Source organism: Anabrus simplex, chromosome 7 (assembly GCF_040414725.1).
Source record: "Anabrus simplex isolate iqAnaSimp1 chromosome 7, ASM4041472v1, whole genome shotgun sequence".
Taxonomy (NCBI): Eukaryota; Metazoa; Arthropoda; class Insecta; order Orthoptera; family Tettigoniidae; genus Anabrus; species Anabrus simplex.
The window spans coordinates 40685300-40757388 of record NC_090271.1 but is presented as its reverse complement, the minus strand read 5'-3'; the positions used below and the strand labels follow the sequence as shown (position 1 = coordinate 40757388).

The window sequence follows — 72089 nt, the reverse complement described above, 5'->3', positions numbered from 1 at the left end:
CTACCAAATGACCTCTGCTCAGCCCAAAGGCCTGCAGACTATGATTTGTTGTGTTGTCAGCATGACGAATCCTCTTGGCCGTTATTCTTGGCTTGGTAGACCAGGGCCGCTATATCACCATAAGATATCTCCTAAATTATAATCAAATAGGCTGAGTAGACCTTGAACCAGACCTTAGATTAAGGTAGAAATCTCTGACCTGGCTGGGAATTGAACGCGGGGCCTCCAGGTAAAAAACATGCATGCTACCCCTACACTAGAGGGCCAGCTTGCATCCTTTCTACAACCCCTAAATACTCTCATAACGATATGAAGAGATCTGTAACCTTTATTTACAGTCTCATTAATGTGATTACTCCAGTGAAGATCTTTCCTTTTAAGGTATTAACTCTTAGGCACTTACAATGATCCCCATGAGGAAATTTCATCCCATCAATGCAGTAATTAAATCTGAGAGGGTTTTTTTGGTTTGTGAAACTCACAACATTACTTTTCATCTCATTTACCATTGCCTGCCATGTGTTCTGGATGAATTCAGAGACAATTATTCCTCCCCATCCACCCTATTTACCTGACCTAGCCCCAGCAGACATTTTCCCATCATCATCATCATCATCATCATCATCATCATCATCATCATTTTCCCATTTCCAGCTGACACCAGGTGGGGGCAAATATGATTCCTCTCCACTTTGTTCTGTCATTCCACCATTCTTCTCCTGACATGATGTTTCAATCCATGTTTCATTTTCTAATGCTACTCTTCACCAAGTCCATCCACCGCATTCTTGGTCTTCTTCGTCCTCTCTTCCCTATCATCCATCCTTCCAGTGCTTGTCTTGGTAGTCTTACTTCATGTCCAAACCATTTCAATCTGTTTTGCTCCAATTTGTCCTTTAATTTCTGTACTCCCAGTTCTTTCCGTATATCTTTGTTTCTTACTCTGTCTCTCCTCGTTTTTTGTACCATACTTCTCAGGAATTTCATTTCAGCTGTTTGTACTCTGGTCTCATCCCTCTGAGTCATTGTCCATGTTTCTGCTGCATATGCCATTATAGGAACGTAATAAGCTTTATACACAACTTCTTTAGCCTTCATTGGTATATCCTTGTTCCATATTAGTCCTCTCACCTGTTGACAGAAAGCACTCCCCAGTTGTATTCTTCTGTTAGTTTCCAAATCTATTCTTCCATCTTCAGACAGTACACTTCCCAAGTATTTGAAGTGTTTTACTACTTCCAATTTCTTATCCACCATTTTGATAATTCCTTTTCCTTCTTTCTTGCCTCTACTCATCACCACTGTTTTACTCTTCTCCACATTTATCTTCAGTCCCCATTTTCCACTATTTTTATTTATTGCGTCTAACTGTTCTTGAACCTCCACTTCATCCTCACATTTTTTCCTATTACACAAACTAAAATTCACACTGAAAGGATGACTATTTCAGTCAATAGAAGAATAAGAAGAAGAATAAGAAAAAGATGATGGTTGTTGTTCTTTAAAGAAACCTGTCATATAGGTTATCAGTAGAGGCACCTGTTTGTGTTGAAAATTTTTCCCCAATTTTGTCTTTTTTTAAACAGTTATTTCAGTATATTTTTAGCTATTTTTATGTTATTTCATCAATAATTTTGCTAAATTTTATTTCCTCTTTTCAGCAATAACAGGTAAACTAAGAACTTGGTTGATAACACATTTGCAACCTTGTATTTTTGTATAAGTATATATACATGAGTTATGCTTCTGCTTAGAACACATACAGTATTACATGTTATATCACAGCATGGAAATTTGAAAGAATTGTATCAGCTGTCACTTTAACAAGTAGGACATTGCCTAAGTATATCATTTACAGATCAGTCTGAAAAAGATACCATGAGTTCCATATTAATGGGATTCAGAGCTGTTCTCCTGTCAGACATTACAATACGTTGAGAATGCCCTCTCACTATCAACATTACTGACTGATCACGAAGATATTCTCCAAGGTACTCAACACTTTTAAACCATGAGTTCCACCTGGTGATCACAGGAATAGGGAAGAGTTTAGCTTAAGTGGGTTCGTCTTCATTTCTCTTTCAAGAATTGAATGTATACATGCTGTCTCTTCTGTGTAAAGGAAGATGTGTTTTGCCTGTACAACACATTGGTTCAAAGCACTAAGTTCCACAGCCCGCACACTGCCCACAAAATTTAGTTTATGAGTCCAGCACTGCATGTGTACTAACCCTTCCGAAACTAAAACCCTAACTGTGTCTATGCACTTGCCTATGTAATGTGCTGAATCTGAAGTTATATAAAGTACATTCTATTACCGGTACTGAATTTTAAGTTTGTGAATTACATTCATTATTGCCTGTGAACATGCTGTAGCATTAGCATTTGCAATAACTTTCACTCCCCCTACAAATAACTTCTGAAGTGTTCTATTGCCACAACTAAGCACTTTTACCAGAACCATAAACACACATTGCCCTTTTTTTTATCAATCGGTTCATCACACAGAATTGAAACTCCCTCTTCTTTTACAGCTTCTTTTAATCTTTCCTCTTCCTCTTTGATGATTCGAGGTAGAGAACCTTCCCGCAAGTCTCCAGCACCGTAAAAAATCAAAAGGCCTAATATTAGAGGACTCTTTAACATCATTTGAATGAATTAAATCATTTATATTTTAAGTAAATGAGGGATCCAGAATGCATTGTCTTTTTTTTTTTTTTTGCAAGTGGCTTTACGTCGCACCGACACAGATAGGTCTTATGGCAACAATGGACAGGAAAGTGCTAGGAGTGGGAAGGAAGCAGCTGTAGCCTTAATTAAGGTACAGCCCCAGCATTTGCCTGGTGTGAAAATGGGAAATCACGGAAAACCATCTTCAGGGCTGCCGACAGTGGGGTTCGAACCCACTATCTCCCGAATACTGGACACTGGCCACACTTAAGCAACTGCAGCTATCGAGCTCGGTGAATGCATTTTCTAAGCCTATATGTCATTAAACGAGAACACTAGAATAAACGCACAAAGTTATTAGAAAAACATAACCTCAAATTTCTACCATAGAAAAATGTTATAGTATTGGACAAACCTGGTATATATTTCTCCATCCAATCTCACATCTTTGGATGATCAACTTTTTCCTTAGTTGGTCTTGATTTACCGACAATCGATATACCATATCTTAGCTTTCGATATATATATCGAACGGATATGAAGTCGATTGTGGCATCGATTATCGGATTTTTTGGCCACAACTCACCTTGAATCTCCATTGTCAATTTCAAAGGATCAATTCCGAATAATTTCATAAATTATTTCACCATTTTGTTTAAACGTAAATAGTTTTGTGTTTTTGAGTCAAATTCATAAAATTTCGCAAAAATTTTGCGATTTTGCACTTTGCCTCACAGTTGAAGAGATAATTTATTAAATTGTCAGCTGTAATTGTGTGTGATCCCCAAAATTGTCTACTAGGACTCCTTTCATAAGTGGAAACAGTGCTGGGAACATTGTATTAATAGGAGAAGCGAGTACTTTGAAGGAGAAAAAGCTAACTAGTCTGTAGGTAAGCCCCCTAAAATGTTTTATTTTTGAACAGGCCTTGTATATCACTGACTATGAATAAGGTGGTTTAAGAGGTATATCTTTGCTGGTGATGATCTATGGTTGAAAACCTTCATATAAGAAATTATTCCTTTTACTGATGCTAATTAAATTTTAGATGTGGCTTCCATTGAGTATAAACTTATTAGAAATGAGATACTGTATTGCATGTAATGAACTTTATTATTGTTTAGAAATGAGATATGCAAGAGTTGACCTTCATAATGCATGTGCATGAGCAATTTGATTTTATCACTGATATCTGAACATTTCCTAATAAATTATACAATGTTCTTCCCCAGCTTCATGTAGACAGTGCACTAGTGTAATATATTGTTCACTTGTTGTCTGCAGCCTGGAGAGAAGCAGCCACTCTCAGTATATGCCTGTCCCCATGTATTAGGAACCTCGGTAGAGACTTTAGTGTGCAGTATCAAGAACAATCCAGTATTGGAATTCATCAAGGTACTAATATTCTCAACTGCTTTATCACTCTGTTCATAGCAAAGTTTAGTTTATATGTTCATTTAACATGGATCATACCAATAATGTGCAAATCTGATTTGTAAAAATTCATTAATATCCCCAATGGAGCAATGAACAGCTTTCAAATAGGAAATGAATCCATACAATGCCAACTTCTTCATTGTTATGTACTCCATTTATGAATTGCTGTATACTGCTATTTATATCCATCCAAACACCATGAAGGACCTGAGACAAACATCTGTCTAACTTTACACGCAATACTGATAAAAAGATTTAACACTGTGAGCTCATTGGTCCAGGAATATCAGGTGGCATAACTGGGGTGATCAGATAGCAGTGCTGAAATAGAGAACACACAGTCAGGACATTCGACCAAAAACGTTTGGCCAACATAAATGTAATAATAACTAAACTTATGTTGTAACGGTCCACCGTTTCAATACTGTATTGTGCAATGTTTACATTACATTTTTAATCTAGGAACTAGTTTCAGTCTTCGCCGGCCATCATCAGCCTTAATGTAAAACTGTACAACCACTAAACTAATAACTAAAACAAATGAGGCGTCTAGTAGCAAAACCGGCCAAGTCACTGAACGCATATTTTGCAATTTGGATGAAAAACCTGTAGAGAGAAAGCAATGATAGCCACAAAAGATTTTTTTTCATAGTTACATCCTTAATGGTTTAATATTTAAGTTTTACTGTTTTGAGAAATCTAACTCATAATGAACCCATCTTTTTTGTTAATATAAATTTTGACTTGGCTGTTTTTGTTGCAATTTTGTATGATTTTAGGCTTTTTTTTTTCTCTGAAACTGTACTCAATTTAAATTCCAAACCCTTGTGAAAAAAAGGCAAATACATGAAAATTAATTGATGTGGTAATTAGTTTTCTTTAGTGCAATTAATAAAAAGCATTTCAGCATAAATGGAATAGTAATATATGAAGAAGAACATCAGAAAGCTGAGGAGAATACAAAATAGGATTTCTCTCACTAAAAGTTTGTAGTTCACATACATCTTGAACACAGTAAAAGAAAATGATCAATAATAGTCACTTATATTAATAGAATCATTATTAAGATAGGTACGGGGTCGATGACCTTCGATGTTAGGACCCTTGAAACAATAAGCAAGATAGGTACTGTTCACATATACTAAATAATTTTGCTGTTTTAAGTCTTCAATTTGCTCTTATTTATTATACAATGTCAGGCATTTCATGTGGACTATTGATGCAGACTTCAGAGACAGTATTGGAACTGTCATGACCAGTGAAAGTTGTTTCTCTTGCTAATATTATAGTTTTATAAAACTGCAGTGATGGATGATCATGCCCTGTTGAGCCAAAGTTGTTCTGCAGGAGATTTTTTTATGTCTTTTGTTTTAGAGACAGGAAGAGTAAGCCTTTGATCACTCTGTGAGGTGTCATTTGAGCCAGCAATTTACCTCCTTTACACAGACTGCGGTACTTCTCAAGATCATTATTGAAAAATATCTCACATTTACACGAACAGAATTTTGTGCGAGAAACGTTGATAATCTGTAGTAAAATAAAATGAAATATTATTCTTATCACTCTCGCTTTCGTTGTTGTGATATTCGCTGTGATGTATCTCTTGTTCTCTGTCTTGCACTTGATCTGGGGATTTCATCTATTTATATTTCCATAATGTAGAACAAGGTATGAAAATATACACATATACTCGGAAAAATATACACATTATACTACATAATAATGACAAAATACGAGCACACAGGAAATAAGATTGCTTTCATTCAAATGACGGTAAGAAGCCTACGAATACATAAATCAGTGCTGCAAACGAACAGAATAGGAAATATTATGACTTCAAATAATATACAATGTATGGAACGATTTTGTCTACTGATATTATCACATTGTTGCGTAATGTAATAACACAAGATTCCAGACAATAATGTTTCAACATAACATGGCCAGTTATGAATTCATGCCTGCATTACTTGGACCATTCTGTTGCATGACCAAGAATACAGTGCTCTGTGACATGAAGACATGGACGATTTTTAAGCATATTCTTGTTTCACCTAATAGTGCTATACTTCTACTTCAAATAGATAACCTTAACTCATTTTGGTAAATTTTGCCGGTATTTCTACTAGACGCCTCAAATGTACAAACACATACAAATTAAAATGTGTTAAAAACATCTCGGATGAACTATGTGGACAACACATAAAATATGATGAAATTAAAATCAGGCTCTAAAATTCTTAGATGCGTTGCATCATGTTAACACATTGACTACCAGCTCCTCAGCAGGTGATTTAAACCCTTAGCCCAGCATTTTAAAACCCTCTCATCTGTATAGTGCACTATTTTACATTAAATGTTACTGTATGAAAACTGTTCGCTGAGCCTTTCGGGAATTGGCCTAATTTTGTACAGCCTATCAGGATTCTCCTCATAATGACTGCTGTCATTAAAGTGCAAGATGACAACATGTTTTCGAACCAGGTTTACAAAAAATTGGCTGGCGGAAAATAGTGTCCTCTGTCTAGTACATTTTCAGATCTGGTTTTTGAATTATTCTGGTTACAAACATTAGTACAAAAACCTTTTTCACCTCATTTACATCGACTGGTTTCCATGTTTGAAAAATTGAATAGGCCTATTTAGTGAATGGACGCGATGCTGCACTAATAACTTGTTCTGCGTAATGTTTGTCTGATGGCATACATATACAAGGAAATCGTCATTTACAAATAAATTGATGAAAAACATAACTTTGTTGCTATTTTCGATGTCAACATTCAATCCTACCTGGCCAGTGAACTTGATTGCAGGCGGGCAATAAGACAGATGAGTATCGGTTATTTGAATGTGCTGAATTTCACTTTGCCCAGAGTCTGGTATATAATCATTGAAATTACTTTCGCTATCACTGAAATCATGAATGAGTTCTGTTACCTCAAACAGGTAACACACCATAATGAACACATGATGAAAATGATGAAACTTAAAAATTAGTGTGAAACTTAAGTTATGTAAAATTTAAATTACAGGCAGACCAAAACGACTACTATGGAAAAGATGTGGAAGTGGTGTGGAGACCCTACAAGGTCCATGTGAACGTATTCATTGTGGTAAAAGAGAGGTACACGATAATCACCCTCAACTCTTTGTTTACTAAATTAACAAATTGAAGATAAGATACAAAAATCAAATTAATGAACCAAATAAACAAGTAACATGGTAGATGCAAATTAAGAAAATGATTAGTGTCAGACAACACGAGGTACATACTATCATCATCATCATCATCATCATCATCATTTCCCTTTATCCAGCTGTAGGTGATGCCTTTGCTGGCAGGACCTAGTGTTTACAGTGTACTATGTCTTCTTGTATAGGCTAGATCAATTTTGTTACTTTCATAGATCTGTCTTTGTCTTATCCTTGACTGTGACTATGAAAGTGAGTGAGGTATGAGCGATGCTAGTAATGCCATTCCTTATGCAGCCAGTCCCTGCTATGAATGGTGTGAAAATGTTGCTCATAGGGTCAGTTGGTGTATGCATTTCAGTTGGCTTGGCTGACTGATATATAATAGCAACTCTGGCTTGGTGAGAAAAGCAACGGTAAACTACCTCACTCCTCATTTCCTTAGTACTCCTCTTCAGTGATGCCTACGGCATCTATGACAGCTGATGGCAGAGCTGTTGAGGATCGCACCAGCAGAATCGCTGATGGACTGAACATACATACAGAGCTGTAGCTGGGTAGGGGCAAATATGGTTCCCCTCCACATTTTTCGGTCTTTCCACCACTCCTCCTCCAACACTGTGTCCCAGTCCAGGTTTTTTTCTATAATACTGTGTTGGATTGTCCTTCCATCTCAATTGTGGTCGTCCATTACCTCTCCTTCCTTGCATTTGCATCACTAATGATCTTTAAATAAATGAAAAATAATAATAATGGAATAATCAAACACTTAGAATAGTAGGAGATTTAAAAACTTAACATAGAATTTATGTGTTAATTACACAGTTCATAAAACCAAAAGAAAAAAAGGAAATTGCCTCCAAAAACCAACAGGAATGACTAGCTGCAAAACTAAGTAATTTCGACGAACATATTGACAAATGCGGATGCCTAGAGTAAACTTCGATGCACAAATTAGATGTTACATTACAATGGGAAAGTTACATTAAAATAAGTTGAAGGCCAAAACACAAGGAACTAGTGCTTACCCCCGAGGCTGGCTTCCTTAGACGGGGCGGATGCCGAGCACGTCCGCTCACTAGGCCAGTCAGAAATCAAAGATGCGGAAGAAGAGGAGAGGAGTGAGAAGGCGGAATTGGTGAAACTTGTGGATAGCCAATCGGAATCAAACTACTCCTGACATTCACATTCACCAATTAAAATCCTCGTTATTGTGACGAATCAAAATGCTTTTTGAGATCTTTCTTTCTGATGAAACTGGAAACGCCTAGAAAAATCCTACTAACAGTGGCACGTGTAGATACACCCTGCCTAAAAAGTAAATACATTGCTACATAATACCAAAATTTTCACAGATTAACAATAACAATTTGTACTACCCAAAAACCATTTTCCACATAGTTGTTTTTGATTAAGGTTCATAATTTCTTTTCTTACCAAATACTTGCACTGTCCAAAATGTTCATATTTTCAAGAACCTTATTCTTCCAACAGAAATATTTAATACACCTAATTTTTTAAAACTTTCCAATCCATAAGTTTCATGTCCATTTCCTTGCATGAACTTTTAACACAATAATTAATTTCCATTAGAGCACCAGATGAGGTTTCCACAATACAATGAAAAAATTTAGATGATTATGGCTGTTCCAACTCTGGTCACATACTCCCCCACTTAAATGCGAGCTACGCTCGCAAATAATAAATTTGATTCTTTAAATTAACTGGAGGTTTGTCCACACGTCACATCTACACTACATAACACTTCCTGCTTGATGCCATTCTCAACTGGAACATCCATTATACATCTAAGTATTCCCTCTTGACCTCTGGTTTCACAGACATATGTAGCTGCTGACACAGCCGGTTGCCAACAAACTCCCATACTCCTTCAATCCAACCATGGCAATTTGGAAACCTTCAGCCCAGCTCACCCATCTGGTGAACTGACTGGTAACAGGCACTGAAGTGTGGCACAGTAGGGCATAACTGCCACAATCAAGAACATTTGGCCACTCAATTCCAGTGTCAGATGGTAGCGACCAAGTGATTTAATGTGGCCTTCAAACAGGCACAGTGGTTTGTCCGCCAGGTGGACCAAAGTTTTTGCAGCCACTGCAACACAAACAAATATGCAGCAGAAACGGGAACAGGGGAAATAATGCCAGCATCCAATGAAGTATTTTGAAGAACTGAAGAGATTAAGGATGAAAATTTTTGGTTTATTTTTCTTATTCTAGTGGTTAAATCAGCGCCACCCCACCGGTTGCTCAATTGCTCCATCCAGAAGCTCCCTCTCACACTTGGGATTTTTGGGATAACCAACCCCCAAGGCAAGCACTATTCATTAATTTTGAAAAACAAGAGAAAGAAATAAAAATGAAATGCTATAGGAGTTTACTGAAGACTCGCCAAAATTACAGTATCAAATCAGGATCTTACACAACCCAAAATTTAGGGAAAGAAACACATTTACCAGGAAAAAAAACATATATTAGAGAGGATATAGCACAAACACATTATGATTCACCAAATACATTTACACAATTTACTAGCAATCATTTTGAACACAGCAGATATAACAGGCCAGTGCAAAAGAGAAAATATCCTCGAGGTAACTGAAATTACCCAAACTAGATCTTCATTACAACTGAATAGCTACAACACACAAAATTTTACCATTTAGAGCAAATTAATGTACTAACCATATCCTCATTTAATCTTCAAATTTAACTGAAGTTACCAACCTTGGCGCTTTCTGAATTTAACATAGAAACACAAAATGATGTTACGAGGGCTATGCCGAAAGATTTCAGCAGAGTGTGAGAAAAAAATTATTTGCGAAATAAAAATTACAACTTTTCAAAATACTCTCCATTATCACGTATACATTTTTCCATTCTCTGAAACCACTTAGAAAACGTTTCAGTCCAAGCTTCTTTCGGGATGTCACTTAGTGCACTCTCGTACACTGCAATGGCCTCTTCATCTGATGAAAACCGCTGCCCATGTATTTTTCCTTGGTCTTAGGGAACAGAAAGAAGTCACATGGGGCCAGGTCAGGTGAATAGGGGGGATGAGGTAACACTCGCACTTTTTCCCTTTCCAAAAAGTCCATTGTTCTGGCAGCCCTATATACAGATGCATTGTCGTGATGCAGCAGAAGGTGCTCACTCTTGGACTTTGGGTGCTGTCACCTCCAAGTGGCGAGGACTTTAGGAAGACAGTCATTCACATACCATTCAGCATTGACTGTACGACGTGTGTCCAAGGTCGCAGAGGTGAGATGCCCCATTTTCGTAAAAAGATGTTTCCACCATCTTCTTTCTGGAGCTCCGACTTCATCGAACTTTTGTGTGTGGTTCCTCCCCTGGAAAGCACCACACAGGAGACTGTCTCTTCGTTTCAGGGTCATAATGGTAGACCCATGTTTCATCACCTGTGACGATATTGTAGGTGTCTTCGGACTGCCCTCCATTGAATTTTTCTAGCATGAAATGACACCAGTCCTCTCTCTCCTCCTTTTGGCTTCCTGTCAGGGAATGTGGCACCCAACGGGCACATCTCTTGGTAAGGCTTAAATAATCATGAACAATGGTCTGCGCTGCTCTTGACCCAATATTTAAGGTCCCTTCAATGTCACAAAATGTAAGATGTGGATCTGCTTTGATCATTTCCCTCACAGCATCAATGTTTTCTTGAGTCACAGCTGTTGCTGGGCGACCGGGACGAGGTTCATCTTCAATTGACTACCGACCCCTTGAAAACTCGCGAAAACCAATTTCTAACTGTGGCTCTAGAAGGGGCAGCCTCACGAAAAATGTGCAACAAAGAAGAATGGCATTCTTCAGCACTTAATTTATTTTTATAATCATAAAAAGTCATTGCTCGAAAATCGCGGCGCAACATCCATCTTGCACCGTGTCCGACTCGGCACTGCCTGTGCTTTCTTCCCTCGCTGTGGAGGAACTACCGCTAGGAGGGATTGCGTGCGCATGTTCCAAGGTCGAAAAACATTGCTCTTTCAAATGAAAATAATCCCATTGTCCTAGAAATACGGTTTACGCGCTGCTAAAAACTTTTGGCATAACCTTCGTAAATTTGATATAAAAAAGAAACTCCCAAATTTAGTAAAAGAAATGATAACCAACTATAATCAGGCTCCATCAAAGCAAATAAAAGAGTTAAAAACCAAAAGTTAATAACGTGATTGTAACTAAGGTAGATAGAAGCGAAACAATAGTTCTAGTAAATAAAAATGACTACATTAAAAAAACCAAAGATTTTTTCTCGGATAAGTCCTATACTGTGGTGAACAAAGATCCGATCCCCAAAATCCAAAGAAATTTAAAATCTATCCTTAAAAATTCTAATTTTCTATTTAAAGAACAACAGAAACTGATAAACATGAACTCAAAAATACCCAAGGCAAAGGCTCTGCCCAAAATACATAAAAATAACATACCCATCCAACCAGTCATAAATAGCAGAAATAGCCCCACTTATAACACATCAAAATTTATACACCAATTTCTAAAAAGAAACATTACAAATTTAATAATACTTCTTCAGTCAAAAATTCGATAGAATTCTGTGAAGGATTAAAAAAATTCAACCTGCAGCCCCATCATAAAATAATCTTGTTTGATATTACTAACATGTATTCAAACATACCTATTAATGAAAATGTCAAAAACCAAGCTCGATAGCTGCAGTCACTTAAGTGCGGCCAGTATCCAGTGTCAGATCAAAAATTAGATGTATGGCTTTTCAGGCATTTGCTCTATTAACCAGCGTTCCGTCTTAGGTCTGACACTAGACTCATCAGAGTTGGATGTGTCAGACCCTACCCACTGACAATGGGGTGTATACAGGTGATTTTTTTAAATTCAAATAGTTATTTCATTCTCCCCGTGAGGGGAGCGGGCCACCAATCCAAGAAAGGGACTCTTTGGCTGATTACGTGTACAATAATTTGTTATGAAATGTTTTATATGAGTGTGAGCTAATAGCACACATTTTACAAAAGTAAAAAAACTAATAATAATAAAAATCTTCTTTTGTAGAACACATCAGCAGAAATGAAAGTCTGTTTCTTGAAGTATGAAGCACTATAAACTTAACATAAGAACAGTAAACATTGTTTTCTTGAAGAGAAAGAATATGGAATGAAATGATAAACAAGATCGGATTTTAAATGTACAAGGAATAACATAATATTAATAACCAATTCTTGTCCAGGTGAAAAAGCCAAGTCGTCAAGTTCTGAGAGGTCACACATACACTGAACACAAATGTAATCAGAGATGGCGGTGGTATCGCCATTAATTCCACTAAATGTGTAAGGTGGCAATGGAAAAATAACCGGAATAAGAACCTCAGTCAGAATTGTACGATCTGCAGTGGTCCATAACTTTATATGTGTTTAGCTTTAGCTGTGGGCTGAGGTCGAAGGTGGGAAGAGGTGTTTAATAAGAGGTGTTGGTTGGTTTGTAAGGATAGTGATGGCGAGAGGAGAAAGGCTAATGGCTTCTAAAGGTTCAGATGAGCTGCAGGAGACAGCATTTTGTAAATAGTGAAGACGAATAGAATGTAGATGAGAAAGGATTTTTGGGAATATATAAAGGTCATTTCCTACTTCAAATCTAGTTTCTGGTCTGAGGCGATAAGCAAGTCAGATGGCGTGATGGTCTAGTTTTAATATGTTGAGGTATTGGAGAAGGGAGGCAGAGATCCAGGATAAGGAGGCGTACGTGATAACAGGTCAAACAAAAGCTTTGTACGTATTAATAATCTGTGTTGCTTTTAATCCCCAGGTTTGACCTAACAACCAGCGGAGGAGGTGAAACCTGCAGGATGCCGTTTTGTAAATCTGGTCCAAATGTATAATCCATTTTAAATTATTTTGAAATGTGATGGCTAGGTAGGTAAGAGTGGTGGTTTCGGTAAGGGGTTGATCATGTAAGGATAGGTAAATTTGGTTAGTAGGACGGCATCTACGTTTACGATTGCGGAAAATTATAAATTGTGTTTTGCTTACAGTGATTTTGATGTGCCAAAGATTCAGCCATTTTTCGAGCTCATTTAAGTAGGTTTGTAATTGGGATTGCAGGGATTGGTTGTTAGTTCCTAGAGCCAGTATTGCTATGTCTTCAGCAAATTGATATAATCTGAATGGGGGAAGAGGTTGGGGAATATTGATACAAAACAAGATATACAAAAGTGGTGACAATGGACTACCTTGTAGGACTCCTGCTTTAATAGGAAAGATGTAGGATAATGTATTATGGATATTGATTTGGGCTGTGTGGGATTTAAGAAAGTTGGCGAGGAAACGGATGATCGTCATAGGTAGCGGGAGGTGACGAAGTTTAAATATCAGTCCGTCGATCCATACCTTGTCAAAGGCTTTCTCAGCGTCTAGACTGATAAGGGCTGTGCGGTTTTTGGCAGGTAAAAATTTTGTGAGGGAATGCAGGTGAACTTATCAGAAGCCTATTTAAGAGGCACAGTCTGATAACTGCATACGGGAGATAAAACTCCACAATGGAATTAATGCCCGCCTAGCAATCCTGAATGGAAATTATTTCCCGTGGAGGGAATTAGATATTTTTCCACCAATAGAGCATATCAAAAATCAGATCAAAAATTAGATGTATGGCTTTTCAAGCGTTTGCTCTATTAACCAGCGTTTCGTCTTAGGTCTGACACTAGACTCATCAGAGTGACACTCTGATGAGTCTAGTGTCAGACCTAAGACGAAACACTGCTTAACTCTTACAGTGCCAAGGTGCCGATGCATCGGCACTTACATTCTGTACGAAAAATGCCAGGATGCCGATCGACAAATATTTTAAATTCCCTATGGGAATCAACATCTGTATTATCTGAAGGCCAGGCAGGCATCAATTTTTGGAAATGAGACATAGCTCTCATAGTGCATTGGCACTGCTGGTGGCTTCAAGTAGCCTATGCAGTGGCCTCCACGGTATGCACTAGCCTTGCGTCTTGGGTGGTGTGCTAAGTCCCAACTGATGAGCCTAACTTAGCACACAAGGGTGAAACGCAGGCAACCAAGAATGAGTTAGCTGGAAAATTTATAATGTCCAATAATGGACCATTATATTGGTATTATAAATTTACTCATTCGGGACAAATATTTTAAATTCCCTATGGGAATCAACATCTGTATTATTAGAAGACACTCATGAGAAATTGTTGGAGCTGTTACTATGCAAGTGCGTGTAGATAATTACTCGTAAAAAATTGTTTGAGCTGTTACGACACCAGTGTGCGTACAGACTCACTTGAAAAGTTTGTCGAAGCTGTTACTACGCGAGTGCATATAGACTGACTTGTATAATTTCGTTCAAGCTATTACTACGCTGAGGCACTTGTAAAATATTGTGTGAGGTGTTACTATGTTAGGTAGCACAGTGATCCAGGATGTGAATTAGTACATGTTACAGACTTGAACAGTCTACTATCAGGAGTTTGAACATTTACAGAACTAATTAAGTCAAAACCTACAGGTAGGAGTGAGAGATTCTATCTCAAGAACAGTATATGTTAGGCGAAAACGGTTGCGGGTGTTCGGCATAATTTCACCAGTGAACAGTCGATTACTAACTGATACCTGGTCAGCCATGCGAACGTGAGATGGGAGAAATGCGAACAGACACGGAAGTGCCGGGTTGGAATCTCGAGTGTGCGCCGGGCCGTTGAAGGTGATACTGATGTATCCCATGCTCCTTAGTGCCTGGGGAAGGAATGGAGAATGTATATTTACATTTAGTGGGCTAGATAAAAAGCCAATAGTGTAAAATTTCTGTGTTAGATTTAGAGTGGAAAATATTCCAAGTGTAAAAGGTTATTTGTTTTTCTAAAATTTAAAAATGTGTAATATTGAAAAGTGTCAAGGATTACCTCTGGTTGCTGATATGGAGACCAGCAGTATGGTGTGCTAAACTGGACGGGGCTCGTGCTCCTTGTCCAGTTTAGGTAAACTACAAGGCTGAGATGAGTACACCATCATTATAAATTTGTAGATTGCTAACATTAACGGAAGGGGATCATATTCTTTCATAATGGTAACTTGATTATTATACAAGCTGTTTTCCAGCTTGTTTAAATTTAGAGATAGGTGGACAAAGGGACAAATTAATATGTACATAATTAGATCAAGCACTCATCATAATTTTGGTTATTTAATAGAGTAGATTAGGGTTAATTTGTTTGTTCAAGTGCTTGAAGTGTCCGTGATTGTATAGGAGCACATTTCACGTAAGGATAATATTAATATTCATTTTAGAAGTGCTCCAGTTTGTTGTCAGTTATCGTAAACTTTATAGATATTAAGGCATGTTGTAAGATTATCCAGAGGTAGAGGGTTGCCAGTGAATTTAAATGTTGTGGGACCGGAATGAAGTCCATTGGATTGTCTGTAAATATCAATGATTATTTGTGCCACAAAGTTTTGCCAGTGGACAGAAATGTAATAATCAGTGGAAATATCAGAGTGATAAATGAACCCAGGTAATGTGTAAATGAATGTTAAGTATTAATGCTTTGTGAATAAAGGCACGGGCCTAGTGTTATAAAAGGATTGCAAGTTAATGTAATTTAAATGTGGAGATAACATGTGGCATGGAAGACTTTAATTCGGACAGTAAATTTGATTTTAACATTAATTGTTGATTTAATGTTTCTAGATTCCAAAATAATCATAATAAGTTGTTTAGAAGTGATAGAGGCTCTTGTATATGATGGTCACGCTATGTTGAAGGCCCAGAGTGGTTTAAGCCTATTTTTGAATTTTGAATTTGTGTGCGACAAAAATCCGGCATGAGGTGAAAATGAGTCGTACTGATGTTGATGAAGAAAGAGATGAATACCGAGGCCTACGTCGATATAATTTGCCAATTCTGGTGTTATGAGTGGCAGAAGAGTCCACGCACTGAGGATTAATTAGAGAATTAAATGTTTTAAAGAGTTCCAGTGGAATAAATGGACTTCAAATGAAAAGGAAGGAATAATTTAGCACTTGCAGGGATTGGATGGATATTCCCAGCTGCGAGGTGCCATGGGATTTGAGATTTGTCTTGGGAGAACATGGTGTTCCCATAAATGAACGGCAGTACGAAAATAAGGTTGCGGTTTGAATACCGTTATTGTGTCCCGACTGATGTGAAATTGTATCTTGGCGTTTCATATTGGGAGTTAACATATGTGACTAAATTCTAAAGATAATTAAAATATAAAATTTTTTAATAATAATAATAATAATATTCCAAGTAAATCATGTCTTAATTGATTAGTGTCACACTAGACCGGAAGTTTAAAGGGTTATGCATTAAACATAGTAATAGTTAACTGCGTGTAACAAGTGAAATTAATTTATCATAATATTGATTTGAAGAATAAGAAAAATTTATTATATTATGCCTGAGAATAATAATAATGGTGAAAAATGAAATTGAAATATTAAACCAATGATGATTATGTGTTACAATAAGGATGATCTCCACTGATAATAATAATAAAATAATAATAATAATAAAATTAAAAATATTTTAAAATTATTTCGGATGATGATGTTGACTGATACTAGGGAAGTCAGCAGGCGAAATAGCATAATAATGTCAAGTTGTTGTAAATAATAAGTTAAATTTGTTGTTTGTAAAGTGATGGCAAATTTCTACATCTGGACTATTAGGTTAGAGTCACTTTGTCGTTTCCTTCAGTTAACGATTAGCATATCTTGGTAAGGAACTCAGGGACGGTTTTGTATTATCCCGGGTTGGTCTCATCTCAATAAAGGTGGAGCCGATGACATGATTCATGTGATCACGCCCATCTAACCAACAGGTAATTGGTCTATGACCATAAATGGTCACTGTGTTCATGAGGGTCAAATTGCAACCTTCAGAAATCAAAGGCTCAACCACCTATGTGGATGGGTGATCAAAAGTAAAATTTTGATATGTGAAAATTTTTCAGGAATGATTTGTCGAATTATCGGCAAGATAAGGGTCAACAAATTTTGTGTGTGTGTTCAAATCTTAATTTAAATAAAATGCTCCTTTAGCATTTACAAGGAAACAGTTCCAGGTTCTTGTTCTTGTAGAGTAGTAAACCCTTGGTGACCGTTAAAATATCCGTCCCCATTCCTAGGAAGGAGTCTTCCAAATTTTCCCATGGATCCGATTTAATATATTTTTGTTTGTTTTGATGAGCCTTAAAGTTAATAATTAGAGTGTCCCTGTAGTACTGATTAGATGGCGCCCATGAATTTAATTGGAGATTTTATATCTTCATAATTTTTTGCGATTGATTCGGACCGTAACACCCCCTGAGATAAATGCTGGTTTGGACTCAGACTTTGAGCGGGTACAATACACATGAGATTGCAAAAGTGTTCCTTCCCCAAACTGTACGCGGAGCCATCTCAAAATTTCTGAAGGTTTGGTGCCGTCTTTTGCGAGAAATTTTGTAATGATTCATTGCACAACAGGCGTGTGCACCTCTTCCTCACTTATGGCATACTGAAGCAGCCCAGCATTCCACCATCATTCGCGCATGCAAACCCCTTCTCCAGACACCCCCACTAACATCCTGGCAAAGCCCCACTTCAGAATTATTACTAACAGTAGTGGTACATTCAAATTCCCATTTATATTTGATCCGCCCTTTCTAGTGATATCCAATACATTCAGTTCCATGTTGACATTTTACTATTCAAAGCATTCTTTCTACTATCAAAGTCCACAATTCAAAATGAACAAGAGAAGTTCATCCAACTCAGCCTGATACACTTGACTTAGTGCAAGATGAATTTGATCCAAACCACTTTGTCTTTTCTTATTAAATCCAAACAAGAAGATACTCCAAGTCAGACACCACACATTGTGTTTTAAAATCTTAAGTAGCTCTTGCATTAATAAAGTTCATAAACTGTATTCCAGCCAACATATTAACATATTTTGTAACTATTTAAGACGTCTTTCCAATATGTATAGTTGGCTGAGGATGACCTAAATAGGATTGAAACACGTACTATGTTTTCTATGACTAAATTTACCATTTGTAGCGGTTTAGTCTTTTGTGTATTGAAAAGTTGGACCCACTAGTTTACATTCTTTTAGAATTAATATTCAAGAATTTTCTAACAATGGCAGTTAGAATCTAAAAATCACTTGACCACCTCAGAATTATTACTAACAGTAGTGGTACATTCAAAGTCCATTTTATATTTTATCTTCCCTCATACAATGCCTTTTTCTAGTGATATCCAATATTCATTTTCATAAGCTATAGCATTCCACGTAGGATGCAGTGACCGTATGTTAACTCCAAGTAAGTTGTTTCATGGTATAAGTGAGGGAATAGTGAGCAAGGTCATCAGACCAATCAAAGGCAATGGAGGGGTTGAATATAATAGAAAAAGTCAATTGCAACAGAAGAAAGATGAAGATGTAGGAATATAGAAGTTATGAAGATGAAAAGAAGAGTAAATTTTAAAATGATAAAACAGTGTCGGCTTTGCAGGTGTTGGATTGGGTAGGGAAAGATGGAAATAAAAAAGGAAGGTCGAGGAGAGAGGAGTAAATAGTAAATAGTAAATAGAAGAAGGAATTAAGTAACAGAGTCATATACTGTACATGAATATATGGCACATTGAGTGGGAAAAGAAAGAGACAAAACAAAAGGGCAACAGTGAAAGACAGGGAAGAGAACTAACTACAAATGGTTGGCAATCATGTATTGCTTAATTGATAGCCACCAGAGTCCCAGTAAAAATTATTAGGTATTTTGTGTATTTCCACCACTTCCCATATGATCCTAGATCCATTGTTTTGTGGTGGTAAGAGCTCGAACATCTTGAAACACGACATTATGATCTGACAATAGAGATTGCTCAGCTATTGCTAACTTTACTAGTGGGTTGAGATGGATATTTCTTTGGTGTTCCTAGATGCAAGTACCAATGGCCCAGCACGTTTAGCAAATGTATACCTTGCTGGAAATACAGGAAATTTTGTACTCCGCAGGATGTAATAGTGCAGACAAATTTGTTCTTGTTTTTAGAGCATTTTTTGTCACGGTACCAAACAACATTTTTATACTATGCTTGCAGAGGATTTTTAGCAACTCAGTCTCTGGTATTCTGGTTATAAATCATGGGCAGATGTGTTTCTCTTCTGAAGAGCCAGAGTAAAGTCTTTGTGAAATGTGAAGAATTTCTACTGTTTATATTTTGGACTTTGCAAATTTCCAAACTATTATTATGTCTATTAATATGAACTGTGAAAGCATCAATCTAACTACAAAAGTAGTTTGTACATGTGTTTATTTTTTGTTTAGGTCTTTAGCAGTGGCGAAGTTAGGGCTCATGGCCCTTTCTTACACTTAACCATATAATTACAATATAATAAAGAAATACTATAATTGAATTGGATACATAAACAAGATAATAAGTTAGAAAAATACATAATAAGTAAAGCTAGCAAAGTGCATCAAACAAATAAAAAGGTGGTTATGAGAAGCAATACATCATAAAGGATACATACTAAGCCTATATGTAATATGTCATAAAACAAATATGGCGGTAAACAGTGGCTACTTAAATTCAATGTACACGTATTGAAAGATTAAATATTATCTCCCTCCAGGAATAGTGAAAAATGTGATAACTTTAATGTCTAGTAATTTATTACCATTGGTTTGTTTACAGCATAAGGGGTAATATTTCATCAAGGTAATGACATTTTTAACATAATTATATTTGATACACTTCTATTTTATTAATCATGTGTCTGCCCCACTGTGATTAAGAAATTGCCTCATTTGGATTTAAAGATTTATTTTTCTTTTAATCTTTAAAATTTTCATTTACAGATTTCATGTCTTGGAGTGAAAATTGAATTTGAGGTAGAACCAAAAAATATTTCCTTTGAACACATATTGCTGTATCGTAAAGATTTTCGCATTCTCACACTGGCAAACAAGAGTCTTGTACCTTTGATTTGGCACTTCCTTGGAGTTGAGACTATCCAAGATGACTTCACTGTCTCTGATACTGAAGGGCTTCTCATGCCTCTCAACAAACAAGAAGTGCGTTTTGATTTCTCTGCTGATGAAGTTAAACCTTACTTTAAACGTCAGTTAAAGTTAGAGGTGAGTTTATTTTATGTGTCTTTTTTGTTGATTTATTTACTACTAGGCCTAGCTGCATATACCCATCATTGATGGGTTCAAAAGGCTTAAGCTATTTAACATTGTATTGCACATTTGCCATAGGCAACCTTGATTTTAATCCACGAACGCTCATCACCTTTTGTAAACATGCTTTAGAGCAGTGAAATCGACACTCTTCAGTTCAATGGTGCACAGTAACTACACTCCCAACTCAATGCCCATCAAATGCACACTATACATTGACAACAGCACCACCTGACCACTCCCATATCTTATTTATGCATACCTAATCACCATATCATAATTTATGAACTTAAACTACTAATTTATTATTATTATTATTATTTATTTATTATTTCATACCTTGAAGCAGATACATGGCCAGGTATATCTGATCTACTGATCTAGTTTGATAGTTATGAATGTCTTTCCTATATCTAATTTCTGTGTTAAAGGAGATCATACCATTTTTAAATTTGTACATGTGTAGTGCTTCAGACTGTGTCTTATGCATTCTGATAGGTAAGATGTTTGCATCTCCGTATAGGTCTATCTCAGTGGAAAAGTTGTACTTATAAATTGAAAACTTGTCAGTACTCTCCCATGTGAGGCATCATTACAATTTGAATACATTATAAATCAAGGAATTTCACCATAGTTATGTTGATTGTTAACAACAACAACAACAACAACAACAACGACGACGACGACGACGACGACGACAACAATGACGACGACGACGACGACAACAACAACAACAAACTTACCTTAAGGGAGGCTGGGACTGAGTTTTTGGTGAAAAAAGTAAAAATTATCAATTTTACAATTTGTGCATATTATTGTACGCCGGACTCCTGCGGATCATTTGGCGGTGGTAGTTTTTGGGATTCTGCCATTTTTAAAGTACTAACGTGACATTTAAATGTCCGGTTGAGTCCCCCATCCCCTAACATTTACTTACGAAAATGTGTTGGTTTTTTTTTTTTCATATATACATTTTCAGGTATTTAAAATGTGCCAGCTGAACCAATTTGGTTTCAAATTCCATGAGAATGTCATGGGTTGTTAACACCTGTATTGTCTTGATATTAACAGAAGGAGTTTTTTATAATGTTGATACTTTAAAAGATAGTAGCCTTTAAAGGGGTAATTTTTAGCATAATTTTAGAAAAACATAAACACATAAAACACATTTCCTTCCTCACATTCATGGACTACATATGCAGAATTTCTGTCTGTTAAAATTCTTTCCATACCTTGAAGTGCCTGTACACCAGTTTTCAATGTGATATTTGAAGTAACTGTTCAGCTGGAGCATTTTTTATGCTAATTGATTTTAAAAATTTTAAAATGTAAGTGTTAATTTCTCAGAACGTTCTGTTGCTATTTTCGTGAAAATCGGTGTATGGCCTTATTTCACCATTAGGAGACCACAAACCAAATTTCATTCAATTCTATCAATAACTACTATTTTATATAAATTCAGACCTAACTTCCCTTAAGCCTGAACAATCTGAGTGATCACTTGATTGGCAGCAATCTGCAGCTGTAGCTTCTTCTCTTAGCTCTTGTATATCTGGACCATACTCTTCTCGAATGTCATGCAGTAGATTGTGGTGGTTGTGATTATTGTTTTAAGAGTAAGTACAATCAGGCAAGATTCAGCAACTCTTCATTTGTGAGAGGTAGTGGTCTACAAGACAGTCATTTTGACTGCTCCAGCAGTTGTAGTGTTAAGGCCATGTTCACTTCCTTCCAAATTCTAGCCCTTTCCTATCCCATCCTCGCTGTAAAACTTATCTGTGTCAGTGTGTCATTAAAAAAAAGAAGGAAAGCTGTGTAGGTGATGTTATATTATTTACCATTGTTATAAGACTGTTCAGTGTACTAATTGCAGTGATTTAGCCATAATTTAAGACACAGACCCATATACTCCTCAGACACTGGATTGTTTGTTTACTGATTGGTTTAGTATACCTTCAATGTAAGAGTAAAATTTGGTTACAATCAAATACAATGTTTTGAAGTGATGCAAGAAAGACAGAGATGCTGAAGTAAGTGATTTATAAATCAACTAAGTAATATTTGAATACTTGCAGGTTTTTGATGAAGAAGGAAGAGGTGAATCACTCTTTACTGAGACGATAACTTTGTCTGCAGAAGCAATTGATGTCATGGTTGATGTGCTGTTTGGAAATGAGGGAGTGGACTACATTGATTTTGGGAAAGTTAAAGTTGGTAATGAATACCAACAACCTTTTCAGTTGAGAAATAAGGGCAAATATGACATTGTGTGCAAGTAAGTTTTACCTTTCAGGTGGTATGAACTGACTGTAACCTAGAATCTAAAGACATATTGCCCATATGGGATATGTGCGCTCTAATTTCCTGGTTGTGGATGGCACCCGTATCCCATAGGGCGTGATTTTTGCACGTGTTTATAGGCTTCTGGTTCTCATCCCTTGCTCGGGGGCAGTAGTTTATCTAGTACCCCCTAGAATGTAGCAGTTATTGGGAAGTTCAAACCTAAATGATAAAAAGGGTAGTTTCTCCTGGCTGTGTCCTCTACTGAAGCACTCGATTTGCCGGGTGCTGAGCATGCCAAATATGTTGTGCTGTCAGCTGTGTTATGATACAAACATTTCCTCATGCCGGCTCAATGACAGTGATTCTTGGATATTTTATCGGGAGCAGTGGGTTCAGGAATATATGACTCTGCTTCTGAGCCAGATAACATACCAAGTGAAAGTTTTGTCAACATTTTTATTTGTTACGTCACTTTTGAGTGCAAGTTTTTTAGCTGCATTATTTTACTCCGAATACAAACGATGGAAATAACTCATCTCTCCCAAATTTTGAACTTATGTTTTCATTAAGACAAAGAGACACAGACTGATGATTCACCTGTATCACGAAAAGAAAGTACTGCAGATGGTGGTACAAAGAGTGCAAGGTTGGACTTTGCATAGCCCAATGATTTCAGGCTACTATATCAAAATAAACTATTCCTAAATAGGTAGATTTTGTATTTCAAATGTACTTGTGTTTATTTGTGGCTGAAGTAGCCACATTAAATGATTCATTTTTATTGTTTGAGCAGGATTATTGGTGAACGTAAAGTTTTTATGTTACTCATAAGACTAGTATAATTTAAATACTTCAGATATGTAGTTCCTGATTAACATCTTTGGTTTGGATTGCCGACACCTTCATATGATACAAAAATCAGGTATGTACTAGGTTTCACTGTTGTGTAATAATGTATTAACATTCAGAAAAAAGACCCAGTTGAAATATGGTAGTACTGAAAGTGTTAAAACTTTCACTCCCATATACAACCTAAGCTGGATAGAGAATATTGGATATGCTTTCACAGGGACCAAGCTCCTGTCACATATTTTGTTGTAGTTATACTTTTAACCTACAGGTGGCAGTTATTTGATGTATACCTCAAATAGGGTATATATTTCACCCTGCTTCCATTTAGAACCCTATGTCTGTTTTTTGTTATTTGAATAAAAGTTCAAGGTGGGGCATTTGGGATGCCTCATTGTGTTTCTGAGCTTGTATTATGAATGGTGACAAGTGTGTTGTGAAATAGACAAGAAGCTACAGCCTACAAGGGAAGTTTGGAAATGGGTGAAATACTGGAGGTGTTGCTTAATGATGACTTGGGTGATGAATTTACCAAATTTTGGTTAAAAGGGAAAGTGATGGTGACAGTGAATTTGAAGAAATACCTACAGAATTCAACCTGGATGAAGTTTTAGTGCCTGATACAGATCTGCTATATAGGACAACTTTGACACCATGACAGCTAATTCAGGGCTGAATGTTCTGCTGGTTAATGATGCTGATTGAATGTCTTCCATGACTGTGTTTATTTCCAGGATTTTTTGAAACATTTGCAAACAACCCATCATATATGCCAGTCTGGTGACTATTGCTTCACCTCACCACTTCAGCTAACAATATTGTGTACAGATTTTTAACTTCAGTACCTTATGGGCAGTGATCAAGAATATCCCCTGGTGTACAGCATGACCTTAGGAACAGTATTCAAGCCAATGAAGTACATCAAGAATTTGAAATATCACGGCATTTAAATAGCCGGGCTGGTCATTTAAATTGCCCATACAGTAGCCGGTAGTGAATGTGTTAAAAAACATTGTTTTCAGCCTAATTAGCTTAGTCCTCTATTTAAGATATTTGAATTCACTGTCTAAAAATGTGTATGTTCCTCATGTTATTTGTATACTCACAATAGATGCTAAATTCTCATGTAAGGAAGATAGCAGGAACAAAATATATTTAAGTCTAGGAAACAGATGGAGAGCAGTGACTTACCATGCAAGACTGCATGGGTAGAGTACACATAAAAGAAAGTCAGGGATGTAGAATTTTCAGCTGCAGCCTTCGTCAGTGGAGGATAGAATTATAAGATAGTTATTCATCACAAAATTACATCGAGCCATCTTTACCTTGCTTCAAGAGGCCATCTAAGTCTTGATCCTCAACCCATACCACCTGAACATTCCCTTCAAATAGCATTTAATTTCCTCCTAACTAGTTGATCTGACCCCAATTCCTACCCAACACAATCTGACAAGCCAGGCTGAATGGCTCAGATGGTTGAGGCAATTCGTCAGCCTCGTGTTGGTAGATTTAATGGCATGTAAAAAAACTCCTGCAGGACAGAATTCTAGCACCTCAGCATTTCCTAAAACCATAAAAGTAGTTAGTGGGACAAAGAGTCAATAACATTATTATTATTACAATCTGACAAAACATGAATTCCATGCTTTGAGAGGACTACAAGACACCAGGACATCATCATTCTTCCTATTGACAAAGAATCAATCTCAGTCATCACAAACCACCAACATTATAACTGTGAGGTTCTACGTCAACTCTGCGACACAACCACATATGGCCCCCTCAATCAAGACTCAAAAAAGATCAGAATCAGGGTCTGCCTGAATCCTCTCTCACTCTCCTCATCCCAAACTAGCCCCATATTCCCAAGTTTCACATGTTTCCCAAGATACATAAGGCTAACGATCCAGGATGCCCCATCATTTCCAGCCAAGGTTCTTTCACGGAACCCATTTCAGCATCGGTTCACCAACATCTTCAACCCCTCGTACTTTCCCTTGACTCTTACATTCATGGTGCCAGTCATTTTGTAGAACGTCTTCCCATTATTCCCAAACACCTCATTGCACACTGCCTTCTGGTTTCTATTGATGTCACTTCACTTTACACCATCATCTCTCATGTGGATGGACTTAAACACATAGCAACCCAGTGCTCTGCCTCATACGGGTAATTATTCCACCAGATTCACAGCACTGCAATGGTCACCAGATGGCCCCATCCTATGCCAGCCTCCTTGTGGGAAAACTCAAGAAGGATTTCCTCACTATTGAACTTCTTCAGCTTCTAGCCTGGTACGACATAGGTGCAGCGACTTAAAAATATAATTTTTTGTCCTGTATCGGCATCAACTCAACTAAGGTTAGGTTGAATGGAGAATTACACCTTCCAATGCTTGTTTGTTTTTATTGCTAGTCTATGTAATTATATAACATAATCTAGCTTAAAATATAATTACAATATTAAAAAGTACATGTTTCATTCCTAATGTGGAACATCTTCAGCTGAAAAAGATACAAAAATTGGCATAATCAAAATAAAGAACACTTACAATGATGATGATGATGATGATGATAATAAGGTAAAATTTTCCTTCATGTTGGGTTAAAACCTCAACGAGTCAATGTTCGAGTGTGAGATAAAAAATCTGATGTAAGGGATCTTTCTTCAAAAGCTGGAGAAGTATGTACTTTTAGTATGTTGAGGATAGACTTAAAATGTAAAATTTAAAAAATGATGATCGGGGAAAACTCCTAAAGAATAACCGAAGTTGAGGTTGATTTTTTGTTTTTTAAAGTTTTAAGATGTTGAAGGGAGTCTGTAACGAAAGAAATGAAAATTTGTTTAGAAAAAAGAAATAAAGAAAAGACCTAGTAAATATATGGTGGTGAAGTGTCTAAGGAACAATGAAAATGCTTACCTCCCAGCCAGTCCCGATATGTTTACTTCTTCCCTTACACTGTCAGCTGACTGAGTGTGTATGTGTATGGCTGTGAGAGGAGCATGAGGCAAAAGAGGGGACACAGAGGGTACAATCCATCAATCATAACACAACTCTATAATTCTCCTTCAGCAACTCACTATCTCTGCACTTTTTATACATCATCTCTCACTCTCTCTCTCTCTCTCTCATCGTTCCCTCAATTCTGAGGATCGTGATTTCTGAGGAGACTCTTAGTTAGTTGTCTCTACCTCTTGTGCTCTTTGGCCAGACGTATTGCACCAAGGATGTTCAACCCAGTTATACTCTTGATAATGTTCGACCATGGAGTGGGAACTTGTCCACTGTCTCTCTTGCCTGGAACATGTCCAAAAATGATCACTTTTTTTAAATCATTGTTATTCCCATATCACACAGTGTGTCCATAGAATTGTAAAACTCTTTGTTTATATATTGATGATAATCTGATTCTGAAGTTGAGCTGGTTTATAATAGAATCATTGGTGCAAAATGATGTCCAAGGTTTGCATAACATTCTTTGCCAACACCAAATTTCAAAAGAATCTGTTTTCTTCTTGTCTGTAGCATGAATCCACATCTCAGCTCCATATAGGAAAACTGAAAATACAAGACTGTATACTACTCTCATTTTCAGCGGTAATGAGACAGAGTGATTCTTCCATAACTGGGACAAATTCATCATTATATTTTTTGGCCATAGCCATTCTCTTAATGTCAGATGCACAGCTACCTGAACGGGAAATGACTGAACCAAGGTATAGTATTTCTGAAACATTCTCTAATTCCTTGAAGATGTTTGTGCTGGCTAATTTCTCGGCTCTATCAGCAATTGTTATTTGGGTCTTGTTCATGTTAATTCGTAGTCCCATTTGAGCACCGGCATTTTTGACATGAGAAATGAGTAATGAGTGCAGTATCATCATCCCATTCTTCAAGAGCAGCTCTCATTATGTACTCACCATAGATTTTGAAGAGCACGGGTGACAGTATACAGCCCTGCCACACGCCCTTCTGGTTCTTGAAATTCCCAGACAGTTTGCCATTTATTTTAACTATAGCTGAGTTGGCTTCATACAAATATTGTATATATATATACATATATATATGTATATACATGCTATGATTCTAGATAATTCTGCTTTCTTACAACACATTATTACTACAAAATACATGAAAGAGTCTATAATAACATAAGGAACACTTTCTTAAATTAACCCTCTCCAACCCATACTTAAATGCATGTTATCCACAGAATGAAGTGAATTATTTTAGCCATCATGCTAAAAATGCAGACATTTATAAAAAACAATTAAAAAATAAATGAGAAATTATGCTGTACAAAAACTAATGAAGCTAGAAATATAATTATTTCACCAAATGAAAGTAAACAGTCCTCAGGTTCAACTTAAGACAGTTTATCTGACCACTGAATTATTATTATTATTATTATTATTATTATTATTATTATTATTATTATTATTATTAACAAATACATCGCAACTGGGAAATATTCTAGTGGCAATGATCACTTACAGTAGTGCAAATAGAAAAGTAAAAAAAACATAATTACCCAACAACAACTATAATAACAAGAGTACAACAAGCAATTCCATGGAAAGAAAATATTACAAGAAATATTACTAGTTTAACATTCTAAATTCAGAATCATCATATACAAATTCACACACAACTTATGGTAATATTTCCAGTGCATAACACTGGCTTGCAATAATATAGGTTAAGCGTACTTTAGGCCTACAACCTATGTCATCACGCATGTATACATCATTTCTCCTAATTTTCACTTTCCACTTCACTAATTGCAGTTGAGCTATTCTGACACTTTAAGAGTCAAAATTATCTTTTACCAAATGTTCAGTCTCATTATAACATAAAATACTTCCACACAAACTAACGACAGACATGTTCGTTTACATTTGTCAATGCTTTCTGTATTTTTTATTAAGCCTGCACATCTTTTAAAAGGAAACAAACATCTATGGTCTCTAGATAGTGCACATGCTAGTAATAACCAGATATATTTACTACACTGCTGTCAAGAGTGGTTCAGCTTCTGCAGTACACATTACTGCACTATGGATAAGAGAGGGATAACACACACACATAACTGGGTTTCTCCTTAGCAATTTAGGTAACATGAACAGTTGTTTACAGTGATAAACATGATGTAACATTAAGCTAACTTCTGTTAAGTAACCAGAAGTTTCCTGAATGACTTCTAACACATAAAGGATTATTTATAAATGGAAAAAAATATTCTGAGCTATAATACATGAGCTAAATACACATTATTAAACCTAAATATAATATAACCTAGCCTACAATACATGAAAAATTGTTTTCAGCCACATACACACCCCTTCCTACCTTTTTCCTGTGGCATCATGAAGCACACCTATTTAACTCATTCCTGCACTGCCTCAACTCTAGTTACTGTGTCCATTTCCCTTGGCAGATCTCCCCCACATCTCTCACTTGACCTCCACCCCCAGGATGGCAGAATTAACACCTCTGTACATGTCAAACTCACCAACCATTAGCAGTATATCCATAAAAACAGTTTTCACCCAAATCACACAAAACAATCTCTAACATTCAGCTTTACAATCTGAGGCAAAGGGATTCATTCAACCTCTAAAGCCTGTGCCTCATACAACAACAACAATAATCACCAGAGGAAGGCCTTTACTGCTAGGGGTTGTCCCACCCAATGGATTGACCACCAGATATTCTAGAGGAACCTCCCATTACATAGACAGGAACAGAAGCAGCCCTTAAGAAGATGCCCCAGGAATCGATGAAGTCAGCACGGACATGATTAAAGCAACACGAGTCCAGGGATTACAGTGGCTACACAGAGTGCTCAATGCAGTTTGGAAAGATGTCAAGATACCTACTGATTGGAGTAAGGGTGTTGTTATCCCCCTGTTTAAGAAAGGAAATCACCAAAAATGCTCCAACTACCAGGGAATAACACTCCTTTCTCATAGGCTTAAGATTCTTGAGAAGATCCTAGAGAGCAGATTGCGAGTCATCTTAGAGCCACAGCTCGAAGAAGAACAGTATGTCTTCAGGCCTAACAGGTCCACAACAGACCTAATCTTCAGTGTCTGTATGTTAATGGAAAAATATTGAGAAAAAGCAACGATCTGTATATGGTTTTCCTTGACATTGAGAAAGCATAAGACAGCATTGCAAGAGAGAAGATATGAGAATGTGCGAGAAAAAGAAGTATGCCAGAGGGACTTGTGAAGAAGGTTCAGATGCTGTAAGAGAACTGTACCAGCTGTGTGCAATTGGGTGATTGACATTCATCCTGGTTCAAGACTGAAAGTGGAGTCCAGCAAGGCAGTGCACTTTCCCCATTAAATTTTATCATCATCATGGATGACATAATAAAGAACATCAAGAAAACCTATGGTGAACTAAACGCAATGGCCTTCACTGATGATGTTATGATCGCGGAGAAACTGAGGAAGAAGCACAATCGAGACTCAATGAATGGGAGGTTAATTTCGAGGAGTTCAATCTCAAGATAAGCGATCTCAAAACAGTAGTGATGGCAATAAACAGAGAGGAATGACCAGCGAACATCATGCTATGAGACCATTCACTAGAAAGTATGGAAAGCTTTACATACCTCGGCAGTGTAATATCTTGAGATACGCTAGCCACAAAGGAGGTGGCAAATAGAGTGCAGAAGAGCTCTCACTTTTACCAGTAAGTACAAACACTTCTCTGGGATCTCAAAGTGTGGCCGTTGGTGAGCAGAAATCAGTGAAGCAACAGAAGTCCTTATTATGTAATATGTAAATTTCGTCTTGTCATAATTTTAGGTAAACAAAAACATTTAAAGAACTGAAGTGTTTATGCAAAGTAAATTGTTGTATGAAGCTTTCTTATTTAAAAATTATTACACATTTAGGCATATGAAGAAATGGACTATGAAGAAGATTTATGTTCTGTTATATTTCCTGATTTAAATTGTATTATTTTGTTAACTATGGAAAGGGATGTGGAAATTTTATACATGACTTGTGAGGCAGGGTGTGCCACATGTAAGTGGCCTTTCCTGTCATTTTGTAATATCCGTAAAGATGCAAATTCTGCAGAAAGCATAATTCTAGAACATCATTGTCATTGGTCAAAAGTACAAGTGTTTTTATTGGTGAATGTGGCAAACTGGGGTGTTGCTATTGGTCATTTATTATGACTCTATTTCCTGTTTGTGGCTCCTCGCGGGTGCGAGTCACTTTGTCCACGTCTTTGAATTTGGAGCACTAAAGCGGACGGGCACGTTTTGCGTCCGTCCCGCAATGGGTCTTCAGCCGGCCAAGGTAAGCACTTCGTTTTTGACTTATGTTATTTAAATTCATTCTTATTCCCACTTAATGTAAATTCAGTAATTATGTAAAAGTTCATCTTGTGTGCCGGAGTTTCCTCTAGTTTTCTACATTTTCCAAAATAGAGCATTTATATGACTTAGCAATTATGCTAGTCCGCAACGTGTTGTTTTCGGAAGCAGACCTTCTTTTCTAACTCTAGTTGTAATTGTAGTAACTGTAACACTTTCTCGAATTGTAATTAATTTTGTTTCATTCGAGGTTGCCTCCTTTTATTCTGTAAATTCTGAAACTCTATGTCAAAATTTGTTCGTGATCGAAGACCTTAATTGTTTCACTTACACATCTTTCGTTTTGTATCTCAAGTATCAGTTAATCCGCAGTTCATTTATTTATTCATTTATAATTGTATATTCATTTCCTTAATAATTATTTGTCTGTTGGGTGTATTATTGTAAGTCTTTTCTCCCCCATAACGTTATACATTTCCATAGACCTAGTAGGGTTCCCAGCACTTTCCACTATCCTTTCTTAGTTGTCATTTTTAGGCCTGTAAGTGTTGGTTTGGTTGTGTCATGTTTCAATATGAATACTCCGCCACTGTGTTATTTACAATTTCCTTAGTCATATTATTAAGTATTATATTATTTACTACTGGTATTATTATTTTATTATTATTATTATTACTATTCTTATATTATTATTATTATGGTAACCTCAATTGTCCCGACTGCGGTTACACAAAGTATCAACAAAATGAAAGCTGGTGATGTTCGGTCAGTACTTCATACCAATCTTAACCTATGGTATTGAAACCTGCACCTTCACTAAGAAAGACTCATCAAAATAGCAGGCATCCGAGATGAAGTTCCTTAGGTCCACAATTCAAAAAACCAAACTGGACAAATTAAGGAATTATGTGGTTAGGAAGGAAGTTGGGATTGTTACATCATTGTTAGATCAGGTCAGCATGTCCAAAATGAGGTGGTTTGGGCATGTAATGAGAATGGAGCCAACAAGGACAGCATACTGTATGTTAACTTGGAGAGACATATGGCAGGGAAATGGATGGTGGGAAGACCAAGAACCCTCTTGATGGACATCATAAAGATGGACATTGCAGATCGGGGAAGGACACTGGAGGACGTCATTAACAACAGAATGTATCTCAGTAAGACAGAATGGAAGAGGCTTGCCAATAGTACCTGGGAAACTGGAACTGTAAAATGATGATGATGATGATGATGATGATGATGATTGAAAATTACTATTCATGAGCAAGTACAATTTGAGGTTCCACCTGTTCAGTACACAGAAAAATCACTGATTATTATTTCATTATCCTTTTATTCGCGGAACATTTTTCATCCGATATTTGGACATCATCAGTTGCTACCTACTGATTGAGATTAAAATTGAAACTAAATTATAACACAGGTTTTTAATGAGTACTCCTGATGCTTAACCCTATTGATGCCAGGCTGTAATATAGTGGTTGCGCTAAGAATGCCAAGACAATTTTAATGAAAATGCACACACTAAGGAAAAACATTCTTCTACTTATATTTTTGGAGGTAAATTGTTTTCTGTTTTCATAGCACACAGGTGAATAGAGAACATGTGGGTGTGACTATAACTGTAATAGAGTTTAATTTTCTTCATTTAAAAGTCCATGAATTTTTTAATATTTTGTGAAAACATTCTAAACTTTGACCTAATTTTTACATTTATGGTGTATTTTTATCATAGGTATGTCCAATTCATTGGCTGAATGGTCAGAGTACAGTACTGGCCTTCGGTTCAGAGGGTCCCGGGTTCAATTCCCGGCCTGGTTGGGGATTTTAACCTTCATTGGTTAATTCTAGGGGCATATAAATTATACACAGGAGAGTTTTCCACCTATTCAATACTGAGTTATATTTACAATGTTAACTCTCCTGTGTATAATTTATATGTTATCTCAGTTCAATGTGGACCAACAACATGAAATTCATAACCCTTGATAATTCCAGTGGCTCGGGGGCTGAGTGTTTGTGCTGTGTCCAACATCCCTGCAACTCACACACCACACATAACACTATCCTCCACCACAATAACACGCAGTTACCTACACATGGCAGATGCCGCCCACCCTCATCAGGGGTCTGCCATACAAGGGCTGCACCCAGCTAGAAATAGCCACATGAAATTGTAATTTACCATAGGTATGACACCTTTGTAAGAATATTCAGCTAATTTTGAATTAAAAAATTGTTTTACATGATTCTTGATAGTACTTTTTGTGGATTACGAATTTTTACAGAATTCTGCACATGCTGGTTAAATACACAATAAAGTCTTCCTTATTTTCAACACATGTTATAAATTCTTCTCTAGTGAATCATTTATTGTTAAAATTTTGCATATTTTAATTCAAATTTCATATATTTACCCATCTTTATACTGAAAATGAAAATGAAAACCTACAACCTGTTTTCCAGTCATTGACCGGGTCAGGGATGTAATGAATGAAACATATATAGGCTGTTATTACAATGGGGTCGCCACTCCCAAGGTGATTTATTAATGAGTGATAAATGCTATGAAATGATAATGGAGAGTGTGCTGGAATGAAAGATGACAGGGAAAACCGGAGTACCCGGAGAAAAACCTGTCCCGCCTCCGCTTTGTCCAGCACAAATCTCTCATGGAGTCACCGGGATTTGAACCACGGTATCCAGCGGTGAGAGGCTAACGCGCTGCCGTCTGAGCCACGGAGGCTCCCCATCTTTATACTATTGAAGATAAATAAACGTATGAATAAGAGAGACAATAAGCAAGTGACACGAAGGGGCAGAGTGCAGGAATACCATGTGCAAAACTTACATTGCATCGAAAGAAAGCTTTTATAAAACTTCAGTGATATTGATATTGCACATTATTGATATTTCCAGAGAGTAAAAGCTTCAATCTTTCCGGTGGTAATAGTTATGCTGCCATCATGCAGCAGGAATTGAAGATAGAGGCGAAAGAAGAACATGGTTGACAGATCAGCCCCCGGCATCTTTAGCAGAAGTTCGCATGGCCGATAGATTGGCCACCTGGCACTATAAGAGTTAAGCTATCCTGTCTAGAATACAATGATTAAAATATCTAAGTCAACATCTAACGATTCTTATAAGTGTACAATTATTTAAAAAACATGTGTGAATTAAGGAATCTTGACCTGATCTTGATTTGAAGAGATTAAAAATCTTGTAGAGTTCTTTGGATGACTGGTTGTCAAGTATTCTTAAAATGGGGCTTAAAGATGATTGTGTGAAATAGGGGACTTCTGAAGTTGTTAATAAAATGAACCATGTATATTCTTATGAATGTATCTCTGCTGTTGAGATATAGCACATGTAGTTCTTTTAAGTCTGTAAAAAGGAAATAATACATAAAAGATAAAAGCATTTTGTGAGTGGAAGAACATTTGATATTGAAGTGAATTGCTCTTGCGCCCTATATTGCTTCCTCCCCGCAGCTGACTCAAGTGCCGTCACCTGCCTTGCTGCCTGCCGCCTTGCGTCTGGTATAGTGTCTGCGTGATGCCACAGGCTGTGTTTGCTTGTGAGAGGAGTGAAGGGAAACAGAAGGGGAAAGATGAGAACTGATTGGTGTGCTAGGGATGGGTTTACCCTTTCCTGGGAAGTTATCCTTGTTAACTCCAAGCAGATCTAATAAATGGGGAATTTTTTTCATACAGAAGATTTCTGTTATCCAAGATGTCGTTCAAATTATTATTATTAAAAAAAAGATCAATAAATATGAACATTGCGTTCATATTACTACCCTTATTCATTCTTTTAAGAATATCCTAATCTTGCTCAATTATAGTATATGGGTCCAGTATCACTCGTATGTACACTCGTTGCTGAAACTTTCCGATATTTTGTGGCATTGACATGCTCCATATACCTGGTTGTAAAACATCATCCTGTCTGTCCGATGTATGTTGCCGTGCACTAATTACACTTAAGTTTGTAAATAACTGAACCTGTAAACTGACCATTTAAGGAGTTAACTTTATTGTAATTAAAGAAAAGAATAGCATAGTGTTAAGAGTTGAAAATGTGACTTGAAAATTCTTTCTCTTGAATAAATTTGATATTTGCATTAGACTGGGATTATTATATGTAAAGAATGTAAATGTTGATTTCTTTTGCATTTGAGATATTAGTTTAGAAATTTTCTTTCTCCTTATTTTGCTTATGAATTTGATGACCAGGTCAACGCTGAAAGCGTTGAACTTCACCACTTTTCATATGTATTGTAACTCCTTATCAAGATCTTCTTGTGAAAGGGGAGGGTTAAAGGTCCAATTTACTAGGCTAAAGTAGGGCACTCCTGTTTTGGCTACCCGGTTGCAACGAATTATTTTTAATTGTGATTGGTGAAAACTTTCGTTTCCTGTAAATTTTGTAAGTAAACTTGTCTCGTTCTCGTGTGATCATGATGTTTAAAAAATGGAGAGAGCTGTCCACCTCATCTTCAACTGTAAATTTAATGTTATTGTCTAATGAATTAAGATACTGTAAAATATTAGCACTATTATTATATCTTAGGTCTACTAGGATGAACGTGTAGTCCACATAACATATCCGCGTCTCTAGGCCTTGTATTTAATCTATGAATTTTGTGTGTTCCAAATAATCTAGGTAAATATAATACCTGAGGCTGGAGCACCCACAGGAAGACCTTTTTGATAATATATTTTATTATTGTTACTGAGCACAAATTCCAACATTGTTATAAAACTTTCTATTTCCACTTTACTAATAGGACCTTGATTTAACAGATTATACCAGATAATTTTGTTTGTATCCTGTATTTGGATGTTTGAATACAAATCTCACATATCAAATGAACACATAATGTGATGGGATAAAACTTAAAAATTTCTTAGTTTATTGCAAAAATCTACAGAGTTTTTTATGGGTGATTTATTGTAAAAATTATAGTTCTTATTGAAAAATGTATGTATGAATTGCAACATTCTATAAGTGGGACTTCTTCTAAAATTTATTATTGTTCTAATGGGGACTCTAGTCTTGTGTAATTTTGGAAAAGCACGGGCAGTGGTCAGTCCTGGGTTCATTTTAATGAGATTTTGTAATTCCTGTTCATTTAATATGAAGGACAAATTTTTAAATAGTACCTTGCACACACATTGAATGCTTTTTGTGGGATCTTTAATTACAATTAAGAAGGTATCATTACGAAAAAGTTTCAATTTTTGTTAAATAGTCTTCTTTTATCCATTATCATAGTAGTGTCACTTTTATCAGCCTTAATGATAATGATACTTTGCTGTATTCTTCTCTTTAGTTCTCTACTTTGTTTATTAATGTTTTTTGGAAAAATGCTTTGATACCTTATAATAATAATATAGATTTTCGTTTACGGCCATTAAAGACCACATTAGGTAACAGTTACATGTTTCTGGAAGTTTTCTTCATAGCCCAAAACTTCAGCATCCTCTCTCTGGCAGCCTGTCTTCTTTCTTCCATCCATCCACGGTTAAGTTTTGGTTTGTCATGGAATCCCTGGAATTTGTCGATCACTGACCTAAACTTTGTTTGGTTTGAGATGTCTTCTGAATTTAGTCCCACCTGTATGAGATCCTTTCTTACCTCCCTGAACCATTTGTCCAACACTTTAGGTCTGCTGTCCAGTATTGTGAAAATCCTTTTCGTTAGTCTCTTCTCATCCATTATAAATAAATGCCCATAGAATTTAAGTCTCCATTTTCTCATGGATTCAGCCTTTCATTGTCATGGTAAAGTTCTTCCCTTCCTCACAACCTATACTGTCCGTCCACAATCTTTGGACCCATTATTTTATGAAGGGTCTTTCTTTCTCAGCTTCTCTCAGTCCCGCTTTCCCTGTCATTTGGAGGCATTCACTAGCATACAGACATTACGTTTTAATCACTGTATTGTAGTGGCTTAGATTAGCTCGCCTGGAGATGGTTTTCTTCTTGTATACAGGATATGTCCTACGAAAAGCCGCAGCCATCTTTTCCCGTCTGGTGTTGTTTGCTTCTCTTTCATTAGTTTTCAATTGCACTATTTCACTCAAGTACTTAAAAGCTATCAACTCTTTCTATTTTATCGTGTTCTGTCTTCAAATACTGAGGGGCTATTTTGATGTTTGTTATATATTTACGAAGGCCATCCGGTAAGTGGTACCTGTTTGCGCAATAAAAACACAGCAGTAAATTTTAACAAATATACCCATTTTTATTGGAAAGAGCATACACACTACTTCTCCACATAATCTCCAAGCAAATTCAGGCATTTGTCATAACGTGGGATGAGTTTTTGTATTCCAGCATCATAGTCCTCCACTGCCAGCGTATTGAGATACGTAGTCACAGCTCGTTTAAGTTCTTCACCGCTGTCAAATCTTTTTCCTGCCAGAAAGTCTTTAAGCTTCGTAAAGAGATGAAAATCCGAAGGGGCCAAGTCCGGGCTATACGGGGGATGGTCGAAGGTTTCCCACTTGAATTGTTGCAAAAGTTATTGTGTTATCGCAGCTGCATGAGGACTGGCATTGTCATGAAGGAGAAGGATGCCTGTAGACAATAGACCTCGCTGTCGATTTTGTATTGCCCGCTGTAATTTCTTTAATGTTTCACAATATGCAGTAGCATTAATTGTGTCTCCACAGGCCAAAAAATCAATGAGCAGTACACCTCGGCGATCCCAGAAAACGGTTGCCATGAGTTTCCTGGTGACAGAACTGTCTTGAATTTTTCTAGTTTGGTTGGTGAATGAGCATGATGCCACTCCATTGACTATCGTTTACTCTCAGGTGATGCATAACAAACCCATGTTTTGTCCCCAGTAACGATGCAAGTCAGGAAAGAGTCTCCTTCATCGGAATAACGTCCCAGAAATGTCAGTGCTGCAGCCATACGCTTGGTTTTGTGCTCCTCTGTAAGCATGCAAGGGACCCACCTTGCACAGATTTTTGAATAATAAAGATGGTCTTTGACAATTTCATAAACAATTGTTCGAGACACATTAGGAAAATGTTCACAGAGTTCATCAGTTGTGATGCGCCGATCCTTCTTCACGCATTCATCTACTGCGCTCAGCAGTTGGTCTGTAATGACAGATGGTCTCCCTGAACGCTCCTCATCGTGTGTATTCCCCCCTCTCCAGGTTGAAGTTGCGACACCAGCGCTGAACAGATGACTCGTCCATCACATTGTCTTCATACACCTCCGTTAATTGGCGATGAATATCACAAGGTCGAACGTTTCGTGCATTAAGAAATTTAATCACTGCCCTCACCTCACAACTGGCGGGGTTCCCAATTTGTTTAAACATTTCAAACAATCACAGACACAACACAGGCAATGCTAGCATCATGCAACCTCGCACAGAGCAGGCAGACAAGCCACTGATGCGGTATGACCTTGCCCAGCAGCTACCCGAGTCGTCAGCGCTTCAAGCGGCGCTAACGGGTACTACTTTCTGAATGGCCCTTGTAGTTTTTTTTAAAGAAATCTGTAGTCTTGCTTTTTCTGTTTGCAGTTTTATTGCTGTGTCAGTATTCCTAGATAGCAGCGCGAGGTCATCAGCACAGGCAAGGCAATTAATCATGACACCACTTTTGATCCTCCAATGTATATTTGGTTAAGTAGTACTTTTCTGTCCAGTTCTTTTTCCCATTCCCAGATAATCTTCTCCAACACATAGTTGAAAATAATTGGTGACAGTCCATCAGCCTGTATGACTCCTAACGGGAATAAAAGTGAGGTTGTGAGTTTCACAAATAGGAAAAGTCGTCTGAGTTTTAATTGCTGCATTGATGGGGTGAAAGTTCCCTTTGGGGATCATTGTAAATACCTAGGTATTGATATAAGGAAAGATCTTCATTGGGGTAATCACATAAATATGATTGTAAGTAAAGGGTACAGATCTCTGCACATGGTTATGAGGGTATTTAGAGGATGTAGTAAGGAGGTAAAGGTGAGACCCCAACTAGAGTATGGTTCCAGTGTATGGCACCCTCACCAGGATTACTTGATTCAGGAACTGGAAAAAATCCAAAGAAAAGCAGCTCGATTTGTTCTGGGCGATTTCTGACAAAAGAGTAGCATTACAAAAATGTTGCAAAGTTTGGGCTGGGAAGACTTGGGAGAAAGGAGACGAGCTGCTCGACTAAGTGGTATGTTACATGTAACTAATCTATGTTCTGAGCTGTCAGTGGAGAGATGGCGTGGTAGTACATCAGTAGACGAATAAGTTTGAGTGGTGTCTTTAAAAGTAGGAAAGATCACAATATGAAGATAAAGTTGGAATTGAAGAGGACAAATTGGGGCAAATATTTGTTTATAGGAAGGGGAGTTAGGGATTGGAATAACTTACCAAGGGAGATGTTCAATAAATTTCCAATTTCTTTGCAATCATTTAAGAAAAGGCTAGGAAAACAACAGATAGAGAATCTGCCACCTGGGCAGACCAGTATTGATTGATTGATGATGTTTTAATTTCAAACTGCTTGGAGATCTCTCCCATGAACTTAACTTTTGAATGTGTCCCAGTTAAAGTCTGCTTAATAATTGCCATTGATTTCAAATTCCACCAGTATATTGAATAGCACTTCCCTGTCGACTGAATCATATGCCTTCTTGAAGTCTACAGAAACCACTACCAGATCCTTTGAAAGATGATTCCCTAGTACACATTTCAGACTCCAGATTTGATCAATGCAATGATCTTCCCTTCCTGAATCCCGCTTGATACTCGCCTAGTTGGTGATCCACTTGTTCCACAAGTCTCTTCTGTACTGCTTTAGACAGTGCCTTATATGTTACCGGTGTGATCGAAATGCCACAGTAGTTGTTAGGATCTGCTCTATCATCTTTTTTGTGTAGAGGATGAATGACAGCATTTTTCCAGTCATCAGGGATAACCTCTATTTTTCCAGATCTTTTCCTTTACTTGCCTTAAAATTATGATTGCGATTTCTCCACCATTTTTCAGCTCTGCTGTGACAGAGTCTACCCCTGCAGCTTTGTTGTTCTTTAAGTCTGTAATTATTTCATGGAGTTCTTTCGTCAGGGGGTACCGAGTTTCTATTCCGTTATTTTAAATCCTCTTTTGACCATTTATTTTTAGGTTTTTCACTGTTCAATTTCTCAAAATATGTAGCTAATATCTCACCATTTTCATTCTTATTCATAGCCAATTTTCCATCTCCCCTTCGAAATCCCATGGTAGATGGTTGATATCCATTTATGTGGTCTTTAAAGATCCTGTAAAAGGCTCTAGTATTGTTCTTCTTAAGTTCCTTGTCAATACTTTGGATTTCTTCAGATATTTGGTTCCTTTTGTCTTAATACCAATATATCTATATATATATATTTTTTGCTATTTGCTTTACGTCACACGGACACAGATATGTAATAGACAAGAATGTAATAGACAAGAAAAATGTTCCACCGATCAATACATTTATTGTGAATGAATTATTGCACTAGTACCGGTTTCGGCCTATCTTGGCCATCATCAGCTAGCACACAAATTTACAGTCATTAGACAAAATTACAAAGATGTTATGTTAGAGCATCCGGATGTCTAATGAAAAATGGAAGTAAAATATATTGCAGTATGTTGCGTTAAAATATCTCGGATTAAAAGTGGTGATGGTTATAATAAACTAAAACCTATTGATTGAGCATGGACATGAGTACATAAACACATCAAAACACATATGCCACATCATAAGACACTAAAAATATAGCACATTAAACACATTAAAACATGGTATATTTTAAAAACGTCTACTAAAATTTGAGTTCATGTTGCATTGCATTCATTCTTCAATCCTCTTGTAGTTCTTGTGTTGATTAAGTTGTATTAGGTGAATATCGAGAATGTTCTATGGCTGATATACTTTGTATTGGTATGTTATAAGAACTCTTGTCATTAAAATTTGAAAATTGAGTACTGTGCAATTCAACTGTTGATGTAGTCAGGTAAGATTTATATATACAGCAAGATAGGGTTTAATTTTAGAGCAGTTGGTGGTGACACCTCTCTCGTCTATGCACGTTATATGGTTGTTATCTGTAAAGAAAAGTTAATATGAGTATAGCGTATGTATGAAGGAATGCCTGGATTTATGTGTGAGATGAAAAGAGTACTTACTGTTGTTGCTGTGGAGGTTGTGTACCGATATGTTTGGAGATTTGTTGTGTTCTGCTACGAGTACGTCTGGGGCTCATGTTAGCTGTGTGGAGGGATGTTGGTGGAGGGGATGGAGGAGTGGCTATTGTGAAGGTAGGGGCGGGGTTAGGTTTGTGATTCATTGGTTTGTTATGATGTGTGTTTACTAATTTGAGATAGTCATTTTTTATTGCAGGAATGACTTTGTCAAAGATGATACTGGTTTTCTCTGTAATGTCATTGATGTTATGATTGGGGTTAGTGTATTGATCCAAAGATATATAGAAATCTTCGGTTATGTTGAGCAGGGGGCCCTTAGAGTTTATGTTTAATATCATCATATCATTATTGATGTCTGTGAAGTTATGCTTATATTCTTCTACATGTTGGCCTATTGATGAGAAATGGTTGTGCTTTACTGCATTTATATGTTCATCATAACGGACGGTGAAGTTTCTGCCTGTACGTCCAATGTAGCTTGTGTCACCATTGTTACATTTGATGCGGTAGACACCTGATTGGTTGTATTTATTATTATTATTATTGACTGTTTTGGTGTTGTGTATAGTGTTGGTGCTGTTGCGTGTGGTTTTGAATGCTATTTTCAGGTTGTGCTTCTTAAAGATATTAGTTATAGTATATATATTGGTCTTGTTGAAGGTAAATAGGACATAATCTTTTTTCGGTTTGGCTGTTTTGATTAATTTATTTTTAGGTTGGGATTTTATTTTGTGGATGATTTTGTTGAACATTTCTTTGCTGTATCCATTGTATTTGGCTATGTCGTGGATTAATTTTAATTCATTATTTTGATCTTCTATTGTCATTGGGATATTGAAAGCTCTATGTATCATACTATAATAGGCTGCTCTTTTATGTGTGTTAAGATGAACGGAGTCATTTTTTATGGTATTTAAAGTGTGTGTGGGTTTCCTATAGATCTTGTAAGATAAGTGAGTGTCATGCCTGGTTATTGTTAAGTCCAAGTAATTTAAGGTACGGTTATTTTCAGTTTCTTTAGTGAATTTAATTTGTGGGTCTAAATTGTTAAGTTTGTCTAGTATAGTATCTGCATCAGTGTATCTATTATCTATAATTACGAAGATATCGTCGACAAATCTACACCAAAAATATATATTATCTATTTTGTTAATTGACGTGTGTTCTAGGTAGTCGATATATATTTCAGCTAATATTCCGGAAGCAGGAGATCCCATAGGTAATCCTTGTTGCTGATATATGGTATCATGAAATTTGAAGTAGTTATTGTTTAAGGCGAATTTAAGCAGAATCACGAATTCTTCTATTTCTAAGGTGCTCAAGTTACTATGGTTTTTTAGGTTAGATTTAATTATTTTGACTGTTTGTTTAATAGGAATGTTAGGGTACATGTTTGTTGTATCAAATGATGTAAGGGTATGATGTTTTTCGATCTTTAGTTCTTTGGTTCTGTTGCAAAAATCTATTGAGTTTTGTATTGTTTTGTTTGCTAAAAATGAATAATGCTTTTTCAAAAATTTCTGAATGAATTGTGATAACTTATAGGTTGGACTGGCTTTATAGTTTATAATCAGTCTCATGGGTACATTTTCTTTGTGTATTTTAGGGTAGGCCCTTGCGGATGGTAATTGGGGGTTCATAGTTATAAGTTTAGCAGATTCTGTTTCGGTGAGAATAAAGTGTGTGTTCTTGAGTAGATTTTTTAAATTCCTTTGTATATTATTGGTTGGATCTCAGCGTTTAATTGAAAAAGTGTTGTCCTGGAAACATTCTTTAGTCTTTGTTATGTATTCATTCTTATCCATAATGACCGTAGTGTTGCCTTTGTCGGCTTTTGTTATTAGTAGATTGTTCTGTTTTATTTAGTTTTTGAGTTTGTTTAGGTTCGATTTATTGGTGGTATTCATGTTTAGGTTATTATTGTGAACATTATTGATATATTGCGGGATCTTTCTACTGATTTCGTGTCTAACTTCGTCTCGTATATCGTACGGAATTTTCTGTAAAGCGAGTTCTGTTTCTGTAACGGCAGTTATAATATTCTGATAGGATGATGCATTACCCCAGTTATGTTTGGATCCCTTGCTCAACGTAGCCGTCTCTACATCGTCAAATATGGTTAGTGTGAGATTTTTTACGGGTGGGTGGAATTTATGTTGGGAATTCTTGTTAAGATGAGAAGGATCTTTATTTTCATTTATGGTTAGTGGTTTCGGTTTGCTTTGTTGTTTCAGTGTTTCCAGTTTTTTGTTTAATGTGTTTTGTTTCTTTATGGCTAAATATTCTATTTTATTTCTAGAAATTTGTTGAAAGTAATTCCAATAGCTATGTGGGAGTTCATGGGATACTTTGACATGTGTTGAATAAAGTTCATTATTGAGATGTTGTTTCTTACGATATAGGAATTTTATTTCTTCATTTAACCAAATTTCATTAGTCTTGTTTAGTGTTTTGCGTGTCTGAGCAGCTCGTCTATGTTTGTTATTGTATTTCTGGAGAAATTTCGGTGTTAAGTTGTTTTATGGCAACGATGGGACAGGAAAGGCCTAGGAAGTGGAAGGAAGCAGCTGTGGCCTTAATTAAGGTACAGCCCCGGCATTTGCCTGGTGAATGGGAAACCATGGAAAGCCATCTTCAGGGCTGCCGATTGTGGGGCTCGAACCCACTATCTCCCGATTACTGGATACTGGCCGCACTTAAGCGACTGCAGCTATTGAGCTCAGTAGAATAATAATACCAATATAAATGGTCCATTATTGGACATTATAAATTTTCCAGCTAACTCATTCCTGGTTGCCAGCGTTTTGCCCCTGTGTGCTAGGCCGGGCTCATCAGTTGGTACCTAGCACACCTACCAAGACGCATGGCTAGTGCATACCGTGGAGGCCACTGCATAGGCTAATTGTAGCCACCGGCAGTGCCAATGCACTATGAGAGACTTTGTCTCTTTACCAAAAATTGATGCCTGCCTGGCCATCAGATGATATAGATGTTGATTCCCAAAGGGAATCTGAAATATTTGTTCCGAATGAGTAAATTTATAATACCAATATAAATGGTCCGTTATTGGACATTAAAAGTTTTCCAGCTAACTCATTCCTGGTTGCCAGCATTTCGCCCCTGTGTGCTAGGCTGGGCTCATCAGTTGGTACCTAGCACACCTACCAAGACGCGTGGTTAGTGCATACTGTGGAGGCTAAGTAACTACAAATGCTTTCATTCCCCTCGCTGAAGGGGAGGGCGGGCCACCCTGAAGGTAACGCCTTCACTCTGGCTAGGAGTTTTGGCAGGTTGGAGAAGTGATGTTATGGGGAGGAGGGTAATTTGAAGTATGGGATTAGGAGGTGTGTGCAGATAGAATTATATGTATTGGGGATGTGTGCAAGGATTAAATATTCAGAGGAGAGTGCAAGGATGGACGGGGAAAAGGTGAAGTGCAAAAATAGGAAAGATGAAGGTTGAAAGAGAGGTCTTGGGTGGAGATGGAGGTGAGGAGATGGAGGGTGGCTGTGATATTAGAAAGAGAAGTGATAAGAAAACGTAGAAGGTCGAATATCGGAATGGGTGAGGGAATGAAATGAGGTGGGGGAGGGGGTTGACAGACTTGTGGAAAAGGTAGAACAGGAGGAGTGGCTGGTCGGGGGCGATGATGTGAATTAGCTGAAGGGAAGCGAAAAGGTTGGGGTGGAGAATGGGAGGGCTCCACTTTGTGGCGGTGGCCGTTGATACGAGCGCCAGTACGGATGAGATGTTGAACGTCTTCAGCACTGGGAAGCTGGAGCTGCACCATATAAGTAGGGCCGTTGGTGTTGTTAATGCGAATCGCGCGTCGGGCGGGAACGCCGTCCGCGTGGAGTTCCTGGAGGACCGCCCGTTCGGAGATGTCAGGTGGAATCTCGCGTAGGATGCAACTAAACGTGGCATGGAAGGATGGCAGTTGCTGCTGCGGTGATGGTGGCGGGGCTTCGGCTGCTGCGGAGGTGTCTTGTAGAGGCGGCGATGAAGAAGCAGCGGTGGACGAAGACAACGGGGTGGAAGAGTGTGGCAGGGTTGTGGTAGTCGTGAGTAGTGGGAGAGATAAGGACATTACTGGTGAAGGGTGACAAGTTGTGACAGTGGTGATGGGAAGTTGAGAACTGGTATATGCAGTCGTCATAGTGGTCGTGGGAGTAGGAGTAGGAGTTGTTGAGAAGAAGGGTGATGGTGCCTGAAGCAATGTCCGGGGAAGAGACGCGTTGAAGACTGGAACAATAGTTGGATCCGCAGAGTGCTGGTCTTGGATGGACGGCAGAGTTTGCATCACTGCGTAGGTCTTATGGTGAATGGTCGCTCCGGAGGCGAAGAGGCGTTGCAGGGCATCCTCTCCCGGGAGATGTACCAAAATCTGCGATGTTGGAGTGAAAGTTAGGTCATCCATCAATTGGTAGGTGTTATAAGCTGGGACGCCGGCTGTACGAAGGTCGTGGTAGATGGCATCTTCAGAGATAGTTGGATCTACTCCGGGATTAGGCAGTAAGACATGGTGGGTGGGGAAGGCCGACTGCCAACGAGGCATCAGCCTATATGCTATTTGAGGTTGGCTGGGTAGCAAGTAAACTTGAGGGCCACCCGGCCGAGCAAAAATCTTGTAGATGCTGTGGCGAAGTTTCCCCTTGCACCGGGCGAGAAGCGTTGTGCTGTGATGTGATGTAATGTGATGTGATGTTGTTGTGGAGGCCACTGCATAGGCTAATTGTAGCCACCGGCAGTGCCAATGCACTATAAGAGACTTTGTCTCTTTACCAAAACTTGATGTCTGCCTGGCCATCAGATGATATAGATGTTGATTTCCATAGGGAATCTGAAATATTTGTTCTGAATGAGTAAATTTATAATACCAATATAAATGGTCCATTATTGGACATTATAAATTTTCCAGCTAACTCATTCCTGGTTGCCAGCGTTTTGCCCCTGTGTGCTAGGCTGAGCACATCAGTTGGTACCTAGCACACCTACCAAGATGTATGGCTAGTGCATACCGTGGAGGCCACTGCATAGGCTAATAGTTGTACTACATTGTACTACAATGTACTACATTGTACTACAATGTACTACATTGTACATAGTAGGGGGTTGAATTTGGAGAAGAATAATAAAGCGGAAATTGTGATAGAGAGTGAAAAGAGGATAGGAGGGCAGAGGGAAATATGGGAGGAGTAGTAGATTTAAGGTGGGGCAGGTGGGTGAGATATTGGTTGAAAAAGACGTTGGTAGGAACTGTGCAAGGCGTGAAAAATCTAATTCGAGTTTAAAGATTTAACTATATATAATGCAGTATCCTTCTACTAATTTTCATATCCGGTCTTCCATTTTCTGTCCGTTCACTTCCCAGGTATTTGAAGTGTTCTACTATCTCCAGTATTGAGAGCTCCTTCTCCTTCTTCACTTCCACTACTCGTCACCATTGTCTTGCTCTTCTCCACTTTGATCCTCAATCCCAATTTTTCAGTCCTTCTATTCAGTACATTCAGCTGTCGTTGTACCTCCTCCTCATCTTCTCTCCATATCACAGCATCATCCGCAAACATCATTACATTCATTCTTCCCCTCCATCATCTTCTCTTGCTGGCTTTACGATTCCATCCATCACCATTATGAACAGTAAAGGTGACAACACACTCCCTCTTTTTAACCATATATTTACTCAGTGTTGTGCAACAGCACACATACATTATATCATATGGCACTCCACCAGCTTGCAAAGTCTATTTTCATGAATATTGTGAGGATCTATTCCCAAATATCCTTTACCACTCTGAAGAATAACTTCTACACATCTTTTCAATCCTGTATTGACTACATACAAGATAACATCTGTGACAGGTGTGTCATCAAGAAAGAACAGCAGAATTGCAATTTTGTCATCAAGAAAGGACAGCAGGATTTCTTTTTGTCTGTAATATTTTTGTATTGTGAAAAATGAAGAAAGAAGAACTCTGGACTCTGCTGGAAATTGTTTATGTAACTGCAAGAAGATATTAATTTGAATATGTTTGTAATATTTTAAAAAAATGTAATTTAGGGAAACATCAAGATTTATGGAACTGTAAATGAACATTGCAAGATGTGAAAATTATTTTTGAAGTGATTTTTTTTTGGTATGTAAATATAATGTAATTGATCATTTAAATTAATGTTAGCAAGTATGAAGAAAAGACATTTGGGATGTTTTAACTTGAAGAATTTCTTGAAGAATTATTTGAATTTTTTAAAATTCTGTATGTCAAAATTGTAACAGTGTGCTTTAAACAAATGCGGTGCGTAACTTTTGGACCAGTGGGTACTGCACGTGGAAAGTTTAGGTGATGCAATTCCTCTTGCTTCAGCAAGTCAGGAAATGACCATATATGGTCATACAATTGGACTGGCCATACGAACGGGCGTTCCAATTGGCGAAAAGAACAGGAATCTAGTGGAATTTACATCCGATTGGTCGTTAGTGATCTGGCCATTTCCGGTCTTCTGCCGGCTTCGGGAGTATGATGCGTCTATTCCATCTGACCATCCTCAAGAGCGGTCGTGCTTGTTGGTTGCCCTCGGAAACCCCTACCCTGATGGGTAAGTGCTACTACTGTGTTATTTTCAATGTTTTCTGATTTCGTTTGATTTAATTTATTTCCTTTTGCATTTTGGTATTTTCTTGCTTAATGTAATATTCTAAGTTTTTTAAATTCAATGTGTCTGAGTTTGCCCTAGATTCCTGTTGTTTCTAATATAAATTCTTTCACCTACATTTGTTTTAAACTATACATTGTAATGCAGCATCACTTTTCTATGTTAAACCAAGTTTTTCACTCAGTTACGTAAGTATGTATTGATTTCAGTTTCATGGAAATGTATTTGTTAAAGTCTTTTAAACATCATTGGGTTGTGAGTTAAGTATCAACTGCTCTGTCATTTAACAGTGTTTCTTGTAATATTTGTTTTGTTAATGCTAATATCATGAGTTTCGTGGTGGATGATCGTAAACCTTTTTTTCCCCATAACGTCATTCCTTATCATGGACCTCTATAGGGTTCCTGTATCTTCCACAATCCTTTCTTAGTTGTCATTTTTAGGCCTGTAAGTTTCCCCTCGCTTACGGTTTGATGTTGCGTATATTTTATCTACCGTCAAATTTCCATGTGTTGATGTATAACCACCGCAACTGTGTCATTTTATGATTTCCCTTTTCATATTAAGTGTCAGTTTTATTATTATCATTTTATTATTTTCGTATTGTTGTTATTATTATTATTATTATTATTATTATTATTATTATTATTATTATTATTATTATTATTATTATTTATTTCATTTTTTTTAGGCGTATTTCTCTAGATCAGCTACAACGTCAATATTACATACATACATACATACATACATACATACATACATTATCATTATGGACTGTTATGCCTTTCAGCGTTCAGTCTGCAAGCCCCTGTGAATTTACTAAACGTCGCCATAATCCTCGATTTGCAACTAGTGTTGTGGCCTCATTTAGTTCTATACCTCTTATCTTTAAATCATTAGAAACCGAGTCTAACCATCGTCGTCTTGGTCTACCTCTACTTCTCTTACCCTCCATAACAGTGTCCATTATTCTCCTAGGTAACCTATCCTCCTCCATTTGCCTCACATGACCCCACTACCAAAGCCGTTTTATGCGTACAGCCTCATCCATCAAGTTCATTCCTAAATTAGCTTTTTATCTCCTCATTCCGAGCACCCTCCTGCCTTTGTTCCCACCTGTTTGTACCAGCAATCATTCTTGCTACTTTCATGTCTGTTACTTCTAACTTATGAATAAGATATCCTGAGTCCACCCAGCTTTCGCTCCCTTAAAGCAAAGTTGGTCTGAAAACAGACCGATGTAAAGATAGTTTCGTCTGGGAGCTGACCTCCATCTTACAGAATACTGTTGATTACAACTGCGAGCTCACTGCATTAGCTTTACGACGCCTTGATTCAATCTCACTTACTATATTACCATCCTGGGAGAACACACAACCTAAATACTTGAAATGATCGACCTGTTCTAGCTTTGTATCACCAATCTGATATTCAATTCTGTTGAATTTCGTACCTACTGACATCATTTTCATACCATACTCATTGCACCTCTTTTCAAGTTCCAGGCTTTCGGCACAATCCGCCATTAAGACCAAGTCGTCAGCATAGGCCAGACTGCTTACTACATTTCCACCTAACTGAATCCCTCCCTGCCATTTTATATCTTTCAGCAGATGATCCATGTAAACTACAAACAGCAAAGGTGAAAGATTGAAGCCTTGTCTAACCACTGTAAGTACCCTGAACCAAGAACTCATTCTGCCATCAATTCTTACTGAAGCCCAATTGTCAACATAAATGCCTTTGATTGATTTTAATAATCTACCTTTAATTCCATAGTCCCCCAGTATAGCGAACATCTTTTCCCTCGGTATCCTGTCATATGCTTTCTCTAGATCTACGAAACATAAAACAACTGCCTATTCCTCTCGTAGCATTTTTCAATTACCTGGCGCATACTGAAAATCTGATCCTGACAGCCTCTCTGTGGTCTGAAATCACACTGGTTTTCATCCAACTTCCTCTCAACGACTGATCATACCCTCCCTTCCAAGATGCCAGTGAATACTTTGCCTGGTTTTTTTTTTTTTTTTTTTTTTGCTAGGGGCTTTACGTCGCACCGACACGGATAGGTCTTATGGCGACGATAGGATAGGAAAGGCCTAGGAGTTGGAAGGAAGCGGCCATGGTCTTAATTAAGGTACAGCCCCGGCATTTGCCAGGTGTGAAAATGGGAAACCACGGAAAACCATCTTCAGGGCTGCCGATAGTGGGATTCGAACCTACTATCTCCCGGATGCAAGCTCACAGCCGCACGCCTCTACGCGCACGGCCAACTCGCCCGGTGCCTGGTTTACTAATCAATGAGATACCTTGATAGTTGTTGGCAATCCTTCCTCTTCCCTTGCTTATAGATAGGTGCAATTACTGCTTTTGTCCAATCTGAAGGTACCTTACCAACACTCCATGCTAATTTTACTACTCTATAAAGCCATTTCATCCCTGCCTTCCCATTATACTTCACCATTTCAGGTCTAATTTCATCTATTCCTGCTGCTTTATGACAATGGAATTTATTTACCATCCTTTCCACTTCCTCAAGCATAATTTCACCAACATCATTTTCCTCCTCCTCTTGAGCTTCGCTGTTCGCAACACCACCAGGATGATTTCCTTTTACATTGAGAAGATGTTCAAAATATTCCCTCTACGTCAATATTACGTTTTTAAAACAAAAAGATTTTGGTGGATGAAGTCAACAATTTTTTTAAGATTTCAATTTTATTTCACCATATTTTTTCTGTACTGTCTTCTTCATCGTTCAGGTCTGTTTGAAGGGATTGTTCAGTTTTTGTGGTCCTCCCAGTACTTCTTCAGCCACTCCGATCTTCGCGCCTTTTCTCGGTTGAAATTATGCATGTTGTTGGTTTGTTTTGCATAAGGATAAAGCAGAGGTACTATCTATAAAACATGTTTTACATTAAGTTATCTCTAGGGCCCGTATTCTTATGTAATTACATATTCAATCCCTTTACTTGTAGACAACTGTAAATGAAAAATGTCGGCAATGTGGTTCTGATAAGGTTATAACTGTGTTTCATTTGACATATATTTGCATATTCTTGGTAATATTACATATTTTTACATATTATGTGAAGAATGTAACATTTTGGTACATATCAAAGTAATTATTCAAAAAAAGTTTAAAAATTGTCAGCTCTTTTAATTTTCAGACTATAGGAAAAATATTGGTGAAATTCATCTCATATAGAATATATTTCAATTGCCAAAATCGTCTTTAAAATTCCCTTAAAAATAGGATTTGTAACCTTTTGTCTGTGAAATACAGTAGGTATGAGTACCTCAACTGCATACAACAGCACTAATCCTCTCTCAGAATATGAGATGGCTAGGTGTTTTTTTCATTGGTCAGAGTTTCTAACACATTCCATGCAATCTTGAAATAAATTCTAGATTATTCGATCTCACTATCTGTTTGCAAGATCTTTAGATGTGTACAAGAAGGGCCCCCAGAATATATTCAATCCAGCTAGTTTTCCTTTTAAAATATGCAACTGTGACTTCCTGCCATGTTGAACGGTCCTTCTCAGCCTACAAGAGAATTTATCGGATCGGCGCCAAAACACCACAATGGAAAATATGGAATACTTGATGACACACTGTGCATCATCATCATCATCATCATCATCATCATCATCATCATCATTTCTTCGCTCCAGCAAACTGGGTGCGGTTGTGTACGAGCCTCCACCAGTTTGTCCTAATCCATCCACAGATGCTGCTCATATATGTGATGCCAGTTCACATCTCTAATTAGCTGCCTCTGTGGATCATTGGTAGAGTGTCGGCCTCCGGATCCCAGATAGCGGGTTCAAACCCCGGCAGAGGTAGTCGGATTTTTGAAGGTCGGAAAAAATTCCATTCGACACTCCATGCGTATGATGTCGGCATGTAAAAGATCTCTGGTGACACGTTTGGTGTTTACCCGACACATTCATTAAATTTCAGCCATAGACGCCCAGGAGAGTTTCGGTTTACTCGGTCTGCCATCTAGTGGCCTAGAGTAAAACGGAATGTCGAAATTGACGAGCAGACAGCCAGATGGTGTCAAATTGAAATGTATGTACACGGTAGCTAGGCCATATGATTATTATTATTACATCTCTAATTTCAAGGTCCTTCAATATTTGTTTTTCCCAGACACCATGAGGTCTTCCTCTTGGTCTCTTCCCAGGAACATGGTGGTCAAAGTATGTTCAAGGAGTCCTGTGAGGGTCCATTCTTTTCATGTGACCATACCATTGCAATCTCTTCACTTCTAGAGTCTCCAGCAAGCTTCTTTCCAATCCAAGCTGTTGCCGGATATCCACATTCCTTATTTTATCCACTGTACATCACAGTAAAAATGTTAACATACTATATGTGTTACTTAATAGGAAGTGCAAATGATAAAAGCTATGTACAAAAATTGTGTTAGTGTGAAGAATATTATAGGAAAAACAAAATGGTTTAAAGTTGAAACCGGTCTCTGACAGGGAAGCATACTATCCCCCATACTATTCATCATAGTCATGGATGAAATTCATAAGGACATTAAAGAAAGATTGGAAAGACAGGCAACAAAAGCCATGTTGTTTGCAGATGATATAGTGATACGGGGTGATGATGAAACGGAAGTGCCAAAAACAAGTAGATGTATGGAATCAAGAGATAGAAAAATTTGGGATGAGAGTAAGCACAGAGAAAGGTAAAACAATCATGATAACAAGGGGAAGAAAGGAAGGAAGGAAGGAAGGAAGGAAGGAAGAGGAAAGATAAAACTGAATGATAAAATTCTGAAAGTGGTTAAAAGTTTCAAGTACTTGGGAAGTGTGATCACAGAAGATGGAAAGGTAACCGAGGAAATTGGGAAAAGAATACAACAAGCAAATAGGTTCTACCAGAGTGTAAGGGGTATTTTGTGTGGAACCAAGATGTCCCGAAGAAATGTAAGAAAGTATTATATTTAACCTATTATGAACCCATACTAACCTATGCTGCTGGATTGTGGACTACAACAAAACGAGTGGAGAGTAGAATACAGGCAGTGGAGATGAAATTCTTAAGAGGTATCGGGGGCAATACCAGAAAGGATAGAATTAGAAATGAAGAGATAAGGGAAAGGACAGGAATCTTGAAACTTCAAGACAGGATAGAAACAACAAAGCTAAAGTGGTATGGGCATATGATGAGAATGGGAGCCAAAAAAAGCTTTTTCAGTGAAGTTAACAGGAAAGAGACCACGAGGAAGACCCCGAAAGAGGTGGACAGATTCAGTGTGGGAGTGCATAGAGAAGTGGGAAGGAATACCAGACAGATACTGTATGAAATTTATATAGTAACATCTTTCTTTTCTTTTTCAGGGCACGAGGGAAGCAGGAAATTGGCTACAACAATGCATTTTGTAATATACTCCGCGATTTACAGGACATAACATTATTTTAAAATATTTTGATTCTGCCTGGTACTGTCAAAATTAGAAAACGGTAGACTGTATAAATTCGCGCAAGCCCCGTGGTGTAGGGGTACTATACCTGCATCATACCCGGACGCCCCGGGTTTGATTTCCGGCCAGGTCAGGAAATTTTATCTAGATCTGAGTGCTGGTTCGAAGTCCATTCAGGCTACATGATTAGAATTGAGGAGCTATCTGATGGTGAGATAGCGGCCCCAGCCTAGAAAGGTCGATTAACGACCAAGAGGACACATTGTGCTGACCATACCACACCTCCTAATCTGCAGGCCTTCGGGCTGAGCAGTGGTCGCTTGCTAGGCCGAGGCCCTTCAGGGCTGTAGTGCCATGAGATTAGGTTAGGTTAGTTAGACTGTATAAATTATGTAAAGCAACAACAATGACTTTGTCATAAAAAATGGAAGATTTTAAAACAATTTTGTTGTCTTATGTCATAACCATAACTAATAAAAAATATATGATCATTTTTATAAATTTAATGTATTAATTCTATTAAATACACTGACTGACAGAGCAAATGCAACACCAAGAAGGAGTGGTCAGAACTTTATGCCAATTGCAGGGTAGACTGATGTCACTGAGGTATGCTCATGATGTGAAATGCGCCGCTGTGCTGCGCACGTAGCGAACGATAAATGGGACACGGCGTTGGCGAATGGCCCACTTCGTACCGTGATTTCTCAGCCGACAGTCATTGTAGAACGTGTTGTCGTGTGCCACAGGACACGTGTATAGCTAAGAATGCCAGGCCGCCGTCAACGGAGGCATTTCCAGCAGACAGACGACTTTACAAGGGGTATGGTGATCGGGCTGAGAAGGGCAGGTTGGTCGCTTCGTCAAATCGCAGCCGATACCCATAGGGATGTGTCCACGGTGCAGCGCCTGTGGCGAAGATGGTTGGCGCAGGGACATGTGGCATGTGCGAGGGGTCCAGGCGCAGCCCGAGTGACGTCAGCACGCGAGGATCGGCGCATCCGCCGCCAAGCGGTGGCAGCCCCGCACGCCACGTCAACCGCCATTCTTCAGCATGTGCAAGACACCCTGGCTGTTCCAATATCGACCAGAACAATTTCCCGTCGATTGGTTGAAGGAGGCCTGCACTCCCGGCGTCCGCTCAGAAGACTACCATTGACTCCACAGCATAGACGTGCACGCCTGGCATGGTGCCGGGCTAGAGCGACTTGGATGAGGGAATGGCGGAACGTCGTGTTCTCTGATGAGTCACGCTTCTGTTCTGTCAGTGATAGTCACCGCAGACGAGTGTGGCGTCGGCGTGCGTGGAGAAAGGTCAAATCCGGCCGTAACTGTGGAGCGCCCTACCGCTAGACAACGCGGCATCATGGTTTGGGGCGCTATTGCGTATGATTCCACGTCACCTCTAGTGCGTATTCAAGGCACGTTAAATGCCCACCGCTACGTGCAGCATGTGCTGCGGCCGGTGGCACTCCAGTACCTTCAGGGGCTGCCCAATGCTCTGTTTCAGCATGATAATGCCCGCCCACACACTGCTCGCATCTCCCAACAGGCTCTACGAGGTGTACAGATGCTTCCGTGGCCAGCGTACTCTCCGGATCTCTCACCAATCGAACACATGTGGGATCTCATTGGACGCCGTTTGCAAACTCTGCCCCAGCCTCGTACGGACGACCAACTGTGGCAAATGGTTGACAGAGAATGGAGAACCATCCCTCAGGACACCATCCACACTTTTATTGACTCTGTACCTCGACGTGTTTCTGCGTGCATCGCCGCTCGCGGTGGTCCTACATCCTACTGAGTCGATGCCGTGCGCATTGTGTAACCTGCATATCGGTTTGAAATAAACATCAATTATTCGTCCGTGCCGTCTCTGTTTTTTCCCCAACTTTCATCCCTTTCGAACCACTCCTCCTTGGTGTTGCATTGTCACTGTCAGTCAGTGTATTTTATGAATATTACATATTTCACTGATATTTACTACATTTTATGTACATTTTTTGCACTTTGATGTTATATAAAAATCTGGACCCTAGTTATTTCACAAGAGACCTAATAGACATATATTTTAAGTATACCAAATCATATTGTCATAAGATATTTTATTCAATAAGCTATACCCATTTTTATGTCTTTCCAGTGCTGATGATAGCTCAATTGAGCCTAAACATGTGCATTTTTAAATGCTGCGGAGTCCTCTATTTATAAATAGGTCAGAAAGCTCGTCTTGATATGCCTGTTATAGTCATATTGTTTTGCCTGCACTTTTCAATGGTTTTATGAACATTTAATAAGAGGCACATATTGGAATGCCACAGTTTGTAGTTAAAATTCATCCATTCTGACATTGTGCCATCCATTTGGTATGAATCTATCCATATATTCGCTTTTTTATCCTACAGTTCTTGACGCAAAGCTTGGTATTGTGTCGTAGAAGGCAATGCTATTTTTAATCGCAGTTCTTCTATATAGAACGGTTGTCATGTGAGCTCATAGATTAGTCTCTATGGAGCATTTTTATACCAGGCAGAGAACTTTCTTAAGATACATGGCCTTCAATCTTTTTAGTGTAGCTAGATTATCCTTTGATAGGTGTTCCCAGATAATGTCTAAGGCGTATGTCATGATGGAAAGTGTTTGTATGTAGACTTTTTAAAATCTTAGCAGCATCTAAGTAATTAGGAATGCTCTGCCATCTTTTGAATATATTTGGAAGCTGGGAAATGTTAGAGAATTAAAGAGTACCTAGCTAGGAATTGTATTCTTCCATGTTCAGAGGAAGTATATACTCTCAGGCTTGACAAGTAGTAATCAAACATGGCTGCATGCAATGACATTACTAAGGATGAAAATCACATGTATCAGAATATTAATGAGTGTTGGTCACTTAGCAACTTGTTAAGTATTGCGAGTTAAGGTAAGCCTTCACCTGCAATTATTGGAGTGATCATTTAAAGATTTTATTTTATGGTAACTCAAAGTTGGCTGAACTTAGTGATCAATCAATGTCTCATGATTCACTGGCAGGTGATTCCAGAGAGAATAAAACAAAAATGAAGCAAATCTGTCCAGTTGAACGTATGGACAGATTTGCCAAAGCTGTTTTTAGTAATTTCTTTTAATATATAGATGTTACTGAAGAGATTGTTGATGCTGTTGAAATGGAGACCCAATTTTGAGGTGAGAATCTGACAGAACTTTGAGAGACCTGAATAGGAACAAGAAGTGATAGAATGGTAGGACATATCTTAAGACACCCAGGACTTGTGCAGTTGGTTTTTGAGGTAGGTGTGAGCGGTAAGAATGGTAGGGGTAGACCAAGGTATGAATATGACATGTAAATTATAGCAGATGTAGGATGTATCAGTTACGTAGAAATGAAAAGGTTAGCACAGGATAGAGTGGCATGGAGAGCGGAATCAAACCATTCTATGGACTGATGACTTGAACAACAACAATGTTAATTAAATAATCTATAAGATTATAATGTGTAGTATTGAATAGGTGGAAATATTATACTTTAATTTAGAACATAGCAGCTTATTTCTTCTTCTTCACAACTTTAAAAAGAGTAATAGGGCAGTTCATTTGTATTCAGTTTTCTTGAAATGTACTGGTTTCTCCTTGTTCTCAGTTTTACAGATGTTGTGGAAATGATATTCCTGTAAACAAGTCATTGAAGTAAAACCAGACAAGCACTTTCTGTATGTCTTCAGAAAGTTTGTCAAGCAAGGTTATCATTGGAGCTGCACATTTCCCAAACGTATCTTTATATAGAGTGATCCCATTTTGATTTTTATCATGGTAGAAATCAAAGTTTATTAGTGAAAATAAAATGGCTTACGGCTTTTAGTGCTGGGAGTGTCCGAGGACAAGTTCAGCTCGCCAGATGCAGGTCTTTTGATTTGACTCCCGTAGGCGACCTGCACGTCATGATAGGGATGAAATGATGATGAAGACGCCACATACACCCAACCCCCATGCCAGCAAAATTAACCAATGATGGTTAAAATTCTCGGCACTGCCAGGAATCAAACCTGGGACCCCTGTCACCAAAAGCTAGCATGCTAACCATTTAGCCATGGAGCCGGACAGTTTATTAGTTAACCGCAAGGATTATTGAAGCACTAGACTTTGTATCCATAATATATTGGCTCTCTGCAAATAAACTGTGTACACTTATATTGTCCATAGTACTCAACCATGTACTCATCGAAATCTGGATTCTGTTCTACTCAGAAATATACAAGACCAGAACCAAGAAGCTGTCCGCTCAGCTGTGGATATGGATCTTTGAACATGGGATAAATGTGTCATGTCAGGAGGAGAGATTGTTTTCATAGATTGTATCTGTAACTGCAATTCCTTGGAATTTTGTTGTTGAGATTGTTCTTGTGTTTTCGAGTTTGTCCTTGTTTTCTTCTCTATTGCTCCATCTTTGATTCTGACCTGTCATTGTGTTTATGCATTGTGTCTCCTGGTTTATGTTCCTGCAATGCCAAAAGAAATAAGTAATTTTTCAAGTGCAGCAAGAAATCATGAATCATTTGGAAAATTCTGGTACAGCAAGTTATTATTTCATGATTAGACCTACCCAGAAACCAGAGCTTAGGGTTCACAAAGAGAACATCTATCCAGCACAAGACAACAGCATTATGTGCAGTGCCTATCCTGCCAATGTGTTTTATTATATTATGCTTTCATGGTTCTCTGAAGAAGAAAATTGATTGCACTGATGGATTCTGCACCTAGACTCTGCTGTGATATGTGAGCTGCCTTGGTTGTGATACAATTGAGGACTGAACTTTTGGCATAATCAACGTATTAGGTGAATCATATAACCTAAATTTCCACTCATTTCCATTAAAGCCATTTTTAGACAATGAATTGTTTGCAGTCCTTGTGAGGTAAGGGTCGGCAGCATCTGCTGTGTTTGGGAAACAGCATGTTAATGTGGTGGATGATAGTGTTGTATGTGGTGTTTGTGTTGTGCAGAGATGTTGGAGATAGCACAAACACCCAGACCCCAAGCTGAGGGAATTAACCATTTGAGATAAAATCCTTTGACCCAGCCAGGAATCAAACGTGGTGTCTCGAAGACCAAAAGCCAAGAAGCTGACTGCTCAGCTGTGGATTTGGATCTCTGAACATGGGATCAGTGTGTCATGTCAGAAGGAGAGATTGTTTTGAAAAATTGTATCTGTAACTGCATTTTCTAGATTTTTTTTTTTTTTTTTTTTTTTTTTTTTTTTTTTTTTTTTTTTTTTTTTTTTTGTAACCGCATTTCCTTCAAATTTTGTTTCTTTTCTGTTGGCCTTAAAACAGTTTGGACAGTACACGTATATTTTGGTATTTTCTCACAGGATTTCTTTCTGTGTGTGTAATGAAGTTGTATGTTTTATGGTTAATCGTAGGGTAGAAGTGGAAGTGCCCACTGAGACTTCTGTTCCACGTCTGGATGAAATGATTTCTGTACTTCCACATACTGGTACTGTCGTGCATGGGGAGAAACCATTCCAAATGTTGGTAAGTTTCTCAGTCACTGATCTCTAGACTCCAAGTACCTGACAGATTATTCATTCTGTTTCAGCATTTTTGTCAGGATGGATCATGAATATAGATCTGAAGTTCTCATTTTCAACAAAACTTGTTGCAGTTTCACTTACTGAACACATTTCATTGTCAGTGCTGGTGGACTGTTAGACATTTAACCAACTAATTTGTTTCACGTAACAAATTTTGGCAAAGAATTTTAACAGATCTGAGCTTTCAACAATACATTTTTGATAGGAACCACATACAGTAAGTCTGTATCAATTTTGAAGAGATTATGGTACTGCACATTACATCCATTAGGTTAGTGCTTTCACTGTCTCACACTTCTTGCCATTTAATAGTTTATGAGCACTCATATCAGACTTCATCCTTGGACTTGAAGGTTAAGTAAATACCATATATGCAGCCTTAGACCAAGGAAGTTGGCTGTACATGTCGCATAGTTGTCAGCTTGCATTTGAGATATGGTGGATTTTGATCACCCTGCCGGCAGCCCAGAAGATGGTTTTCCACATTTTGCCACATTCATACCAGATAAATGCTGGGGCTGTACTTTAATTTTCATTACTGTCTTGATTCTAGACCTTTCCCTTCCTTGCATCAACAAACATCTTCTGCTGCTGGTATGATGTTAAACGATTACACTGTTTCTGAAAGGATGGGGAAGCATGTAATAATCCTTCAATTTCTATTTTAATTGTTATTTATTTAAATAACCTCCCATTATACAGTGCTTAATATATGATGATTTAGCTATATTATTGTATATGTTGTGTTAACATAGAATAATATTTATAATGTTTAATTAAAGAATCAAAGTAATACACTGAAGGGTGAATCATGTTTGCATAATGAATATGTAATGAAGTATTGACTGGCTAATTAAATGATTGCTTTATTTAAGATTTTTTTTTTTTTGCTATTTGTTTTACGTCGCACCGACACAGATAGGTCTTTTGGCGACGATGGGATAGGAAAGGCCTAGGAAGTAGAAGGAAGCGGCCATGGCCTCAATTAAGGTACAGCCCCGGCATTTGCCTGGTGTGAAAATGGGAATCCATGGAAAACCATCTTCAGGGCTGCTGACAGTGGGGCTCGAACCCACTATCTCCCGATTACTGGATACTGGCCGCACTTATATTTAAGATTAATGAGACAATATGGTTTAATATGATTTTCTTCTTCTTTTATAATTCAATACGTTCATCAGCTCTTGTTATAATAAAATTAATAAAATAATATATGAATAATAATATGCCCCATGCTTGGACATCAATTATAATTTAATAAATAATATAAATGAATAAAATAAAGTAAGATAAATAAAATAATTAACTGAAATGTCCAGAATTTGAGCACCAGAGTTCACCAAAATGGATCCCATGAATTTTGATAGAGCAAAATTATTTTCTCCCAGGGCGTGTACTACATAAAGCTACATCTGCTTCAGGCCTTACCTAACCCTCTGAAAATGATTAAACAGGTAGGAACTGCATCTAGATTCTCCAATAACTGCAAACAAATTTAAAATAAACTATCTATATTCTGACCTAACTATAATCTGTACATTAACACTTCATTAACACACAACAAACACAAAATAGCAGCACACTCAATAAATATTTACAACTGCTAGTAGACTACCTATAAGCATTCAATAATCCTTGACAAACAGCAGTGAGAAATGACAGCAAGCACTGCACTATCATTTGTAGTGAGCCCAATGACCAGTAGTTACAATGCATACATATGAGATATTGCCCTTCACTGTTTTTGTGCATCAACACAAATTGCCAGCTCTCACCATCAACACATGGTATATCACTTTGATACTGTACCTCTTTAAGCACTCACTCCAACACTTGGTTTTAGAGATACGTTCACTTGCACAAACATACACTGTTGGTCTGACACTAGGCCTTGAGGCCTTGGAACCGGGCCATAGATTACCGACAGGTGCCAGGAGATATAGAAGACCAATTACATGTGCTAGATTAGTACAGTAGCACAAGAGTTGGGAATATGTGGGATCTGGTAAATGCAGCACGGGTGAAGTTTAAGGAAGAGGAGATTGTTATCACTGGAATACTGAGTAGGAGGGATACTGACTGCAAGGTGATTGGGGATTTAAATGAGACTATGGAGTGTGTGTGTAGGAAAATGGGAGTGAGATTTCTAGGTCCTAATGGGTGGGTAGGAGATAGGAATTTGCACTCAGATGGCCTTCACATAAACCGCAGTGGTACATATAAGTTAGGAAATTGGTTCAGAAGGGTTACAATATGAAGATAATATGAAGACAATATGAAGACAATATGAAGATAAAGTTGGAATTCAAGAGGACAAATTGGGGCAAATATTCATTTATAGGAAGGGGAGTTTAGGGATTGGAATAACTTACCAAGGAAGATGTTCAATAAATTTCCAATTTCTTCGCAATCATTTAAGCATTTAAGGAAAGGCTAGGAAAACAACAGATAGGGAATCTGCCACCTGGGTGAATTCTGCACGTGCAGATCAAGATTGATTGATTGATTGATTGATTGATTGATTGATCGATTGATTGATTGATTGATTGATTGATTGATTGATTGATTGATTGATTGATTGATTGATTGATTGATTGATTGATTGATTGATTGATTGATTGAATCTTCCCTCCATGGGAATTTAGAATTTTCCATTCGGAATTGCTAGGCGGGCAGTAATTCCATGTGGAGATTTATCTCCCGTATGCAGTTATCAGACTGTGCCTCATTTATAGGCTTCTGATAAGCTCACCTACATACACCCAGCGTCAGTGTGTAGGGTCTGACACATCCCACTCTGACGAGTCTAGTGTCAGACCTAAGACGAAACGCTCGTTAATAGAGCAAACGCCTGAAAAGCCTTACATCTGATATGGTAGGAGGGGTAGTATTCATTCTGGTGAAAGAAGAATTTGTAAGCTACAAAAATGTTAAAGATGACAAACATAAAATTCTAGGTGTAAGGCTCATCTCTAAAGATAATAGGCAACTTGATGTCTTTGGAGTGTACAGACCAGGAAAGTGTAGTGCTGATGCTAATTCAGGATTATTTGATAAGATAATCAGCTATGTGGGAAACGATATGGAGAGGAACATGATAGTAGCGGGTGATCTCAATTTACCAAAAGTCAATTGACAAGGTAATGCGAATGACAGGAAACATGACCAACAAATGGTAAATGAGTTAATATGGGAAGGGCAGCAGATTCAGAAAGTGATGGAACCAACTAGAGGGAAGAATATTCTGGATGTGGTGCTGGTAAAGCCAGATGAGATCTATAGAGAAACCGAAGTAATATATGGTAGTAGTGATCATGAAGCTGTTTATGTCATAGTTAAAAATAAATGTGAAAGAAAGGGAGGTATTAAAATTAGGACGATTAGGCAGTACCATATGGCTGATAAAACAGACATGAGGGAGTTTTGAAAAAGTAACTATGATCGGTGGAAAACGGTAAATAAAAATGTAAACAGACTCTGGGATGGGTTTAAAGCAATTGTTGAGGAATGTTAAAATAGGTTTGTACCTTTGAAGGTGGTAAGGAATGTTAACGATCCACTATATTATAACAGGCAAGTAAAGAGATTAAGAAGGAGGTGCAGGTTGGAAAGAAATAGAGTTAGAAATGGCAGTGGAAGTAAGGAGAAATTGAAGGAACTTACTAGGAAATTTAATCTAGCAAAGAAGTCAGCTAAGGATAACATGATGGCAAGAATAATTGGTGGCCATACAAATTTTAGTGAAAAATGGAAGAGTATTTTCCAGTATAGGTACTTTAAGGCAGAAGCAGGTTCCAAGAAAAACATTCCAGGAATCATTAATGAACAAGGGGAGTGTGTATGCGAGGATCTTCAAAAGGCAGAAGTATTCAGTCAGCAGTATGTAAAGATTGTTGGTTACAAGGATAATGTCCAAATAGAGGAGGTGACTATAATACTAAAGAAGTATTAAAATTTACCTATGGTAACAATGACATTTACAGTAAGATACAAAAGTAGAAAACTAGAAAAGCAGCTGGAATTGATAAGGTTTTGGGGGATATAATAAAGACATTGGGTTGGGATATAGAACCATATTTGAAGTACTTATTAGGTTAATGTTTTTGTGAAGGAGCTATATCAGATGAATGGAGAGTTGCTATAGTAGCCCCTGTGTATAAAGGAAAGGGTGATAGACATAAAGCTAAAAATTACAGCCCAGTGAGTTTGAAATGCATTGCATGTAAGCTTTGGGAAAAAATGCTTTCTGATTATATTCATGTGTGCAAAATTTACAACTGGTTTGATAGAAGGCAGTTTGGATTTAGGAAAGATTATTCCACTGAAGCTCAACTTGTAGGATTCCAGCAAGATATAGCAGATATCCTGGATTCAGGAGGTCAAATGGACTGTATCGTGATTAACCTATCTAAGGCATTTAATAGGGTAGATCATGGGAGACTACTGACAAAAATGAGTGCAATTGGATTAGAAAAAAGAGTGACTGAATGGGTGGCTAAATTTCTAGAAAATAGAACTCACATAATTAGAATAGGCAAAGCTTTATCTGACCCTGTAATAATTAAGAGGGAAATTCCTCAAGGCAATATTATTGGACCTTTATTTTTTCTTATATATATAAATGATATGAGTAAAGAAGTGGAATCAGAGATAAGGCTTTTTGTGGAATTTTGTTATTCTGTATAGAGTAATAAATAAATTACAAGATTGTGAGCAACTGCAAAATCACCTCGATAATGTTCTGAGATGGACAGTAGGCAACGGTATGATGATAAACAGGGTTAAAAGTCAGGTTGTGAGTTTCACAAATGGGAAAAGTCCTCTCAGTTTTAATTATTGCAATGATGGGGTGAAAGTTCCTTTTGTGGTTAATTGTAAGTACCTAGGTGTTAATATAAGGAAAGATCTTCATTGAGGTAATCACATAAATACGGTTGTAAATAATGGGTCCAGATCTCTGCATATCTGGGGTTGTAGTAAGGACGTAAAGGAGAGGGCATATAAATCTCTAGTAAGACCCCAACTAGAGTATGATTCCAGTGTATGGGAGCCTCACCAGGATTACTTAATTCAAAAACTGGAAAAAATCCAAAGGAAAGCAGCTCGATTTGTTCTGGGTGATTTCTGACAAAAGAGTAGCATTACAAAAATGTTGTAAAGTTTGGGCTGGGAAGACTTGGGAGAAAGGAGATGAGCTGCTCGACTAAGTGGTATGTTACATGTTATAATTCTCGTGTTAGACCTGTGTTCAAATGTACGTAAATACAAAGTATGTTACAAGTGTTATTTTAATATCCACCTTAAGGTGGTATATTTCGAGCTGTCAGGGGAGAGATGGCGTGGAATGACATTAGTAGATGAATAAGTTTGAGTGGCGTCTTAAAAAGTAGGAAAGATCTCAATATGAAGATAAAGCTGGAATTCAATTCAAGAGGACAAATTGGGGCAAATATTCATTTCTAGGATGGAGAGTTAGGGATTGGAATAATTTACCAAGGGAGATGTTCAATACATTTCCAATTTTATTGCAGTCATTTAAGAAAAGTCTAGGAAAACAACAGACAGAAAATATGCCACCTGGGTGACTGCCCTAAATGCAGATCATTAGTGATTGATTGAGTTGTGTATGTATTAGCAAGTAAACTACACTACTGCTCTGTTTGTCAACAATCAGTTGTACACTCATTAATGTTCACTGTAATAGTAAGTTGTTCCCATAAAATTATACTATAGACCGCATCTTTCCGAAGTATAAGTAGACTTCCTCATTCCTATTCCATCTTGATATCCCGAAGCTCATGCAGGCATGATTGTCTAATCATGAGCAAGAGTTTTCCCGTGCTATGGTAACATGTAGCTATATCCGGACAGTGCCCTAAGTTTGACTTTGGGTTCACAGCTAGCTACAAGCCTGACTTCCGACCGGCCAACCGAGCAGAGGAGGTGTGGCTACGGCTGGTGCGTGGTCCGACAGCTCTGCACTCTCCAAGTCTCATGACTCTCTGTACGATTCACCAAAGTTTCCCTGTATATTTTTCCAAATCTGGAAATAATGTGTGTTTCCCAACTGCCTGTGCAAAGTAAATTACTGATAACTAACATGGAGACCTTCCAGCTTTAAATAATTCATAATATGTTAAAATTTGTATATGTGATATTAAATGGACATAGTTTTAATACAGAAGAATTGATTTTTAGCTCATGTTCTTTATGGAATGAACAACAATGTTTTAATACAAATACCATTAGATTTTAAGACTGAATTTCAAAGGTGTTGAGTAGGTTTAACAAGAATGGACAGAGTAAGAAATGAGAGAGTTTGGGAAATGATAAATGAGGTGCCCCTACAGGAATAGATAGAAAATTCAAGGCTGCAGTGGTATGGGCATGTTAAGAGAATGGGAGAAGAGAGGGTATCAAGAAAGATGTTAGAAATGGAGTTGAAGGGAAGGAGACCTAGAGGAAGACCAAAGGACAGATGGTTGAAAAGTGTAAAGAACAGCATCAAGGCAGGAGAGGGAACTGGATGACTGTGACGAAAGAGAAGTGATGGATGGACAGAAAACAATGGAGAGGCTTATGTTACAAGCAGACTCAGCCTGTGGTTCAAAACAGCTCTAGATGATGATGGTGATGATGATGATGAAGAACAATGTGTGAATATATTAATCAATTTTAGATTATATGGTTAAAGATGACCTAGGTTTAAGGTAAAAACTAGTCCCACATTGCATGATGTTTGTATAGTCACATCAATAAAGTCGGATGTTCTTTTTCATTGTAATTGCATATAATCAGTTTGTCAAATGCTCCTTGCAGTTTTCCCGTGATGTAGATGCTAGAACCATGATCTGCACAAATTAATATGGAGACGTCTTCTGCTTCAATTTCCTTGGTTACATCCATCATGGCAATGTTGAACAGCAAAGGGCTGAGGAGGTCACCCTGCAATATTCCTACAGTTTGTTCTATTAGCTTGGATCTTATAAGTTGGTTCTCAATGTAGTCATTGTTTCAAGATATCAGGATTCATATGAATCTGCTTAGATAGTGATCTTTTCCAAGGAGTGATTCTAGTTATGAAATCAAAATCTTCCTGTTTGCTGAATCAAAAGTCTTGCATACTTGATAAATAGTATGTATAATTTTCCTTTTGCGATTTGTAGGGCCTCCTCAGTAATGTCCAAGAGGTATTTTGTGGCATGTAAGGTAGATCTGCCTTTCCAGAAACCACACTGTTCTTCTGGGATTTCTCAGTCTACAATTTCTGTCAACCTTTTAGTTAGCAAGCTTGACAACATTTTAGCACCATATTCTCTAGAGCTTCCTTGATAAGAGTTGAAATCCTGTGCATTTCCTTTTCCCTTGTCCAGAACTTTGATTATAGAATATCTCCATTTCTCTGGTATAGTGTAACTGGTTGGCGAAACAGAAAATACTACATGAATGGTCACTAGGATAAGGTATAAATCATGAAACTGGGCGCCACCTGCAAACAATTCACAGGAGTAATTGACTCAAAGAGCATGACAGAACTCCCCCTCCCAAGGCGACGGTCATCAAGCTGATGATGCTCCAAACTTGCTATATAACCTTACCTGTTTACCCCTGAAATTAAATTTAGGTAACATGCCACGTTTTCACTCCATAAGTAAAAGTTATCATATGTTTAACTATTAAATTTACTGAGAATTAAAGTTTATCAACAATTCTAACATTACTCACAATATACGATTACATTTCCATCTTGCCCACTTCACAAACAAAATAATATATGATTCTGTACCAATCACTTTAGAATTTACACTGTACATACATACCTCATGTGGTATCCCTTATAACAGATTCAAACACATATAATTTTCACTCAACATATTAATTATTAAGGACAAGGTGCTCCAACTAGCGATATGATTTGAAACCAGTTATTTGCTAAGTGCATTCCCAAACTAACACAATGCTTACTTCTTAAATCTTGACTTCTGAGCCTTTCCAATTGCCAAAACCATCTTTAGGTTGGTTGGTTGCTCCAAAACATCACCACCCAGGAAACACTGCACCAGTTCCTCTCATCTTTATCCAGATTGCAGACTGCTTAGTCTATTACTGACAGTTTAGAAGTATGTAGGCTACGAGATCCTCGTCCCATTTTGATCTCATATATACACTGAACAAGAAGCACCATCACCATTTGAGAATACCAAGTAATGTCACTGTATGAGGTATTAACATAGACACATCAGCATGCTAGGTGATATCAAATCAAATCTTAGCTACGTACAATGTCAAGTCAAGTGTCTGTGAAGAAAATATCAAATTACGTGAAGCGAAGAGAACTGCAGCCAAACAAGTATGAATGAAAACTGTTCACACACTGAGTCCATACTGGTTACTGAATCTGAATGCACATTGGACAATGTAAAAGAATAATGACCCCAGTTCCATTCTCGCGTAAGTTTATAATGGCTTTGCACAATAAATAGCAACAAGCATGTGGTATTCTTCCAAGAATACACAGGTAATGAACAATTGGGCTATATTTCATCAAGTTGTAATTAGTTCTGTGAACAACATATTACCTCCACACTGCACATATAAAGACTTCCCACAATGTCCATTTCATCGGCGAGGGAAAAATCCGTAGTCTTATAAAACATCACCGTGTAGCATCTCCCACCAACCTCTCACTGGGAATGTCCATTAACGAGCAATGCACTCTTGACTCCGTAATTGTGCAGTAATAAAGCTCTCGTAAAATGCTTGTGCAGCACCCACTTTGCAGTATCAATTGTTGTCAACAGTAACCTCAATAGCAATAATCAGCAACTAAAATAACAATTAATAAATTGATTAACTAAATAAAATTTAATTGAAAACAAAGGATACCTTGAAACGAAGGACGCCCTCTAAACTAAGAAAATAAATTAAAAGGTATACTTGTAACCAGATCAATTATAGGATAATTATTTGCAATAATGTCCATGGACTAATTTTACTGCCCGCCAGACGGCCTCAAGTAATTACCTTAAACTTACAAGGATTTACTTGTATATAAATAAATAAAAATATATACTGTATAAAAATAATATAATTAAAAAAATCTTTCTCTAGGAATTATTTTGTACATTAAGTGAAAATATGCTAAAATGAGGCCGTGAGATTCTCCCCTGAATCGAATCACAATAGGCGCAACTTGAAATTAAATAACGTGCACAGAAAGCATATTAAAAAAACCAAAGGCGCTCACCCAAATAACTGACATGAAACAGGGCACCAAATAACTCCAAAAATTCACCGCCATTCGAAATGGAAGAATAAGATAGCAAAATGGATGATAACGACCCCACCAATAATTAGAATTTGATCATAATTAATCAGAGCAAATGGCCCAAATCATAACAGAGCGTGCACACATAAAACCAGATTGGCATAAAGCACCAGGCAGCACAATCCACCAAGGAAATATTCCCACAATTAAAACATAAATCAATTAAGAAGAGGAATAAAGAGCTAACAGCTCGTAACTTAATGACACGCTTGTCACAAATTCAATCAATCTTCAATCATCCCCAAAACATTAATAATAATAATCCAAACAATAGTTCCCATAGGCAACGGTTGCCATGGAAACGTCAACAAGAGTCAGCGTTACCGAAGCAAAAGGAAGAATTTACTAAAGGAAAAGAAAGACAGATAAGATCAAATTAAAACAGAACTAGACTCCGATCCACGGAGATAATCTCGTGATCTCAAACCTTTTAAGAGATGCCTTTACATATTAAGTTTAATTTACTCCAAACTTCTTTAACTTAACCCAAAACAAAAATTAATCTATTAGTCCTAATAACATTTCGCCGAAAAAATTTTACTTGCACACGTGGTCGGTTTAAACAGTACAATCAGTAAGCCGAAAGTATTTCATATGGTGAAATTTACAAGTTCATTCGAAATGAAGGTCTACCAGAAATGGTAATCGTAGAATAGAATAAGATCCACTAATTTAATTAAGGTTATTGAGATGAGGAAATCCAGCTCCCAAAGAAAAGCAAAAATTGTAGTAGACTTACATGGCGTCAGTTGAGATATAGTTTACTTACATCCTCGTGGCACTGTAATAAGTAGGATAAATAGCAGGCGTCCACTCCAGGTAATAAAATTATGATAATTTTAAAATGGCCTTTAAATGGGCCTTAGCCCATATCCTTTACATTTTACCTGGGGTTGTTCAGATGCAGAGAGGCTCTTACAAGGAGCCTAAACGCTAAGCTTCCACCCATCTTGGAACGCGACAATGAACTAAACTCACGCCAGCAAGGTGATGTACAGCAAAAGAGCATAGGACAGCGAGCGGATCCATTGAGACTCGCTCTCCAGCTGGCCTGCCATTAGACCAGTAGACAAGAGACATGAGATCAGAAAATAAATAGTAAAACACATCATATATAAACGATGGTAGTTCCTCCGCTGATGGAGAAGATGCAGTTACAATTAGCGACCAAAGTCGCACAGGAAATAAAATTAAAACAGAGTTGGAATAAGATTCCAAAGCGATACAAATTTCAAAGGCGAGTCACCCAGGCCTAAAATGTTGGGGAGAAAGGCTAAAAATATGTCCCCACTGGAACACATCTCAATTCAAAACTCACAAGATATTTACTACTTTATATTAAAAATTATTTTATGAAAATTTCCTAACCTAAAATTGCGAGTCATACACTCGTACAGTTACAATAGCCATTGATTAAGGAGTGTTGCCCAGGCTTTTGAGAGAAACATGTTGCTGTCTTTCAGGTATTTGTAGTATCTGTGGTCAGGTCTTCTGGTTTTCCCAATCTGTGTGTTTGTGATCGCTTCTTCTAAAGTAAATAGTGGAGTGTCGTTTACACTGCTGTTTGTTAATTGCAAAGCTGGAGTTGTATCACTAGTTCTTAGAAGGGCTGGAAAATGCGATGCTCATCTGTCCATGGGTATGTTTGTAGTGGACCTCAGTTCCTAGGGTGAAGTGCTTTATCAGGATTCTTTTGCTTGGGGTATTAGAGATGCTTCTTCTTCTATGTGGAATTTGTCCCTCTTCTTTCTAAGAATATCCCTGTAGGTCCTCCTATTCTGACAGTATATCAGTTTGAGTTCCTGTGAGGGTTAATTCATGCTTGGAGGGTAGATTTTCTTGCTTCATAGCAGGTTTTGTTGACCCGTGGTTTAGCTTGTCTTTTTTTCTCTTTGGTGGATTCAGTGGCATCGATCAAGATTGCTTCTAGTCTTTTGAGGGTATTGCCTGCCATTCAACTAATAATTTCTTGTATTTCCATGGAGCTTTTTTGAAATCTTTCTAAGCTGGACCTCTTTTATTGGTGCACCTCTGTGTCAGTGAGTTTAAGCTGAATATAGTCTCAGCCGGTATATGTTTTCTGATTGGGGTGTTTCTTATGATCCTGTATTTGATGGCCCTTATGCTCTGATGATTTCTGAACACCAAATTATTGACACTACTTCTGTTGTGACATACATACATCATATTTGATCTATCGTTCACCAGGGAAAGACCTTCATTTAAGTAATTTAGAACTGATAATGTTTCTCCGTCTACTCTGAAGTTTAGATCTCCTACTAATATGAGAGGAGTATTGTCATTGATTTCAGCTAGAGATGTGCTAATGTCATCAGTTATTTCATGATCTTTGAACTCAGACTGAAAGTAGGCTGCTAACGGCATAAGAGATTTAGTATGAAGCTTTATGATATTGTTTTGTTTTCCTGATAATTTTGTAGGGACAGAACCTAGATTTTATCAGACATGTGATTCCTCCTTTTGGTCTCCCTCTTTGGCCTCGACATGCCAGAATATCACACAAGTAATTTTAATGTAAGGAAATCCACCTTTTCAATATATAAAAACCTGTTGCACATAAGTTATACTACAACATTTTTATTATTATTAAGGTACCGGTTTCAACATGTTTTTAATGGAAAAAAATCCAAAGAAAAGAAGCTCGATTTGTTCTGGGTGATATCCAACAAAAGAGTAGCATTACAAAAATGTTGCAAAGTTTGGGCTGGGAAGAAATGAGAGAAAGAAGACGAGCTGCTTGACTAAGTGGTATGTTCTGAGCTGTCAGCGGAGAGATGGCACGGAATGATATTAGTAGACGAATAAGTTTGAGTGGCGTCTTTAAAAGTAGGAAAGATCACAATAGGGTTACAATATGAAGATAATATGAAGACAATATGAAGATAAAGTTGGAATTCAAGAGGAAAAATTGGGGCAGATATGCATTTATAGGAAGGGGAGTTAGGGATTGGAATAACTTACCAAGGGAGATGTTCAATAAATTTCCAACTTCTTTGAAATCATTTAAGAAAAGGCTAGGAAAACAACAGATAGGGAATCTGCCACCTGTGCGATTGCCCTAAATGCAGATCAGTACTGACTGATGTCATCATCAGCCTTTCGTAAAACCAAGCAAGAGAATAAATTCACATATAGCAGCAATAAACAGACACTAGGTAAAATTTGCATAATGACACACATTTCAAATAGTTTATATAAAATATATGAGGATCATTACGTGTTGGTGGCGTAATAGTCTCACAATAATAATAAAGACTATTACTATTTTAAATGTGTGTCATTATACAAATTTTACTTAGTGTGTGTATATTGCTGCTATATGTGAATTTATTTTCTTGCTTGGTTTTACGAAAGGCTGATGATGACATTAAAAACATGTCAAAAACAGTACCTTCATAATAATAAAAATGTTGTAGTATAACTTATGTGCAACAGTTTTGTATGTATTGAAAAGGTGGATTTCCTTATATTAAAATTACTTGTGTGATTCTCAGTTCAATACGGAACAACCATGAAGCCGGGCGGGCAGTACGTCATAGAGCAGCAGCTGCGAGTAGTGAGCATTGAAGTTATGTATCATGGTAAAATACAGACAATTCGGTTGTTTAAATTAACATCTGTAAATTTTATTTGAGTTTACTGCATTTTACATTTATTCCACGTTCTGCTCTATGTTCTGTAAATTCAGCATAAACCCATAGCACAATGACGCACATGCCACAGGTTGTGCTGTTGAGTCACTTGCCGTGTTGCGAGCAGACTGAGCCCACTGATGCTCAGCTGGACACACTTTCGTTGCCCATGCACCACCCCTGCCTTAGGCCTTCAATATTCCAAAGCATGAGCTTGCAGATTGTGGATACTGCCAC

General features: G+C 37.6%; 1 protein-coding gene across 1 annotated transcript; it reads left to right on the top strand.

Moving 5' to 3' along the window:
• Positions 1 to 15194: 15194 nt before the first annotated feature.
• LOC136877170 (hydrocephalus-inducing protein homolog) lies at positions 15195 to 64942 on the top strand. Its single transcript, XM_068228573.1, has 5 exons — positions 15195 to 15257; positions 20197 to 20475; positions 22596 to 22795; positions 58701 to 58812; positions 64771 to 64942. The coding sequence occupies exons 1-5, from the start codon at positions 15195 to 15197 to the stop codon at positions 64867 to 64869; spliced, it is 753 nt and encodes a 250-aa protein (XP_068084674.1). The 3' UTR covers positions 64870 to 64942.
• The last annotated feature ends 7147 nt before the right edge of the window (positions 64943 to 72089 follow it).

What these genes read in the sequence shown, in the direction of transcription:
- LOC136877170 (XM_068228573.1), top strand. Translation starts at nt 15,195, where the DNA reads ATGTGTAATATTGAAAAGTGTCAAGGATTACCTCTGGTTGCTGATATG. An exon ending in ATATGGAGACCAGCAGTATG is followed by an intron (nt 15,258 to 20,196) that starts GTGTGCTAAACT and finishes TTTCATTTACAG; the next exon opens with ATTTCATGTCTTGGAGTGAA. An exon ending in AGAAACCATTCCAAATGTTG is followed by an intron (nt 58,813 to 64,770) that starts GTAAGTTTCTCA and finishes TTGGGTTCACAG; the next exon opens with CTAGCTACAAGCCTGACTTC.